The sequence below is a fragment of the Choristoneura fumiferana genome, chromosome 17, assembly GCF_025370935.1.
Source record: "Choristoneura fumiferana chromosome 17, NRCan_CFum_1, whole genome shotgun sequence".
Taxonomy (NCBI): Eukaryota; Metazoa; Arthropoda; class Insecta; order Lepidoptera; family Tortricidae; genus Choristoneura; species Choristoneura fumiferana.
In genome coordinates, this window is record NC_133488.1 from 663,662 (window position 1) to 735,750 (window position 72,089).

General features: G+C 39.0%; 3 protein-coding genes across 3 annotated transcripts in view; 2 read left to right on the forward strand and 1 right to left on the reverse strand.

Moving 5' to 3' along the window:
* LOC141436682 (nose resistant to fluoxetine protein 6-like) overlaps nucleotides 1-1,155 on the reverse strand; it is a 20,486-nt gene extending 19,331 nt beyond the window's left edge. Inside the window, exon 1 of the mRNA XM_074099691.1 lies at nucleotides 944-1,155. Within this exon, the coding sequence (XP_073955792.1) occupies nucleotides 944-1,115 (172 nt within the window). The 5' untranslated portion in view covers nucleotides 1,116-1,155. The remainder of the gene's footprint in view (nucleotides 1-943) is intronic.
* Nucleotides 1,156-13,811: 12,656 nt separating this feature from the next.
* Nucleotides 13,812-46,164, forward strand: LOC141437122 (uncharacterized). The gene is made up of 15 exons (XM_074100342.1): nucleotides 13,812-13,970; nucleotides 14,355-14,469; nucleotides 17,720-17,927; nucleotides 19,767-19,902; nucleotides 22,001-22,133; nucleotides 24,433-24,570; nucleotides 29,453-29,575; nucleotides 34,262-34,480; nucleotides 35,561-35,682; nucleotides 36,590-36,746; nucleotides 37,005-37,144; nucleotides 42,470-42,575; nucleotides 43,969-44,084; nucleotides 45,291-45,496; nucleotides 46,070-46,164. Exons 1-15 carry the CDS (start codon nucleotides 13,936-13,938, stop codon nucleotides 46,081-46,083), a joined length of 1,968 nt encoding a protein of 655 aa, XP_073956443.1. The 5' UTR covers nucleotides 13,812-13,935; the 3' UTR covers nucleotides 46,084-46,164.
* Nucleotides 46,165-52,922: 6,758 nt separating this feature from the next.
* Nucleotides 52,923-72,089, forward strand: part of LOC141437123 (uncharacterized) — a 156,338-nt gene continuing 137,171 nt past the window's right edge. The window contains exons 1-8 of the mRNA XM_074100343.1: nucleotides 52,923-52,955; nucleotides 53,022-53,219; nucleotides 54,492-54,663; nucleotides 55,646-55,807; nucleotides 58,720-58,796; nucleotides 60,886-60,993; nucleotides 67,490-67,567; nucleotides 70,939-70,994. Of these exons, the coding sequence (XP_073956444.1) occupies nucleotides 52,923-52,955; nucleotides 53,022-53,219; nucleotides 54,492-54,663; nucleotides 55,646-55,807; nucleotides 58,720-58,796; nucleotides 60,886-60,993; nucleotides 67,490-67,567; nucleotides 70,939-70,994 (884 nt within the window). The remainder of the gene's footprint in view (nucleotides 52,956-53,021; nucleotides 53,220-54,491; nucleotides 54,664-55,645; nucleotides 55,808-58,719; nucleotides 58,797-60,885; nucleotides 60,994-67,489; nucleotides 67,568-70,938; nucleotides 70,995-72,089) is intronic.

The window sequence follows — 72,089 nt, forward strand, 5'->3', positions numbered from 1 at the left end:
AGTAATTACGAACGAGAGTCTATTAGAAGCCCGAAGTCGAAGACTGAGGGCTTTAATGAGTCGATGTTCGTAATTCTAGTACCACCCGTGCGACATACAATGTTTTTCATCACATTTGCGAGTAAAATTGTATGTTTGTAAAAGAAAAACTAATATTTTATCAAAAATTGCCGATACCTTAGGCTGCGCTCTTGGCAGCGCTCTGCAGCATGTGCATGGCGTGCGTGTGAAGCGCGCGCACGGAGCAGCCACACCATGCAGTAACAAACTCATTTACCGTCCTTGGGCTTCATGACAACAAAATGAGTACGGGCAATGACTCATTTACCGACCACGGGTTTCATGACGAGCACATTAAGGTCGAGGGTTTTATTTGGGGGGTTGCAACCAAGGTAGCCTGCATGTTACGACACTGTTTACGAGCAAGTGTGATGAAAAAATAATATTGAACTTTGCAGTGACAATGTCTGGGGTTTCCTTATTTTTTGTTGGTTAAGTTAGTTTCTATACACTATTCATTGTTCAGCTTGATTTTAAAATCGACAAATGCTCGATGTAATGTTACAGTCAGCAACAAAGATATGAATACAGCCAAAGGGCAAAAAATACACGACCGACATATAAAGTTCACCAATAAATAATAAATAAATAAATAAATATCACGGGACAATTCACACCAATTGACCTAGTCCCAAAGTAAGCTTAGCAAAGCTTGTGTTATGGGTACTAAGCAACGGATAAATATAATTATATAGATATAGATACATACTTAAATACATATTAAACACCCAAGACCCGAGAACAAACATTCGTATTTTTCATACAAATATCTGCCCAGACATGGGAATCGAACCCGGGACCTCAAGCTTCGTAGTCAGGTTCTCTAACCACTAGGCCATCTGGTCGTCTAAATAAACAATTAAAACTTCAAATTTAAACTTACACGGCAGCCGCAGTGCATCGTTCGAAAGAAACACCAACTGTTTCTCACACAGCTCTTCATCCAACACATTCTCATACAAATCATCGTCGAATGCACTTCGTGACATCGCATCATAACCGTCTATTTTACTAGCACTTAAAACTAAAGCAAAAACTATATATTTAAACACCATGTTGGCAGTAGCGCGTAATAATTATAAATCATTGCCTCGCATCGCCAGTTCTAGTTTAAATAACGTAACGGAGCGATAAGAGGTTAATAGAAATTGATTATCTTTATAAATAATCTCTTAAATACACTGATTTATGAATCACCGTTTGCTAAAGCGTGTTCGTCTGAAGCTTATCTTGTAATTAGTTATAAAAATGCGAGTCAGGAAATCCTTGAATTATCGCGTGTATTTTTATGATTGGTTTTTTGGAGTGTTTTAATATTTTTTATTTCAACTCCATTTTGTTACTTTTAGGGGTATCCCGTGAAAACCATATCGAAAATACAAACTGAGCTGAACTGGGTTCGATTCCCAGAGCTGGTCTCTTTTTCTGGTTTTTCTGTGCATCCATGTCTCAGTTTGTATTTTCGATATGCGTGTATTTTTATTTAATGTGGCTGGCGTCTGGTTATGGTTTTTGAATAGAACCTTCTAGTTGTTCGGAGATCTTAAAAATATGAACAACCGAACATCTCTGTAACCGCTGTTCAAGTGAATAAATATTATTTCTATTTTCTATTTCTATGTATGTTTGATGCTTAATTAATAATAATAAGGCCCGTGTAATATTTTACCTCCTAGGAGAGATGTTGTAAGCAACAAGAGAAATAATAATAATAAATATCACGGCACAATTCACACCAATTGACCTAGTCCCAAAGTAAGCTTACCAAAGCTTATGTTATGAGTACTAAACAACGGATAAATATAATAATAATATAGATAGACACATACTTAAATACATATTAAGCACCAAAGACCCGAGAACAAACATTCGTATTATTCATACAAATATCTGCCCCGACACGGGAATCGAACCCGGGACCTCAAGCTTCGTAGTCAGGTTCTCTAACCACTAGGCCATCTGGTCGTCTAATTGGTGTCAATGTAAGTGCCAAGCTTCAGATTCACTGTTAAGACATAGGCGTGCAGCAAATATTTAAAAACTGGCCATGAGCGGATCGGAGACGCCCAAGATAAGGTTCCGTAGCCATTACGAAATAATCAAGTAATATTTTTCTGGGGATTTCGTATTGTGTACGGAATCTTCTAAGTTTAGGTATATTTTACACCTTAGGCAGTTGTCTCACCGCCGGCGAGGAAACGATTGGCTATCGACTATTTTCTCGCTCAAGAAACGAACAAAAGATATAAGATCCTGTGTGAGTAAAAGAGACATATATATTAATAATTGATCGCTGGCGGTTCACACTGCCGGCGAGAACTCGCTCTTACATCTTTTGTCGCACCGACAAGAGCTATAAAACTCGCTGAGCTATAAAACTAGCTCAGCGATACTCGCTCAGCGCTGTTAGCTTGGCGGCCGCCCGGCTCTAGCGAGTGGAGCGAGTAATCGCCCGTCGTGCTCGAACACTCGCTTTTCACTGCTCGCCCACTCGTTTCTAGTTACTCGCTCTGCTCGCTTCTCGCTCATCGTCGGCGGTGGGACAAGTGCCTTAGGCTACTACTTATTTACTCTTAAACTACTAAAAATTCTCAAGAAATCTTAGCCATTATAATTTTCCTTGTAAATTTGATATACCATCTCGAATTTTTTCAAATTTTTCCACCCAACAGTTTAGATTTTAGAAAGGGGGGCGCTCGATTTTCATAAAAATTTGCACTTTAAAGTTGAATATTTCGCAATCAGATCGCTGAACCGAAAATTAAAAATTATTATTAAAAAAAGACCTATCCAACGATACCCCACACTATTATAGAAAAATAAAATAAAAATCACCCCGACTTTACGTCTATGGGAGGTACACCAAAAAAAAATTTTTTTATTTTTTTATTTTACGACTCGGCGAGTGATATGTATATTCATGCCAAATTACAGCTTTCTAGCTCTAACGGTCCCTGAGATAAGCCGCGGACAGATAGACAGACAGATATGGCGAAACTATAAGGGTTCCTAGTTGACTACGGAATCCGAAAAATAGAATTATAGAGTATAGGAAAGTAATATAGGAAATATATTATAGAGTATTTATTATATTTTACTTAAAATCTGATGTCCAATTACATTATTGTTAACTTTATTTATTAACTTTTACAAATGGCTCAATTGATTGATACATCAACAATAATCATTAATCATCGTCATTGATTGATTGATCAGTTTACTGATATTAGGTACCTCAATATTACCAATAAAGGAATACCTATGTATAAGTAAAACCTACCTGAAAATTAAATTTCTGAGAAAATTGAAAAAAAGGCCAAAAGTGCGTGTCGGACTCGCGCACAGAGGGTTCCTTACAAATATTTTTATTAATGATGTAAATTAATGCTTTTAGCAATTTTTACTTCTATCTGTGCTATGACGTTGCTTTGTACCAAATTTACTACAACCCTGTTTGATTTAATTGTTTCTTTACCGAACGACGTGAGAGTAATTTGCACGATTAATTCCTAATATTTCATCGCGCGCCGGCGGCAGTTGTGAATGGCAGGCTGTAATGAAGATTTGAAGCGGCTGACGTGGCACTGAATGGCTGTCTTTAGAATAGAATAGAATACGTTTATTTGTGGAACATAGGTGTACATAATCGATCTTAAAAGCATAACATTCAGGAATCTCTATGCTTTGCCAGTAGGCGTACAAATATTTCTGTTTTCCTTTAACAAGTCATTAACCTTAGTCTAAATACAATTAGTATTCACAGCAGCAATAAAAACAAAATTAAAAAAATAACTAAGTAAGCGCGTATAATATAAATTATTAATTTTAAATAACTATTTTAGCGAGGATTTTTATTTCATGAATGTCAATAATATTAGCAATGTCTGTCTGGCACAATACATATAAAACTAAAAAATAATGTCATTTAAGAAGCATAAAATGATAAATTCCTGTCATTAAGATATTCACCAATATTATAGTAACATTTTTCAATTAATAAACATGTCAATTTCTTTTTGAATTGGTTGGTATTAAGATTTTTCATACTATCTGGAATTTTATTAAATATTTTTCATCACACTTGCTCGTAAACAGTGTCGTAACATGCAGGCTACCTTGGTTGCAACCCCCCAAATAAAACCCTCGACCTTAATGTGCTTGTCATGAAACCCGTGGTCGGTCAATGAGTCATTGCCTGTACTGATGGTGCTGCTGCAGGACTACATGGACCACATGCACACGCACGTTGCGGCGCATGCCGAGTGCCGAGGGAGGGGGAGGTAGAGGGTGACGTTGCCAAGAGCACAGTCTAAGGTATCGCCAATATTTGGAACAATTATATTTTTCTTTTACAAATATAAAATTTTACTTGCAAATGTGATGAAAAACATTGTATGTCGCACGGGCGGTACTAGAATTACGAACATCGACTCATTAAATCCCTCAGTCTTCGACTTCGGGCTTCTAATAGACTCTCGTTCGTAATTCCTTCTTTACCGCCATTAAGACACAATGTACTATTTGGTGCCATTCCTAATAAACTTTTCCTCATCAATGCTGTGTTACATGCTGTTTTGCGCACCATATTAAGTGGTGCTTTATTAAGTGGTAAAAGTCATAAGGTTGCGATAATACTCGTACCTACGTCAACATCATCTTGGCCTCAACGTCCCACTGCGGAGCACAGGCTCTCAGTATTACTTGAGCTGTAGTTCCCACGTGTACCCAGTGCGTATTGGGAACTTCACACACCGTAAATTTCTTCGCCGGTGTGTGTAGGTCCTCACGACGTTTTCCGTCATCGTAAAGCTTGTGGTATTCGAATGTAATTTTCGCTCATGAATTTCGAAAAATTCAGAGGTGCCTGGGCTCAAATCGAAACCACCTCTACTTCAAAGGCATAGATCAGTGCTTGCACTGTTGTGTTTCGGCGTGGAGAGTAAGACAGCCGGTGAAATTACTGGCACTTGTGGTATCCCATCTTAGGCCTCTAGGTTGGCAACACATCTGCAATACCCCTGGTGTTGCAGATGTTTATGGGCGGTGGTGATCTCTTACCATCAGAAGAACCACTTGCTCGTTTGCCATCCAGTCGATTAAAAAAAACTGCATACCACCCTTTCCCATTTTTTTTTTTAATTAATGACGATGGAAGGGTTCTACACTTCCACTGAACGTAGATATAGTTAGTATTTAGTTTTAGTTTAGTAACTAAGGGACCCCATACATCCCTGTATTATTATTATTTTCCTGTATTTTTTCTTTTTTAAACTGTATTTTTTAAGTATTTTATTTGTAGGTAATTATTAAAACGGCAGATCCGTTGTTAAATGAAATATAGCTAAGAACCACCTGCACGCGAGGAAACTCGCTTTCAGGCTCTTTCACGTAAAGTAAAAGAAAACGCATCGCACGCTCATCAGCTTAAGAGCTACGGTGCCACAGACAGATTGACAGACATCGGCGTCAAACTTGTAGCACACCTTTTTTGCGTCGCCGGTTACAAACACGATTTTACAAATAATTAACGTGGTAGTAGCGTGACTGTAAGAATGGTAAGAATTCGTTATCAAAGCGAACGAGAACTTCTATTTCCATGATAAAATATCAGCACAAGACTGACTTGTCACAATTCCTTGCAAATTACTCTTTTCGTTCTTGATAATGAAAAATATTGCCAGTCAGACTACGTAGCCAGAGCTGAACAATGAAGTATGTACCGGGTGTAGCCTGTAATATGAGCAAATAATTAAAACATAGGTCATACTTATCAAACTGAACAACATTAGTTCAGCGACTTTTAAAAATAATTCGTTTTTTTTTAATTTTTATTACACTTATAAGTTTATTCGAAGAAGAATAGAATAGAAATATTTTATTCGCTCTTCGCACATTAAGTAAGTATATAAAACACAATAAAAATACATTAAAAAAAACAATATGTGAAATCGCGAAACGGTCCCAGCTCAGCATAGTGTTAGCCGTAGAGGCCAACGCTGCAGGGCTACTACGAAACTCGAAACTCGAAGTTCGTATCGTACCGTCCCTATCGCTGTCGTATTAAATAGTATAAGTGTCAGAGGGACCGCACGACACGAACTTCGAGTTTCGAGTTTCGTAGTAGCCCTGCTGGGCTTCCGCTGTGACCGCTTGGCGACTTCACGGAAGCACAGTACGGAAGGCGACAAAAATTAACTAGAAAAAAAAACAACAAACAAAAAGCAATAAAATCAAAATATACAGTACAACTAAATTAACAAAACATTGAAAACACTAACCACATATAATTAGCAAGAAGAAAGAGAAAAAAGAAGAAACAATGTAAAGCAAAATCCATGACGTTTGTAGCGTGACAGGCGACGTCAGTTGTGTTCTAGGATGGCGTACATTGACAGCATCATTTAATTTGTATGAAAAAAGGAAAATTCAAAGACTCCATTATTTTTAAAAGTCGCTGAACTAATGTTGTTTAGTTTGACGAGCACGATCTATGATATAATTTTTTGCTCGTATTACAGGCCACACCCGGTATATCCTATTCCACTATCCTATTATGCCATCTTATTTGTATTTGTTTAACTCTATTTCGACATGCCAACTCCGCAGGGGAGTTATCCGTATAAATCTTCTCTTAACTTTGGCGGCTCAAATCGCCCAAAATACACCCCTGCTGCCAGAGCAAATACAAATATATTGTACATAAAACACAAAAATAACGTGAAGTGAAATGAGAGCTCGATGTACTTACTTATTTTATCCTCAAATATTAAAAGCAGGACTCGGTCAGTTCAGTCAAGAACGGTGCGACTAGTTTCGGTCTCCTCGGAAGGTCTTTTTCATAGGCGTTCACGATCGTGGCGCCCCCGCACTGCCTCGAAACTAGTCGGGCCGTTGCTGCATACAGCGGGGCAATGCCGCTGGGGTAGTGGGTACTTTTGGGCCAACTTTACTACGATGCGGATGAGTACTGACCCTAATTTTTAATCTTTTGTTTTATTGCTTACTTCAGTTTTATTTAAAAAAAATCCTTACCAAACATAAGAAGAACAAATAAACATTTAAACAAGCAAAGCAATCAAATCCACTTTTGCATTATAAACTTCACAAAAGACACGGACAATGTCGCAAGTTTGTGTTTGTCGGACAAACGACACAAGGCTTTTCAGTTGCCGACACTGAAACTTTTAATTGTTACGTTTTCGTTTAGCGCCCCAGTTTTGTTCAGGTGATTTTCAAAGCATTCATCACGAGAGTTGCATTACATGAAGAGTCCACGGAAAGAACAAGTCTTGTCACCTAAGCTGCCACTGAAAAAAATAATGTTTGAGGCATCGTAACCTTAAAACCAGGTGGACCAATTTTGACACAGGTTTTACGTAAAAGCAAGTGTTTTTTTGGTGGTTCTTATGTTTAATAAAAATCGATTCAGTTGTTTTTAAGATGTTGTACTTTGAAATATATCGGAGGTGTTCAACTTTTCTAAGTTATTTAGGGTAGTGGCATGCCACCACCTCCTGTAATAAGTACTGTTTGGTTTTAGGCGACGAAATCAAAAGTATTTTAGTAACTCCCAAAAATAAGATTGCGTCAAGAATCAAGATAAACACGAAAACAAATTACGAAAAAGTGTATTTTGTCAGAGATTTACCAACAAATCAAATCAAATCGAGGACGTTCTGAAGATAGGTCGGGTCAAGAGTTCTCTAAACCGACATGAAGAGATCGATGAATGTAGAGGAAGCGAGAGTTGTAAACCAGGATGGTAGCAAGTGGAAGGATGTAGTCTCTGCCTACCCCGTTAGGAAAGAGGCGTGTTTTAATGCATGTATGTATATTTACCAACAGTTGTTTGAGATCACTGTGTCCGTTTGTCACAACCTTTTGAGTCACAACTAATTTGCCTCTGTATGTCATCAGGTCAAAGAAAAAATTAAAAATTTGAAAATATCGTATATTATCACTATAGGGTACAAATTTTACAAACTTGTGAGCAAAAATTTTATCAAAATATCTGAACTCGCTTCTACGCCGTTTACAATAGAGTCGTGTTCAGATATTTTTGATCAAAATTTTGCTCACCGTTTATGAACTCGACTGTACTTCCAGTTATCATAGAAACTTGAAATTTTATATGGAAGTAGCTCTCTCAAATCGTTATTTTGTATCTGTCTGTCTACATCAGTAACTAATCTTATGAATTAAATTCGGGATTTGTTCCGCGTACCTTGATGAGCAGCTCTAAAAGTAGTAAAAATTAGTAATAACCGCGATAGTCTAAAATTTTGTGATGTACATCAGTAACTATCTAAAATGACCCCACATAACATATATTTTGATTAAGCAATAAGGGCTCGGCTCATACTGTGTATTTATTATAGAAACTTGAAAATTTCTAAGGCAACTTGGTGAGCAAGGCCAACTTGTACTTGGCCAGTTTTTTTTAAACCAGTTAAGAATACAAATACATATATGAACTAAATACGTGTTAAACACATATCCAACGATAGTCGAAATCATTGTCGTATTGTAAGTTGTAACTTGTCGTAATAAAATAGAAACAAACTGAACTCCGCGCCATCTGTCCAACGTTCCGCAAACTCCCAGTAGGCCTGCGAGAACTCGCATTTTCCTTATTTTCAAGAGCGCCCGCTGGCAACCGATTGCGCGTGAACTGTACTAGATGGCACTGTTGGGAATGTCATTTTTGTGCACATTGTGAATGTTGTTGTTGTTTCTTAATTTATAACGTCAAATTAAACGTCACGTCGGCACGTCAACGTCAACTCAACTCAACGTTATTTATTTATAACAAGCCGTTTGGGATTCGCGCTGTCATCGTTCATCCACCATTACCTCTCATATTTCATTTTCTAAATTTTTTGTACAACGGCAAAACTACTAACACTGGCAAATTGTCACGTGGACAGAGCCATATTTTTCTAAAAAACAACAACAACTATTTATAACAAAAAGCAATAAAACACAATACATTAAACATTTAAAAATATGACTTAATTTATATGTTGTTATGTATCTACCTATCTATCTGTTTTGAATTTTTGTGTATGTGTATTGTATTCTTGATATTTCTCTAATCTATAAGTACTGTAAATTGCACCACCTGCTATATTCCTTACTTTTGTCAATTGTAAAGGTTGCCTGGAAGAGATCGCTCTGAAGCCATAAAGCCGCCTATTGCTAGGCTTAGAAAATCTCTATGTGTATACCTCTGTTTCCTGTAATTCTTTCTATATGTTGGTGTGCAATAAAGAGTTATTGTATTGTATTGTAAAGCGGGCTATATATTAGATAACCCGCGATTATAAAGGTACATAATAGAGATTTTATGCATTCGTATAATATACTAACTCCATTTCTACCCTTTCGTGTAACGGTGGTGTAACGTATTATATAAATCTAATCATCATCATGGCCTATCATATTTGTCTTAACACAGGCTTGCTCTCAGAATAAGAGGCTTTGAGCCGTAGTTTCCAAGCACCTGCTTGGACCAGCTCGGATTGTGATCTTCACACACACCATTGAGTTGATTTGCAGATTTGTGACGGACACGATGTTTTCCTTCACTGCTAAGCCGAGTTTACAATTGCAAGAAAAATCGTGTGTCGTGCATTACATTGCGGCGCTCGGTTGACCGCTACAAACTCGTTGGCTTTACGGCCTCGCAATGTAATGCAGCTTGCACGATTTTTCTTGCAAGTCTAAACTCGGTTTCAAAGATAAACTTGAGGTAAATTTGAAGTGTAATTTGGCACATGAATTTCTTAAAACTCAGAGGTGCAAGCCTGGATTTGGACCCACAATCCTCGGCTTCAGAGGCCATAGGTCAAACCACTGAGCCACCATGGCTGTTACAACGTTGCTGCCAGTAAATAGGGTTCATTTTCCACAAGCGAAGCGTTAAACTTTCTATTTTCAGGCGATAAATACGTAGCTTTGTCCTCGTTCCGGATGCAACGTCCCTTTGAAAAAAAATCCGTAGGTTAGGATCCTGCGGTAAAATTATAAACCTCTGCTTCTAAGTCGCTACTCTCTAGACAAAAGGTTGGGTGTGGTCATAGGAACCATAGTGTAATTTCTTGGGAAAACAGTGTGATGGTTTCCCTTGCCTTTCACAGCGCAATGTAATCTAGAGTTCGTAGTTAGCAATAGAGAGCGCTGCTTCCCATTCTCACATTAATTCTCTTAGTTGCTTTTTATGACACTCATGGGAAGAGATGGATCCTGCCTATCATTAGGCACGACACCGCTGATTATAAACCTATTTGTTCTTTAATCAAACCGCATTTAAATCGATCCACCCGTGTAAGAGCTATGGTGTCACAGAGACACAAAGACGCATAGCGATCAAACTTATAAAACCCATCTTTTTTGCGTCAGGGGTTAACAAAAGAGATTATCAAAGGCTAACCAATACTGACCCAATAAATACTGAGATATTTATTTTAGGGAATACGCTAGCTGGCGCGAATGCACTTCGCGAGCGCACGTCTGCGAGCACGTACCCCTGTTAAAGTTTCTAGAGATGACAGCGAACCCCTAACTCCCCCCCCCCCAAAAAGTAATAAAACTGGCTGTTGGAGAAACTAAGTTTATTTTTATTTCAATCATCATGATAATATAATGTATATTATTTGTTTCAATAAAAGGTAACCAATATCGTAATAATCGTCTTGCCAATGAAAATAAAAACTGAAACAAACAACAACAAATAACAAACAAATAAGTAACAAATTTGGATTTGAAATAAAAATACAAAAAGACTCCAAAAACCAATCTTAATCATCTTGCCAGTCTTGCAGCCACCATCACGTAAACCTTGTCGCGAACCCCCTACCGTCGAATAGTGAACCCCTAGGGGTTCGCGTACCCCACTTTGAGAAACCCTGGTATGGAGAATTGTACAGCGCCTCTACAAATAATTTACGCCGTCGCTATCGAGTACGGTCACTGTAAACTCATGGTAGCGTGGTACTGGTAGAATCCGTCGCACGCGACGCGTAGCGCTGCTCACTCATACTATTTTACAAGCTTTTATTTAGTTTCACCTGTCCCGTTGTCTGTTTGCCTGTATGTCTGTAATAAAATCTTGCAAGTTAAATTTGACCAACTTTGGCGGGAGGAGATTGACTTGAAATTTGGAATACTTATGTAGGTCGCGTGACAATACAATAATCTAGTAGTGACATCCGGTAGTCCAGCCAGGATCGTCTCCACAGGACGGAACTCTTTAACGGTTAATAGCATCGACTTGGAATTTGGTATGCAAATGTAGTTTGGGTGACAATACAAGTACAGTCAGCAAAAGCTTGTATTAATGGAATTTTTATGGTTAGGTTATTCAATAGGCGTTCAGTTCCCTTAAGTGCAATATCCGACAGCGGGATCTCATGCTATCAGGTTCTCAGGCAGAAATTCTCAAAGGTTATTTTTTACTAAATGCCAGAGAGCTTTATTTCTATATTTGGAACTCTTTGAGATTTTGCCTTTGAAGCGTTGCAGCGATGCGTTGAACTGAATTACATTTATTTATTTATTCATAAAATTACAATTATAAGCTTAACAGAATGGAACCAAAGTGCCTACAATGTTTAATTAATGACGATAACTTAAGTTAGGTAAACATATTGCATAAGCTATTTATTTACATGTAATATTATCATCATTATGAAATACTGTCATTAATATTTATTTTATACTTGTTTTATTTTGTGTACTTATAATATGTAATTTGCGAATTAGCGAATAAACGTTTCTATTTCTGTTTCTATTTTCTATCATCATCATCCTAGCCTATATACGTCCCACTGCTGGGCACAGGCCTCCTCTCAGAACAAAAGGGCTTGGGCCGTAGTTCCCACGCGGGCCCAGTGCGGATTGGGAACTTCACACGCACCATTGAATTGCTTCGCAGGTTTGTGCAGGTTTCCTCACGATGTTTTCCTTCACCGCAAAGCTCGTGGTAAATTTCAAATGTAAAATTATACTCGTTATTAATAGGCAACTATGTTGTTAGATTCCGAAGCTACTATACTAACCTTGTTATAATATAATAAATAACATAGGAGCGTTTTCACATTATCCGATCCGATATCGGTATCGGACGACTAATAAGATATCGGGGCAAGTAAAATGTATGAAATATGTACCTGTTTCAAATTTGTTACTTTTACGGTCATCCCGTACAATCCAACAAAAATACAAAACTGAAACATGGATGCACAGAAAAAAAAAACAGAAAAAGAGACCAGGTCCTCTGCTGCGTACCATACCCCTACACCACCACTAAACAACTGGTCTGGGTTCGATTCTCAGCGCTGGTCTCTTTTTCTGGGTTTTTCTGTGCATCCATGATTCAGTTTGTATTTTCGTTAGAGCCAAAAAATCGTCTTAAAATGCGCCATAACAATCCAAAATGACACAACTGACAAATAGAAGCCTCAAACCTGAACCTCGGGGGATTAAAATGGTTAATGTCCGCTCGGTTGCTTGAACTCCCCGGACACGAGGCCAGCAGCAGGGTTAAATTGCATTTCGCGTTCAACTCTCGTTAACCAGCACGACCGAGAGCCAGGTTACAATTTATAAGCTAGTTCGTTTGATTCGATTTGATGACCACGACAGTCTCTCAACAGGAAGACAAGAGTTGCTGTAGGTTTTTGTAAATCTTATAGACTCTTTAGACGACCAGATGGCCTAGTGGTTAGAGAACCTGACTACGAAGCATGAGGTCCCGGGTTCGATTTTCGTGTCGGGGCAGATATTTGTATGAAAAATACGAATATTTGTTCTCTGGTCTTGGGTGTTTACTATGTATTTAAGTATGTATCTATCTATATAATTATATTTATCCGTTGCTTAGCACCCATAACACAAGCTTTGCTAAGCTTACTTTGGGACTAGGTCAATTGGTGTGCATTGTCCCGTGATATTTATATTTATTTATATTTATACTAGTAATTTCAAACGAGCATATTGTTATAAATAGGTACCTGAAATCCAGAAAGTAGTTTGCTTAGAATGGAAAGGATTTGTGCGACAAGTTTCACAAAAGCATTTTTTTCATAGAAGCGAATTTTTACATCGCGTTCTTTCATGATCGCAAATTTATATGCGAGTATTCGTCTTTTTTCATAAAGCGTTCGCGTTTATTTTTTTCGCTTATTTTACCAGTAGATTATTTTATCAGTCGCATACATTTTCAGCGGCATTAGGCAAACCACGCCTTATGTCGACAGAGCCCCGCTTCGCGGGGCTCCTATTTCTGGGCGGTCTGCCCTTCGGGCATCTGAAGATACCTAATGAACCTAACCTACCTATTAATGTGTAACATTACTAATAATGTGGACACTAAGGGGTCACGATTACTTAGAAATTCCTAAAAATTATAGGATCACCCGGGCGTCTGTCTTTTTGTCCGTCCGTCTGTCACAGTGGTCACAGGCAATTTGCTCCGAATCTACTGGATCAAATCAGGTTACGTTCACTAAAACACCACTAGATAGCGCTAGTAGTAGTTAACTCGCGTCTTACTATGAGAGCGTTTTCACATTATCCGATCCGATATCGGTATCGGACGACGATAGACGACATCCGATAGCCGACACGTGCTGCTTTTACATATTTCGTGGCAAAGAGGCCTTATGTAAACATAGCTTTAAAAAGTTGCAAGGTTAGCCATAGATCAAGATTGACAGGCACTTCAAATTTATTTGGCAAAAATTGTCAAAATCACGGCACTGAAACAGTATACATACGCTTATTTTATTACATTTTATTGTAATTTTATTGCTAGATAGTTTTATAGGACATTTGTATTAACAGCTATCGCTATTTTAATGGTATTTGTGAAATATGGCCGACAACTTACCCCTGATACCGAGCAAAGGGTATGTATTATCTTACATATTATTATTTATATTTAATTTTATGCAACAGTTTTGTCATTTTGTTCCAGCCAGATAACAAACTTAAATAACTACTTAACTAGGCTTTTTTTCACCTCTAGAAGGTCATCGTTCATCCACCATTACCTCTCATATTTCGTTTTCTAGAATTTTTTTACCGTACAACGGCAAAAACTACTAGACACTGGCAAAATTGTCCTCCAATGGACAGAGCCATATTTTTTTAAAGAAACAACAACAACTACTTAACTAGGAGAAAATTATTATTTCTGTACCTTCTTCGCTGTACATTTAAACATCGTATACTCGTATATATAACCACCCCTGGTAGGGGACGAATTAATTCCTAAATTAATAATTTTTTAGAGAGGCAGTATGTGCCGACGTGCGGCCTGTCCTTCGGGAAGTCTTCAGGGAATTAGACCAGCTGCCTCCTCTGACCCTGGAGAAGAACAAACCCTCAGATGAAGAGAGGTTATGGGTATGCTAACCAAATAAAAGTGTCAAATGAATTCAAGAAATTTCAGTCTGTGTTTGGATGGATTCAACTAAAGATGTATTTTTAACCAATTTATAACCAGCACTTTCTTCTTGGCAATTAGTTTTTCCGAAAGCGTACAAAAAAGTGTAGTGCAAAAAAAAGACATGAAAATAAGTCCTTTGAGGCCTACTTACAGATTAATTTTTTTTTTTTTTGTTAGCCATTTTCTATGTCCCACTGCTGGGCAAAGGCCTCTCCCTCGGATTTCCAACTTCCCCTGTCGGCAGCTAAGTTTAATAATAATGGCATTTATTTTAATCTTGAGTCTTATTGTGATTAAGAAACCGGCCAAGTGCGAGTCGGATTCGCGCACAAAGGGTTCCGTACCATTATCTATACGATATTGGACATAAGCAAAAAAGCGGCAAAAGAAAACAAGTTCGTTGTATGGGAGCCCCCCTTAAATATGAATTTCATTTTAATTTAATTATTAATTTTAAAGTGATTACACAACTATAGGTTCTGTGAATATTTCAAGCGTCTACCTGTTGTCGTAATTAATATCAAGCAAAAAACGGCAAAACAATCACGTTTGTTGTATGGAGGCCCCCCTTAAATATTTATTTTATTCTGTTTTTAGTATTTGCTGTTATCTATTACAACTCAAGAGATAGAGCCCTGTGACTGACGGACGGACGGACAGACAGACAGCGGAGTCATAGTAATAGGGTTCCGTTGGCACCCATTGGGCACGGAACCCTAAAAAGGGACAAAGCAAGCAAGTAATTGTAAATATCTTTTATTAAGGATAAAAATATTTATTTGTTAAAACACGAGTTACATAAAATACAGCTGTTCAGTTTCTTTTCCTGTTCTTGCATGTTTTGCCTTGCGGCGTAAAAATATTTAAGTCAGTCAATAATAATAACATCATGATTAAGTATATAATTAAAGGATAATCATTTTCAATTTTAATTATTAAAGACATTCGATTCCATACATTATTAATTATTGCTTATTGTTATAAATAAAAATAATATATACATAGAAATATAAAAAATATATATTAAAATTACAAATAATTTAATTAAATGTCAACTAAAACTCTTCTAAGTGTCTTTTATTAAGTACTTATTTCATGATAACTCTTATACTCGTAACATTCGATAAAGATAAAACCGACCACTTCTGCTTCTAGATAACAAAGTCTGCTATAATAATATTAATAATCATACTTATGACTGGACTGAACAAGTGGGTTGCAAAAAAACATTACATTTATAATAAAAATATTCTACTTTTATAACTAACAATACAGTTGTAACCTAAATATTCATAAGAGGCTTACAATAAGATCACGAAATAAGTTTCCTTAATTTAATCGATATCACTATCAACATTGAGTCAGAAACTTTTTTCCTTGCTAAAATAATAAAAATAATAGTTATAGCTATCGCTTGAAAAGAATTGATAACACAAAATACGAATATGACAAACATTTTCTCAGTATCGTTAGTAAAATACGAAAGCAAATCGGTTACTAAAACCTGCAAACTGGTTATACATATCAATATGAACGCTATGACAGCAGTTTTTACAAGGTGTCTAATGTTTTTACTTTTATCTATACCTATTCTTACAGCTACGTGGAATATTTCAAAGAAAACCAAAGCATTCATTAGTAAAATGAAGAATTTGACGTGAGAATACACTTTGTAATATAGTTGAAAAAACGAACCGTTCTTTAGAGTCATCAAAAATGGGCACAGAATGCCGATTGGCGCAGTCAAAGTCCACACTAAACAAGAAACCACAAGCATACCTATTTTTTCAAAGACGAACACCAAAACCACTTTATCGTATAAATTCTTCGTGAAAACAAACATCCAGCAAATAAGCGCAAAATCCGAATGAAAATACAAAGCGTACACCGCATCCAACAATACTCCGCTCTCAAAATTCCCGTTGCAAATTAGATATTCACACACTGTGTTTACAAATCTTGCTGCAGTCATTTGTGCTAGCACTTTTTCATCGTACTTTCGCGAATTAGGTATCAGAATCAAAATAAACAGTTGTATTGATAAACAAATTAAAGACACTGCTATCCCGATCAGCCAAGATGTCTTGAGTACTCCAAAGTCAATGGTTTTGTCTTCTAATTGGGTCAAATTTAGCGCCACTTCGCTATGATTGGTCATTTTTAGTTTGTTTGTGAACTGAATGTGGTAAGCTCGTTGTGCAGACTGACTGGACTGCGAAAATAACTCAATGGTTCATATTTCAGTGGCATTCGTTCGATCGGGCACTTATCGTAAATTTTATACATTGCTTTATTAAAAGAGAAATATGGGTTTTGCCTGATGACAGGGGGCGTTGGTTATCGAATTCGTTCAATTAACGCCGAGCCAATCTATGTCGAGGGCGATTAAATGTTTGTTTGAGAGTACTTTAATGTAACATCTGGTTCTGTGGTCATAAAAAACGAGTGTTTTGTTCGTGTTATCGTTTCAATTATCTAATTCTGCGATATTTATGTCACGCTATTTGTTTTGTTTTGTAACAAAAAACTTTTTGATGGACTGCCTTGAGAGTTCCGTACCTCAAAAGGGAAAAGCAGAACCCTTATAGGATCACTTTTGCTGTCCGTCTATCTATCTATCATTCCGGTCTACCAAGGCTCTTCTGATCAGGTATGCGTTAAGATATCAAGCTGAAATTACTATTAAATTCTCAAGTATGATAGGTACCCCTTAAAGTAGAGTTTTTTTTTTTAAGTCAGTGTGATGAAAAGATACATTTATATAAAAAGATTTTCCCAGCTGAGTACTGTCAATTGTACTAGAAGCTTGAAATTTGTTACAGAGATAGCTTTTTATAGCACAACCTGTAAGGGAACTCTAAAAATCTGAATAATAAAAAATATATCGAAATTATGGACTGATGCGGTCACTATAACAATTAAGGTGTTAGTTAAATATTTGTTTTTAGGAAATAATTTATGACAAAATTTTTAGTCAGATGTTATTTGAGGATAGTTGTGGAGCATCAAACCTACTCGTAATCCGTTAATTTGTCACTATAAAATGAGAGAACTATAAAATGGGTTTACTACTATTTTAAAATAAAAAAGCCGGTGGAAATCGAGTTCCTCAGACACCCCCCGGTACTGACTTAAATAACCGACTTGGTTTAACGTTGCATCTCAAAACTTTTTGCAGTACGTTTTGATGGGATTAATTTTTTTCAGATACAGAACTACAAAACACAATGTGAAGAGATCTGGCAGCAGGAGGGGGAGTTGAAGAAGCAGTTCGCCAAGAGGATTTCAAAGAAGCGTCAGAGAAACCTGTACAGGTTGTTCTCTCCAAAGCAGGAGAAGGTGGAACCGTGGAGGGTACAGCGAGGGTTGATCGGGAGGAAGGATCTGATGCCGACTATTGAGCAGAACGCTGGCAGTAAGTAATGATAAGTCTCCAGTGGAGTGGACATTTTTGCACCGATCCGCACTAGGCTCTTGTAGGATCAACGTCCCAAGCCCTGTCATTATGAGAGGAGGTTTGTGCTCAGCAGTGGGACGAATATAGGCTGGAATGATGATGTATGTATGTAAACTCTTAATTGTATAAAATAAATGAACAAACACAATTGACAAACATTTTGAGATATGGTTAAAGAAATTTATTTCTCAAAGAAGTTTACATTTCACTTATTGAGAGAATGCTTAAACATACAGTATCAGCGAGCACCGAAAAATACACCAGGTTAAACTTCAATGCAACTTTTAAAACTTAAATTCTATACATGTAATATGATTGAGATATATTATGTACAAAGACAAACTTACCCCTTTCCCTTCCCTTCCCTCCCCTTTAAGGATGTATAGGTGTACCTGCATCATATCTGATACAACAAAGCGGGCTTAAATATCTCATACGACTCTATTTCGTCACAGACGTAACACATTCAGTAACCAGGTGCCAGTAACACAAAGTTTGTGATCAAAAATTCTTACTCCTATGCGCCGGTGACACGCATGTGTGTCAAAAGAATTCGTACCTCCTAAAGGCTGGCACAGCGTAAGGGCTTAGCTGAACGTTGCCGCAAGCCGGAGCCGAATGTGACCATCCACTAAGCTCTTACGCTATACCTACGCATATCCCACAGCAATCACTAATACGTGTCACTGGCATAGTAGTAAGAACTAAAAAGTCACAGACGTTGTGTCACTGGGGCCGAATGTGTTAAAGCCTCTCCCGTTGTAATTGTTTTACATCGATATCGAAATAAATGGCCGTCCCTTTTCACTTTATAAATGAAAAGACGTGCCCAAGCAAGATGCCGTAAGCTAATTGTAACGATTTATTTATGAAGGTGGCCTTGACTTTTCATCGGTTGATTTTATAAATCTATTTTCATTGGCACGAGTTTGAGCCACTTGACACCTACTTTAAATTGGTAACAACAGGAACATTCTGTTAATTTTTACGTTTATTTTGTCATAATAATTTAACTACACACCTACGTGGCTGAAACTGATCATTTTAACTAAATAACTCTAAATAAAGATGCTACGAGTTACAATTTACAAGCGGTAGTCTCTTTTCAACGCATACAGTTAAACAAAGACTACCGCTTGTAAATTTGTAACTTGTGTAGCTTCGTGAAATAGGGCACTGGTATTTTTTATCAATAAGCTGAGCTGTCTACTATGTCTGTCTGAAAGTGAAATCTGTCTGAAATTTACGAAAAACAAGAAAAATACGGGTATACCTGTGTGTGTACAAAATATATTTTTTCCACGTAAGCTGCCAATACTTAGGTCGCTCGTGTCGTCAAAACAACCTCTTTGCTAAAACTTTAATCATCATCATAGTCATCTTATCGTGCCTAGGACGTCCACTGTTGATCATAAGCCTCCCCCATATACCTCACGCTCACGCATGCTACGGTTGGAAGCGGCCTGTTATCCATCATGAACCCTTGACTTTAACCAAGTCATCCGTCTATCTCATTGGTCGACATCCTACGCTGCGCTTGCCGATCCGCGGTATCCATTCGAGAACTTTTCAACCCCGACAGCTACCGTTCTCCGTGTTATATGGCCTGTATTATTTTTTTTTTTTTTTTTTTTTTAGCCTATTTTTGTGTCCCACTGCTGGGCAAAGGCCTCTCCTCTCTTGCTCCACTCCTGCCTATCAAAGGCGAGCTCCCGCCATCCCACATTATAGGCATCTAAGTCGTCCCTCCATCTCCTCTTCGATTAAAATTTAAACGAGTGAATTCAATGTTGCCAGGAGAGAAGTCCCTTTGGGTGCAGAACATCTTGAACAGAAGCTCATGCGAGTTCAGGTCCGCTGAGAAGGTCTACGAGACTTTTCGTGTGCCGCTGCAGCCGGTCTGCCCTGATGCTTACTCTCTGCAGACCTTGAGGTAATCTAAGGTGCCGCCCTAAGGTTACCACCAGAGATGCGCGAGGAACTTGTTTTTCTTGAATCAATGGAAACGTTTCATTTACTTATCCTCACACGGCACAGCTCTCGTGGAAACAGCAAAGCGAGCGAGCGGAGCGAGAATAGATTAATAAAGCGTTCCTCGCAAAGATGCAGCGTGTCAAAGTTCGGGAGTGGGAGTTCGTGACGTCACTTCTTAGTAAAAATGTAGGTACAATAGTTGTTACGTCGCATGGAACTCTTACAATACGATTACTTGGAGTTAACACTTGACAGATGGGCTTGCCTTCAGTCAATTTTCAACTTTGACGTCATACAAATAAAGCCATTTTTAGTATACCGCTACCCACGTTTACAGATTATGTAAAAACTATTTTATTGACTGAAGGCATGCCCATCTGTCAAGTGTTAACTCCAAGTAATCGTACTGCACCGGTTATATCTTCATAATTTTTACTCGACTGCCCAAAGGAGGGTTATGTTTTCCGAGCGTATGTATGTATGTATGTATGTATGTGGGTATGTATGTCCATTTCTTTGGTCCTCGCTGCAGCCTAAACGGCTAAACGGATTTTAGCATATGAGGTATCATTGGATTCATAACTGTCGGAGTAACATAGGCTATATAAAACTTCAATATGGCGTCTGCAAAACAAGATATGGCGGAGGAATGAATTTTTTTTTGTATTGTAACATTATGGGTATCAAATGAAAGCTAATAATTAGCCCATTGTAAATATATATTGGTTATAATACTTATAATCTACTATTTTCACAGAAATATCAAAAAAGTATAAAATAAAAAACATTAAATTTAAAAAATCAAAAAACCCAACTGCCTTAAAAACTAAAAGGAAGGAAATAAGTCTAGTGGTCTAGAACTCTGTCAAGAAGCTCATTTAAGGTTCAACAGTCGGGACCCATTCAAATCGTAACCAGCTCAAAAAATCTTAGTAATGGATCCCGACTGTTGAACCTTAAATGAGCTTCTTCACAGAGTTCTAGACCACTAGACTTATTTTCTTCCTTTTAGTTTTTAAGGCAGTCGGTTTTTTTATTTTTTAAATTTATTTGTTTATTGGATAAAAGAAAAAATATGGTGTCCAACATTCTTGAAAATCTAACAGACGTAGGTGCCATCAGCCAAATATGTGGTCTACCACCCTTAAGTTGATAATCGTTTACACGTCATAAAACAATAATGCCAACAGACTTGCCTGCCAACTTGAAAGTTCGACTTTAGCGACATATTCATTTGATAGGAACTTGATTAAAAATTGATAGACCACTTAGTCTTATTTGGCTGATGGTACATTTTTAAGAATCAAGCCTTAGCCACAGATTGCCATGTCTTCAAGTTATTATTTCTACATTATTTCTACAGATTTTTATGTCACAATTTTGCAAAAAAAAACAGTGCTCAGAAGCTTAGGGCGATTTCAGACTAGCGTTTTTCTTCTGCGCGTTTACGCTCGTTTTTGGCATGCGCGCTTACACGCGCTCTATATTAAATCGAACACGCGTGTAAGCGCTCATTTGCGCGTGTTTGCTCTGTCTGGTCTAAAGGACGTGTTATCGCTCGCGCTTATGAGTATTTCTCAAAAAAGTGTCCCGTCATGAAATTGACAAGAAATCAGTTTTGTCAAGAAATTATTACCTAACACTAAGGACGAGATCATAAAACATAAATAAACTGTATAAAACATCCAAAACTTCTTGAGGACACGAAAACGTCGCGATATCTTGGAAAAAATCGTAATTTTGTAACTACATCGAAACTTTCACAAAGATTACTTATCTGACTTTTTATCACCTTTACCACAAGCAGGTTTTTTTATATACATATTTAAACACAAAATTACTTATTTTTTGTGTTGAAATAGTTTCATATATATATATATATATATACAACAACAACTGAAAACACAACAGGGCAACTGAAAATGGTCAACTTTTTGAGAAATATTCTTATACGACCTTCTATGCGCATATAAAATGCTAGTCTGTAACCGCCCTTATCCACTTCCGATCCGTTGCGGTGTAATATAACGCCAAGCTAAAATCACTTATTTTTACAGTTACGGCGAACTAAAAGTGCGTCCCCCGCCCCTCCCGCCTTCGGAGCAGCCGCCCCCTCCGACGCCTGAATACATCATTTGCGTGCCGCCACAGCTGGATTTTGTTAACTTCGTCCTGGGCCGCTTACATACGGTAATCAACACCCCGCTGCTATGAATAATAAGTTTATTGATACTAGGTTGTTTGATGGAGCGAATTTCTTTCACGATCACGCTAATGGTGTCACGCTGCTGGTAGCGTGGTGTGAATATTTTGATTAAGCTTATGGAAAATAAAACATTACATTTGAAATTTACCACGAGCTTTGCGGTGAAGGAAAACATCGTGAGGAAACCTGCACAAACCTGCGAAGCAAGTCAATGGTGCGTGTGAAGTTCCCAATCCGCACTGGGCCCGCGTGGGAACTATAGCCCAAGCCGTCTTGTTCTGAGAGGAGGCCTGTGACCAGCAGTGGGACGTATATAGGCTGGGATGATGATGATGATGGAAATGAGAGAGTTGGGAATATCTACGGATGCAAACGTGCTGTTAGTTTGCATAACGCAGTTGTCCTATCGCCGACGATGAACCAGAAAAGCGATCAGAGTTTCGTCTAGAACAGTTCTCGTCGTTGCGACAAAGCAAAGCACCTAGCTAGCTAGAGAGAGTTCTCAGCAGCATGCAGCATGAACTTAAAACACAACATAGATACAAAACTTAATACTAAATTATATCTCATCCCCCAGCCTATATATACGTCCCACGCGGGCCCAGTGCGAATTGGGAACTTCACACACACCATTGAATAGCTTCGCAGGTGTGTGCAGGTTTCCTCACTAAATTTCAAATGTGATTTTGCACATGACTTTCGTAAAACTCAGAGTTGCGAGCCGGGGTTTGAACCCTCAACCTTGTTTGAACCCCTGCTTGAGAGGCGATAAGTCAAATCACTAGGCCACTACGGCTTGCAAAAATTATATGTATAAAAAAGCCATTATCATTCCCTCGTTGAACAGCGATAGCAGTTCGTTGAAAGATAGCTCCTCAGCTCTCCAGTAGTCTCGTCTAGGCTCTTTTGCACTTTTGTGAAGTAATTTTGTTTGTGTGCGCTGGGACCCCAAGACTCAGGGTCTCAAAACCGACAGCAACGAAATTGCACGCTGAACTGAAACCCTGGTATTTTATAACGCCTGCTCTCGCCCGTTTCCGCCGCTGCGCCAGCTTTTCTTGTTGACCCTGGAGGTGTGAATGGATCAGGCTGATGGCGCAGATTGCGTCCAAAACTAAAACCCGACCCATCTCTACGAAATCAGAGGCATAAGTACCTTCTCTTCATCATCATCATTCCAGCCTATATACGTCCCACTGCAGGGCAGAGGCCTCCTCTCAGAACAAGAGGGCTTGGGCCATAGTTCCCACGCGGGCCCAGTGCGGATTGGGAACTTCACACGCACCATTGAATTGCTTCGCAGGTTTGTGCAGGTTTCCTCACTAAATTTTAAATGTGATTTTGCACATGACTTTCGTAAAACTCAGAGTTGCGAGCCGGGGTTTTAACCCTCAACCTTGTTTGAACCTCTGCTTGAGAGGCGATAGGTCAAACCACTAGGCCACCACGGCTTCAGTACCTTCTCTTGATATTCTATATTTATTTTCTTTTAATTTTCTTCCAGTGTAGCAATTTATCACAATTCCCCAGACAGTATTGTGTTTTATCGCCAAAGTTTCCTGTTACTAAAATCATTGGAAAAGAAACTCCAGCGAAGAGACCTTTTATTCAAGAATGCTTTTAAAAACTCGGCTCTTAAAATACACTAGAAATGCTGTAATTGTTTTAACCTTGTCTGCTATAGGGTGCAGAATTTCAATAGCCGAATTAATTGTTGAATTAGTGTTTAAAATAAAGATTCCTTTTAATTTTATTAATAATGTAAATAAGCCGTAGTGGCTTAGTGTTTTGAGCTATGGCCTCTCAGGCAGAGGATCGTGGGTACCCACCCCGGCTCGCACCACTGAGTTTTTCGAAATTCATGGGCAAAATTACATTTGAAATTTACCACCAGCTTTACGATGAAGTAAATATCGCGATCAGATAACCGTTGGGGGAGAAAAGTCCTCGAGTGGCGACCACGAACCGGAAGACGAAGCGTTGGCAGGCCTCCCACCAGGTGGACTGACGACATCGTAAGAGTAGCGGGAAACCGGTGGATGCAAGTGGCGAGTTGTCGTTCATTGTGGCGTTCTAAGGGGGAGGCCTTTGTCCAGCAGTGGACGTCTTCGGGCTGATGATGATGATGATGATGATGAAATATCGCGAAGAAAACTGGATAAACTTGCGAAGGTGTGTGTTAAGTCCGCACTGGGCCCACCTTCGAACTGAGCCCAGTGTCAAGCAGTGCGACGTTTATAGGCACGATGTTAATTAAGTTTTATTGATGAATTATGTCCTCAGCAACAAGTGCGTCTGGTGAACGTGTCCAAGTTCGAGGTGCGTCTCTCGCTGACGCCGCCGCGCCGCCGCGAGCTGGACGTGGAGCTGTGCGGGCCGCGGGGACTCGCCGTCTCCGCTGGCTCCGCGGCAGAACTCAAGGTAAAACCCCATGAATACTAAAGGCCGCCACGATGTCCGGTCCCGCGAAAACTAAAATTCTAATACAAAGAACCAAGATCAAGTTATCATCATCATAGTTGCGGCTTGCCGTAACATTAATTAATCTCTCTCTCTCTCTCTCTCTCTCTCTCTCTCTCTCTCTCTCTCTCTCTCTCTCTCTCTCTTCTCTCTCTCTCTCATATCAGCCTTAGAATGTCCACATAGACCTCCAGTTGCTTCGGTTGAATAAGTGTTCTGCATCCACCGTGAACCCGCGGCTTTAACCAGGTAACCCGTCAATCTCGTTGGAGGATATCCTAAGTTACGCTAGCAGATCCGCGGTCTCCATTCGAGAACTTTTCGGCCCCAACGGCCATCTGTTCTCCGTGCTATATGGCCTGCCCATTGCCACTTAAACGAGCTAACTCCCTTGCTAATCAAACAGTAGCTTCAATCAAGTAAAGACATTTTGATTTGATTCGATTGCCACCTTTAGTGTATAGTTTTTTTTTATCTAAGTCGCTTCACTCGTGACCATGTCTTGTCGTGACATGACCGTGTCATTCCATGACGATCAGTAGTGAACTTTTATGATGACTTTCTTTGGAAAATAGTGTTTTTGGTTTACACTTGTCTTCCACACTGCAGAGCCGGAGTCTGGAGTTCATAGATGGCAACAGAGAGCACCGCTGATTACTCTCACATCAGATCCCTAGCCGGGCATACGGGAAATCATAAAATGTCTAGTTTAAAAACAAATTCAATATCAAAAGTTTCTAAGTTCGTTCACTAGATTTCCAACTAGCAAATTGCAGTTTAAATGCAGTTTAACTGCAGACACAATAGGTTAGTGCAATGAAACTGTATTCAAACAGTAATTTACTTACTAGCTGGATACACAAGATTAAACTTAACTTCAGGTAACTGGAACACAAAGTATGACGCTTTATCACGCAGCGCAGTAGAAATAGAGACTTATAATATTTGTGTTTGAGAGAGTTATATTTGCGTACCTTGTTGAATATAAAATAAGCTTCTGTTAACAACTTAATACAGTTTTTTTTACTGACTGCACATCTTAGTGAATTGTCGTTCGACTTACAAATTTGTAGCCAATTTTAAATCAATCCGACCACTGGAAATGTATCAAAATAAACTTGTATAAATATATCCCAACAAACATTACCCTGTTTGTTGGTAAACATTACCCTTGTTCTATCTCATTTCTCCAAACTCGTAATAAAGCGTGAAACTCGGGCTTACCCCGTATGTCATGTCTTTTGACCTGTCGCGGGTTACTTCGGCTATAAGGGTGCTCCTCATGTGGTCCCTGAGGATCCAATTACGGCGAAAGCAATTAATTGAATCCCCGGAACCCCGGTTCAAATCTGTAATGCCTTGTTAAGCAAATACTCGACGATATTCATTGTGGAGGTTGATTAATGATTACTTGAGCCGTGCAATGTTTGTGTATATAACCTAACCAACAAAAAGTTGGAAAGCCAACGACATTGTCACTTCAAAGCTCAATATCTCAAAAAGGGCTGGATCGATTTTGATAAAAACATGTCTTAGAACCATCGCTAAAGCCCTGCTTTCAAATAAAAAAAATCGCATTCAAATCGGTTCACCCGTTTAACAGCTACGGTGCCACAGACAAACATATAGACACACATAGCGGTCAAACTTATAACACCCCTCTTTTTCCGTCGGGGGTTAAAAATGAATGAATCCTACTAATCCTACTAATATTATAAATGTGAAAGTTTGTGAAGATGGTAGGGGGTTTGGATGTTGGGATGTTTGTTGATTAAGAAATTCGGTATACAGATAGTTTGAGTCACAGAGAAGGACTTACGAGTAGGATAGTTTTTATTCCGGAAAATTTCATAGTTCCCACGGGATTAAAATAAAATAAAGTTAAAAATAAAGTTGTGTTAAATACTTGTGATGTATACATATCATTTAATAATATTGTAAATCTGTTTTAAAAAAATATATATATACCTCGTTGAGTTTCTTGCCGGATTCTTCTCAGCAGAGGTTTTTCCGAACCGGTGGTAGATTTTTTTGACATTCATAAGTGCTTGTTGTGGCCTAAATTGAATAAAGATATTTTGACTTTTGACTTTGACTTTGATAGCGATAAACGTATTCTGCGCGGACGGAGTCGCGGGTAACGGCTAGTACAAAATTAAATGTAGAGCGATGCTGGAATCGTTATTATAGTAAAACTATCTCGGTTAACTATGGGTTGGCGTTTTGTAAAAGCAGTAATCAGCGAGATGGTTGTTCTTTGGCTTTTGGGTTGGTTTGGTTTAGGGTTTAGGTTTCTGTACCCAAAGGATGACTACTCTCTTTGTCTGTGACAGGGCTGTATTTAGAGAACTGTACTTAATAGATAGACAGTTGAATTGAATACATAACATGATCGAAAATGCAGAGAAAAACCAGAAAAATAAGACCAGCGCTGGTTTTTCTGTGCATCTATATTTCAGTTTGTATTTTCGATATAGGTTTTACGGGATGACCGTAAAAGTAACAAAAAAATTGGAATTGAAATAAAAAATACAAAAAGATTCCAAAAAACAAATCTTACATAACATTATGTTTTTTATTTTAATTATTTAAGTAATATAAATGTAATGAGGTACACTTAATTATACACCTTTAAGAGTATTATGTATTAGTTGTTTGTGTTTGTGGCACTATTAAGAAAATATTTAGAGACGTCTTCTATTTTGAAAACATGTTTATACATTTTTTTAGACACTAAAAAGAATTTTGATCGATTTGCCCTAATTTACTTACATGACGATTTTAAATAATTTATTGAATCAGGCGTTACTTTGCGGAGGTCCATATCAATGAACTAAAAGGATTTCTTTGCTCACCCGCGACCTTACGAGTATGATAGCTAAGTTTATGCAAAATAATATTCGTGTTCATGCAGTAAAAGTTAGAGTGTGCGTTAGAAGTTAGAGTGAGTTAGGGTCTAACTTCTGGTAGCATGGTGTACGGTTGTGTTGCTCTGAAGATGAGCTCTGGTTGAGTTCGAAACGCGTCAGTTTAGTGTGGTTGTGATAGATGGGTTTGTGTGATTTGTGTGTGGAGGTGGAGGAATTGCATGAACACGCATATTTAGATAAACTTAGCTATCATAAGGTCGCGGATGAGCAAAGAAATTATTTCAGTTCATTTCATTACTTACATGTGACATCAAAACTCAGTAACATTAAAATTTGGATACCAGATTGTTTTATTGTAGTAATCAAGTGGATATACTAAATGTTTACCACATGTGAGATACATTGATTGGAATGTTTCAGTGAATCATGTTTTTATTAGCTCGTACGAAGAACAAAGAGCGCAGAAGTTTGACGTCCAAGTTTCTATCCCCAGCTGGGCCAGATATTTATATGAATATTACTTACGAATGTTTGTGCTCGGGTCTTGGGTGGTTATTTATGTATATAATAATTATACTTAAGTGTGTATTTATCCGTTGACTAGTTCCCATAACACAAGCTTTGCTTACTTTGGGACAAGTCAATTGGTGTCAAGTGACTCTTTGAGATATGGTCCTCTGCAAATTATAACGCCGAGCCATGGTCACGACTGAACCCGGGAACCCGTTTTTAGGGTTTCGGACCCAAAATGGCAAAAACGGAACCCTTATAGTTTCGCCATGTCTGTCTGTCTGTCATCAATGCTAGAAAGCTGTAATTTTGCACGGGTATAAATGTAAACTATGCCGACAAAATGGTACAATAGACGTAAAATGGCGATGTTTTTTTTTCTCATCCAACCCTATAAATGTATTTGGGGTATCCGTTTGATAATGGTAGTTTAAAATTTTATTACAGGTGTTGCTAAAGACGATTTTTCGATTCATTGATTTTTTTGCGAAATATTCAACTTTAAAGTGAAAATGTCCCCCCTCTAAAATTCTAAACCGGTAGGTGGAAAAAATTTGAAAAAAATCAGGATGGTAGTAAGTATATCAAACTGAAGAAAAACTATAACAGCTAAGTTTGCTTGAGAATTATTAGTAGTTTTACTCTTAAATAGCAGCCTAAGGTATAAACCTAAACTTGGAAGATTCCGAAAATACGAAATCCTTGGAAAACACAAACTGTTGGAAAAATATTTCTTAATTTTTTCGTAATGGCTACGAAACCATATTTTGGGCGTGTCCGACACGCTCTTGGCTCGTTTTTTATTCATAGAATCAATAATGACCGCGATAGTCTAAAATATCGTGTCATAGGGAATTAGTCTAAGATACAAAGAAAAGTAAGCCGGAGACATTGTATAAGTAAACCTAATTATAATAAAGAAAACTTCCCAACCCAACCCCCTGTAAACTAATGTATGATAAAGTGGACAGCTTGAAGTAAGTATGATTAGTGACAGAGTGAAAGGAAGAAATGGAAATTAAGCTTAAAATACACTAGTAAATATAGAATAGTTAAAAAGACGGTGACAAGCCGCAAAGTAAGTAAGACGAAGAAGGAAAAGAAGAGAGAATGAAAGAGGAAAGATAATAGTATTATGCTGAATGATAGTACGAGCTGTTAGCAAATGAGAGAACTGGGAATGATCAGATATAGAAGAGAAAATGGAGAGTAGTGAGATAATAGCTCGCTTCCGATCATGTTGAGGTGAGGTAGGAAAAAAAAGAAAAATATATATATCAAACTCAAACTCATAACATTATTGACAGAAAAACACACTACATCACAACAAAAACACAGTAAAAACATAAATAGGAGAAGAGAGAGGAAAATAAGAGACGTTGTGCTGTAGTGTGATGCCAAAAGGACTCAGCTCAGCATGTGCATGTGCATATATATAACGCCGATTGTTTAAATTGGTCCAGATCCACTTCCGTCCTCGCGACGTGCTCGCCGTGCACGACGCGCTGCGCGTGCGCGTGTCCGTCGGCAAGAACCAAACCTCGTCGTGCCCATCGCGTGCTACATGCAGCCGCCCGTACTGCAGAGTGAGATGATCCAACATAAGTGCTTCTGCTCGAATACCTGATAGAAAGACAAGTGGATAGCGTAAAATTCCGTATCACCATGGACGTTGCTTAATAGTACATTACTGTAGAGGCCGGAAGTAGGGGTTGCCGACCAAGCAGATATAGACTATGAATAGGGATGCGAGGCCGGCCACCCCATGTTCCGGCCGAGGCTTGTATAGTGCTTATCTCAAACATGACATGAAATAAAATAAAAAAACAAGAAATCAAGTTGGCGGGACGCTAGTCTGGTCGCCCTTTGTGTAGCTAATGGCGGCGGCGCGGCTGCGGGCGGTATTGCTGTGCGTGGGCCGCGTGCGTATCGCATAGCGCGCGTTGAAACAAAAGACGGTCGCATTGCCGGCCAGCGGCCTGCAAGGTTGTATGAAGCTCAGCCGCAGCGCCTGCCTATTATTTGTGCATTATTTTTCAGCCTATTATTTGTTAAACAACGTCAATATTTCATTGTCATGTTTGAGAAAAGGCATATTACTACTGATGTATTGAATCAGGGGTTACTTTGCGGACGTCTATATCAATGAACTACCTAATAGTAGATTGTACAATAAGAGCATAAAAGACGTTCATATCGATACCTCCTACGTAACTGGTACAAGTGACAATTTCTGATTTTTAGTTTTTTACAATTTTGTGATTAAATATTTCCTTATTTACCTACCACAAAAAATTTGGACGGATATTCCTATTAGTTTTGGAAATAAAGTGACGTATATGAATGCATCTAACACCGTTTTGCTAATCGGTACAACGTATACTGAGGCAACCGACATGCACCACTATACGCGGCACCGATATTGTCGCGGGGGGGAAGTCGAGTGTAACTGGCAGTTGCCTCAGTGTACGCGCTAGCCGTCGCTGCGTGCGGACCGTTTAAACTGTTCTACGAGCACATAATTTGATAGTATATATAAAAAAAAAAACATTTTTTGGTTTGGCAAGACCACAATAGCCGTATTTCTCATAGACAGTCATGGAAACAAATCCAATGTGAAACCTTTTCGTGATCTATTTCGCTATGATTTCTTTGGCAAATGTATGGGATGTCAACATAACATTGGTAGTAACGGTTCCACCCCAGTACCAGTACGTGATTCAATTTCCTCGGCTATACCTACATGTACGCGTGCTAGAAATATAACATTGCAGTATTACATTGCATTTTGGTAGTTGAGCATCCCCAAAAAGAAGGCGAAGGCATGCATGCTTTAATTAAAATGAGAACAGTACAATTTCAATATACCTACAGGTTGATAAAAAAAATCCTGTACTATACTGTAACCCATATAAGGGCTACTGATTACTAATACGATATAAGTGGGAAAACATCGAAATTAGAAAGTCTTCTTGCGACTCCACTTCCATACAAAACTTTTTTTTTCGAATCAGTATTTTTCTACTTGGGTCATATTAGTAATTAGTAGCCCTAATGTGGTTAAAGTATAGTACAGGGTTTTAATAACACCCTATACACATTTTTTTATACACACCTAAGAAATGGTACTGGCTATGTATATGGCGAAAAACGGGTAAACCGTATGAAGTTATAGAAGTTTCCCAAGACTCAGAAACAGACACAAAAATTTAAATCTATTGTCAAGAAGACATTAATATATTAGGCGTATTATTAAAATTAATGATTATATCATGGATAGGGAAATTTGGAAATAATTCCGATCCGCATTGGCGAGTGCTTACTCCAAATAGCGAATTGAGAACTGTTTTAAATATGTAGTTGTGTTAAATACTTGTGATGTATAGATATCACTAAAATATATTGTTAATCTGTTTTAAAAAATATATCTAGGTTTATTGCCAGACTCTTCTCAACAGAGGTTTTTACGAACCGGTGGTAAATTTTTTGACATTCATAAGTGCTTGTTACAATCTAAATTGAATAAAAAATATTTAATATTGAATAATAAAGATATTTTGACTTTGACTCAATATTTCATGTCAAAGCTTGTCTTAAGCAAAGTGCCAATCAGACTCGCACACGAAGGGTTCCGTACCATCTATACAACTTCATTAGGATTAGCAAAAAAATGGCAAAAAAACATTTGTTGTATGGGGGCCCCCTTAAATATTTATTCTGATCTATTTTTTGTTATATATATATTATATCGACTACAGTTATACATAATCTGTGAAAATTTCAACTGTCTAACTATCATGGTTCATGAGATACAGCCTGGTGACAGACGGACGGACAGCGAAGTAGTATAAAGTAGTAGGTTTCCGTTTATACCCTTTGGGTACGGAACCCTAAAGAGGCACAAAAAGCTAAACCGTTATGTGGATACAAATGGGTGCGATGCGATATATGTATCATGAGGAACCTTTCACAATAAAATACGAGTACACATTTGAACAGGAATACGAATCCATTGAATGTGCTTCCATTAATTTAAAGCACTTAATACAATTACTTTTCTTAATAAAACCATTTATATTTCAAGTGAGGTTTTTTTATAAAGGTATATTTCTGTATTTTGTATAGCACGTTTAAAACATTACTAGCGGTATATTGGTACAAGTGGCGTGCTAATGTTAGCGTATAATGATGCAAGTGATAAAAACGTTTATAAATCAATAGATGAAGGTAAAAGAGCATCTGTTTTATTGTTCATTGCAAGCCATATAAGTATTTCATCTAAAAATTCATATACAATATAAAAATATCGTTAGATCAGTAATCTACGCATTACGCCGTATACTGGAGCAAGTGGTAATTAGCTCAGTATACCGCACAACTACAAGATGTAAAATACGCGTATAGTAGTGTATCTGCAATTTTCTCAAAAACTAAAAGAAATTTCAAAATTCCATGAATACAGGTAGAAAGCAAATATTTTCTTTGGAACCAATGCAAATTTTGAAAAGTTATATCATCAAATGAGAAAGTTACAGGTTTTGGAACCTTTGAACAGCTCTCCTGTATTTATGATTATGCACTTGTACCAGTATACGTAGGAGGTGTCGATATAACCACCCGAGCCAATTCGTATCGTTTTGCTGACCTGTACTGGCGGGTAGCCATTATTTTATTCAGTTTTATTCTTAGCGTCTTTCTTTTGCCGAGCTCCGAAGTGTTTAGACACAAAATAATTTCATTTTTTTTGAATTTTTTGTCATTATCTGCTTGGACGGCAACCCCCTACTTCCCGGCCTCTACAGTAATGTACTATTATTAAAATATTCAAAACTGTCTAGAAACATAGCTAGGACTAAATTATCCGAAGGCACTTTTGATGACTGTATTTTTATCCATTTGTAGTTATCGTCCCATTCGAGATGTCCTCGGTCTTTTCTCTCCAATCGGGATCTGATGCGTGCGACAACTTAACAAAGGAGAAGACATATTGGACCTGGGCTCCAAGCTGCTCGGAGACGTCCACTGCGCGCCCATACTGCTGCAGTGCAGCGCGGCGCACGCTTCTTTCTTCCTCATTACTGAGGATGCTTGGATATCATATACGCTTGAGGTTGGTAATCTGATACTATCAGAGTTCTCATATGAAGGAGTCCCAGCAAAATTGTACACAACAACAAAGTGTACTTACTGGCACAGAAATCACAAAAATATTCTTATCGCAAGCTATTTGCTAGCATCAAAATTATACATACTACGATCCAAGTTTCATAATATTATTATCGATATCATTAACTATTGAGGAGTTCCATTCTGTACAGGTGATCCTGGCCGGCCTAACCAGAATTGCACTAGTTGATTATTAGTTTAGTTTATTTTAGTTTATTTATTCAATCAATACATCATTACATTATAATTTACATAAATGTCAGTTATAAGAATTTGTATTGAAATCGTCAAAGGTAATATGATTAGTAATAATTATAAAAAATAAAATTCTAAGCATGTCATGTGAATGTAAACAATTAAAATTAGACTGGTTCTCCTCAAGGGATCGTCAGACTGAAAACACATTGAAATGTATATAAAGAATAAATGTCAAGGATATGTAAAGATTAATAATTGAGTAACAATTTAAATGTCAATGTAAAAACAATAAAATAAAAACAAGAAATAATAATAACAATTTAAACAATAAAATTAAAATGTCAGATTCATAAATTCATTTACGGAATAAAACGCTTTTTCCAACAAAAGGTCTTTTAGTCGACGGCTAAACGTTTCATCATTCTTTTCGCTTTTTACCAAATTGTCACTTTACCAAGTAAGATGAAGAGCGGTTAGAAGTGTGCTAAATTTTAGGTAAATTTGACCACTAACGTCAAACATACACTACAACTATAGTGCCCGGCCGCTAAGAAGTCAACCTTGACACATTTCACAACTACGAAGTTCCCGATTATTGTAATGTGTCAACCATTGAAAAAAATCCTACACTTACTACATTATCGCACGCAACAAGAACGCATTGCATTTTTATCTATGATTCATATTGTAATATTCAGAAACTTCATAGTTTTGCAATGTGTCAGGATTTAGTTTATAACGGCCGTTGACTATTCATTGCGTGTGCTGCTAAGTAACCACTACGCTGCGAACATTTTAGCCACGCAATGAACAGAGACCACGCTCGCGGTCGCCGCTGGCGTCCATTCTGCCACCTTTCATATTCAATGGCTCGCAACATTCAAACCGGGAATCCTTGTCTTCCCCAGGAGCTGACTTCTAACGGCTCAATAGCCACAGGACCCTTCACCCTCTACCCAGCCTGGTTCACGGGGGGCGGTGTCACCCGCGGCTTCGTCCAATGCCGCGCGACGGCAACTGGACTCCAGACCACGGCTTTGAGGATCCTGTCCTCAACAGCCACGGCTCGCATGATCCACGTGCTTGCTGACTCGCTGTATTTCAGCCCTGACCATGTAACCATTCAGGTATGTAGACGACTGGATTGTAAAAAGTAGTAACCCTAAGTATAAAGTTGGAGGTCCCAGGATCAGAACTGAGTAGGATCGGGCTTAATGTGAAAAGTAGTAGTAGTAGTAGTAGTAGTAGTAGTAGTAGTGTGAAGTAGTTTATTTGTGTAGATATGTATTAGTTTATTGACTTCATTAGTATGTATTAGTTTGTGTATACCTATATATGTATGTGTATTTGAAATGATTGTTTGATTCAATTTAAATTTCAGTTTGTTTTACCTTTTCATTGTACTTGTATTGTAGTGTCTACTCTTGTGTCTGATATCCTATCAATCGTTCGAAGGTTAACTGGAAGAGATCCTTTTAAGGGATAAGTTAGGCTTTGTGCATCTTATTATTCTGTGTTCTGTTATTTTCATGTGTTTTTATGTACAATAAATAGTTTTACAATACAATATAATACAAAAGATAAGTCCGTATGTATGCCTTCTCAACTTACTTCAGTAAATTTCCGTAAGCTAGTTGAGTAAGCAAGATAAATACAAACTTATCCGACAAAATGCGATAACAAAACATTATTTACTGTCCCTGTGTACGCGCGTGTCAAATCATAAAAAAATCTCAACCACCAAGTCTATACGCATAAAGCCATGTCTATTGTTCATGCGACGTTTTTATCGTGATGTTAGTCGTGGAAATTCCTATAGCAATAAAGATTGTAAAATCTCAGAATATAAGTTCGAGCCCGAAGAATTGCGAAGCTGAAGTGGCAGTGGGCGGAGCACATTGCTCGCAGGACTGATGGCCGATGGGGTCAAAAGGTTCTCGAATGGCGTCCGCGGACCGGGTGACGAGCTGTCGGTAGGCCTCCAACAAGATGGAGCGACGACCTGGTTAAGATCGCGGGATCGCGGTGGATCCGAAAAAGCACAAGACCGGTCTGAGTGGAGAGCCTTGGGGGAGGCCTATGTCCAGCAGTGGACGTCTTTCGGCTGACATGATGATGATGATGATAAGTTCAAGTATCAGAGCTTGGTACGCGAGTGAAACTTCGGAAAAAAGCTGATTTTAAATAAAAATATTATTTTGTTTTAGGCTGAAGACAAAGACTATGATATATGTAGTGATGATGATCCCGATTGCGAGTACTACGTGAATCTCGGCACGGCGTTCCCCAACCGACCACTGTCGGCTACTGTACAGATTGTCAACCACAGGTAAAATGTACGATCTTTATTAATCTGGTCTCTCGGCGTATTGGTTCGATGAAATGCCATGTGAACAAATTGAATAATAAATAATAGTATTACTGCCGAGGGCGGGAAATAGCTATTCGTTGAGTAGAGTTTGTAATATGAATGCACGAATGAATACGAATCCACGAATTGCCATTTCCGCTGAGGCATGTATAGTGCTTTTCTCCAATATTTAATGCGAGGAAATAAAGCAAAATCGTTAAAATATTAAATTAAATGCTCAGGCACGGTTTTAAAAAGTTGCCCTTATACTTTCCCGCGATAAGTACTTGTTTTTTTTTTTTAATGTACACGACACGACTCGTAATGCCATTTCAGTAGAAATAATAACTTAATAAAAAAAGTTAAATGCAATAAAGCTTAGTATAACTAAATAACAGCTTAAAGCGCTACTGTGCGCTTTTTAGCTACGTCATCCATTTTATTTTGTTACCATTTATTCGGTATTTTATTTTATTTAATTTGTGACAGTCTATATGGAAGAACTTCGTGTACAATCACCAGCATTAATATCTGCTAAAGCGGAGCGTGCAAAAATATCTGACACGTCCTTCCGGCCCTACAAATAGAGTCGTATCAGGTATTTATGCATGCTTGTTGTGTTAGATATTGGTGCAGGTGACTGTACTATGTTTGCGACAGTTTAGCGGACATTTCCAAGCATATTGGAGAAAATAAATTTTATTACATTGTAGGTCTATTGGGGCATGTACTACTCTACAGACAACACAACGTCCAATAATGGCCATTGGTTGCCACCGCTTTGTAGCGCTGTCTTCGTGGATGCTCCCAATTTTTTCTACCTCTCTAAACTTCTGATGCACCAGTCCAAGTATATTCCGAGGACTTTCATTACAATCATTTTCAGCCCAGTGCCTTACTCTTACTATTGGAGCACAAGACCTTGGGGTGTCTGCTCGTGCTGGCAGGACGAGCTGGCCACAGAAGGCGCGAGCGTGGCAGACGAGGACGACAGCGAGAGACTCTGTCCTGGAGCAAAAGAGTCCAGAGCCAAAGGTGACGTGGTGAGTTTTAACATGACTGAAGATCCACTTGGATACAATATTTATCACTTTGACGACTAGATAGCCAAATGGTTAGTGAACCTAACTATGACGTCGTTGGATTCTAAGGAAACCGAGGAAACTCTTCAAATATTGTAGGTGTCCCTACGATATCGGTTTGCTTTTTAATTACAGTCCATTCATATGTTTCATTTTGCATTTTAATGTAATAAAACGTAGGCGCAGTATTATACGATTGGATATAATCTCTCTCTCTAGATAAACAACGCGTCAAACGGAACGCAAGGGGTGTGCGCGCAGCCGGCGGCTGGGTCTGTGGCGGCGCGCAGCTCTGTTCCCGTGACCGTGAGCGTGGCCGACGCGGGCGCCGGCCGGGGGACGCATCGGGCAGTGCTTCTGTGAGTATAATGTTTCTCACAAATACCAGATTCCAGACTCTTGTCGCGATAATGATGTCACAAATACAAGTAATTGGCAGTATTTCAACTTCATACTAGCGCCCGAATCAACGCACGCACACAGCCAAGCGTCATTTACACGGCCACTAACCAATCCTCGCAAGACAAAACTACGCAGTGCCACGCCGCGCGCCGCGCAGTCCGTTCGCTGGTCGAGTGCTGGAAGGTATTCTTGAAATTTATACCTACGGCTGGCGCGTTAGGGTTGGATCTCCGCAAAGTAACGCCTGATTCAATAAATTATGATGGAAGATGTCAAAGTTGTCAAACAAAAACCTCGCGATACTAACGGCAACTAGCCTTTCAGTTACTATCGTTGTATAATTATCATCATCATGATAGTCAGCAGCAGAAGTGGATGAGCGGCTACGGTGCCCAAAATGATACACACGACTCTACTGCCAAAATAAGAGAATGTTTAGATAATTTTGAGTACAACAACTGCTTCTGCTGCTGGCAATATTAAACAACTATAGTGTTTACCCTCGGCTTCGCACACGTAAATATAATCATTAGGTCCAGCCAGCTGCAACGAAATTCGGATTTTTTTTAAATTCCCGTGGGAATTTTCGAAAATTAAATCGTTGTCTTCATTGACGTTACATTAAAAACAATCATGGTCAAATTTCATGACTGAAAGCCCAGCGGTTGTTGTTTCGAGATGTTATCCCTACCTACCCCGTGGGAAAATCGGGATAAAAAGTATCCTATGTTTTAATCCAGGTTATGAAATAACATTTTGCCAAACTTCATCGAAATCCGTGCAGCTGTTTCAGCGTCAAGAAGTAACAAACATACTCACTCACTCACAAACTTTCGCATTTATAATATTAGTAGGCTTGCCAATCTGAATAAAAACACCGGTGAACAGTGCCAAGTAAAGAGAAACACACCGCGGTCCGCTTTCAACAAAAAACCGTAGAGGCTTTAAAATCTAATAAGTCTGTTTGCAAATTTATCCCGTTGACAGAAATTCAAATTGTCCATTTGTATGTTTCCGTGTCCGGATTTGCATACAGAATGCTGGGGCGTGGATGTTATTTATGTTATTAGGTTATTTATGTTATTGTTTTCCATAAGCCACTTACTTGCTAATTAATGTGAAAAGTTGCTACTAAATTACGTAATTTTTGTAAAGGATAGATTGAAAAACAAAAGCAAGATAATACTAACTTATTCGATAAAATACGATGAAAAAACAAGGTTCACTAGATCTGTATAAAACTGTTAGTTACATACAAAAAAGACGTTCTAAAGTCAAGGTCAAAATACATTTATCTTTATTGAATTTAGGCTATAACTGTTGGAAATGTAAAACCCTCCATCAATTCAAGACTTTCAAGTCATAGTTTCTTCTAATGGTCTGTCGTCCTATCTGACACATTTCAAATGCGAGCCGATCGTACAAGTCCTAAATAAACCAGATTTATTATTTAAATAATTATTATCATTTAATTTATCAGGTTATGGGCCCAGGATAGCCCAGGAACTATTAGTGAAGTGCTTTCTATAAAATATTAGTGAATTTCAGACTAAAAATTGTGAACTCAAAGAGTGACAGTCCAGAACGTTCGAAACCGTGTTTTGTCGTTTTTCATTTTTGAATTGGGTGATTTCAATTTTCAATTTCAACGGCTAAGATGGCATCGAGCAATTCATTGGCATTCATTGAAAAGTTAACGGCCGTGAAAATTATGCTACTTGGCAGTTTGCAGTAAAAACATATCTGCAACATGAAGATTTGTGGTGCTATTGAAAATTCCGACCCATCGGCAAAAATAGACCCAAAACTAGACATTAAAGCAAGAACAAAAATAATTCTCTTGATTGATCCGATAAATTATGTTCACGTTCAGGAAGAAAGCACGAAGATATCCGCAGATTCTGTGAAAGCAAAATTGTTACAAGATGTCAGAAATACTGAAAACAACACTACAGCATTTGCAGTGAACAAGACGAATTTTAATAACAGTGACAAGAAGCAATTCAAGGGTCCAAGGTGTTATTCCTGTAACAAATATGGTCATAAGAGCCCTGACTGCAAAACTAAACCTAAAAATAAGGTACAGAAACCTACCTCTTCTTATGCTGCTGTGTTTGTGGCCTCTTCTCATTATGATGACGCATGGTACATAGACTCTGGCGCCTCCGCACATATGACGAAGAACAAGAACTTATTTCTGCTGGAAACATCCTCTGTAATAAAGAATATTCGAGTTGCTGATAATAAAATGTTATCCGTGCAAAGCTCAGGACAAGTGAGCCTTAATGTTTGCGATGATAAAGGCCAAGAGAACAAGGTACTGTTTACAAATGTGTTATATGTTCCAGAACTAGCAACAAATTTGCTATCCGTGAGCCAGATTACTCAAAATGGTGGCCATGTGGAATTTGATAAGTCCGGCTGTGTCATTTTGAACAGCAAACGTCAAATTGTAGCTACTGCAAGTGTTTTTTAACAACATGTACCGGCTGAATATGCCAGGAGGCAATGCATACATGTCTGGTGTTGAAAAGCAGGATATTTATTTATGGCACCAGAGAATGGGACATTTAAATTTTGACAGTTTAAAGAAAATGTCTGAAAATACCGAACATGTAATTTTCTCAGACAAAATAGAAAATCTGACATGTATCACTTGCAAAGAAGGCAAGCAGACACGATTACCATTTAAGAGTTCAGGTGTAAAGGTTAATAAACCTCTTGAATTGGTTCACTCCGATATATGTGGTCCAATGGAAACACAATCTCTTGGTGGTGCCAGATATTTCTTGACTTTTCTTGATGATTACTCCAAAAGAATCTCCGTATACTTTCTTCGCAACAAGTCTGAAGCTCTTGATAAATTTAAAGAATTCAAACAAGAAGTTGAGAACCAATTAGATGCTCGTATAAAGATTCTCCGAACAGATAATGGACTGGAGTATGATAACAAAAATTTCTCTGATTTCCTGAAAAGCGCTGGAATTATACATCAGACAACCACTCCGTACACAGCTGAACAGAACGGATCTGCTGAACGAATGAACCGCTCGTTGGTAGAAAGAGCAAAATGTATGCTACTCAATGCTAATCTGCCAAAATTGTATTGGGCTGATGCAATACATACTGCTGCTTATGTCATCAATCGTTCTCCAACGAAGTCCCTGTCGTTTAAAACTCCTGTAGAAATGTGGTCCGGTCTGAAACCAAATGTGAGTCACATGCGAATCTTTGGTTGTGAAGCCATGGTTCACCTGCCTAAAGAAAAGCGCAAGAAGTGGGATCCAAAAGCACACAAAATGATCTTTATTGGATACTGTGACCACACAAAAGGTTATAGATTTATATTACCCAACTCCAGAAAGGTAATAAAAAGCAGAGATGCTGTGTTTCTTGAATCTACTGTGAAGAGAGACTTCGTTCCTGTAGAAATGTCCACGAAGAAACCTGAAAAAGAAGAAGAAAGTTTAATGAATGAAAGTTTCACTTCAGAAAGTTCATATGAAACTGTAAAAGGAAACAAATCATCGGACAGTGAATACATACCTGATACCAGTCTTGATTCTCCTGAAATAAGTAAAGTTACTTTGAGACCTAGAAATAAAATCAATAACAAGAATTTAAATTTAGTCCATTCTGAAGAAAATACTTACCTTTGTTCTGTGACGCCTGGTATTCCTGAAACATACAAAGAAGCGATTAGTTCAGAAAATAAAGATGAATGGATAAAATCAATTGATGAAGAACTTGAAGCTCATGAGAAAAACAGAACCTGGATATTGACTGAAAAACCTCCAAATGCCAAAATAATAGGATGCAAATGGGTGTTCCGCATAAAAGAAGAGTCAACAGGTCCACGTTATAAATCAAGACTTTGTGCAAAGGGCTTTGCACAAACTGCAGGTATCGACTACACCGAAACGTTCGCTCCGACAGTAAGTGTTCCGGTTGACCCCCATGTTAAGTTACAAAAGGGAGAAGGTGAGCCAGAGAAGAATATCCCTTACAGAGAGGCGGTGGGATCCCTCATGCACCTGGCTACAGTGAGTCGACCTGAAATTATGTTTGCCGTGAGTCTGGTGAGTCGATTTCTTACTTGTTACAACAAATCACACTGGAACGCAATACTGAAAATCTTCAAATACCTGATAGAAACAAAAGAGTACGGGTTGTATTACTCACAATCGTCACAACCAGCAGAAGTAACTGGTTACAGTGATGCTGATTACGCCAACGATCTCGATACAAGACGTTCCGTCACAGGCTACGTTTTCATTAAAAATGGAGCGGCTGTAACGTGGTCCAGTCAAAGACAACAAACAGTTGCTCTGTCAACTACTGAAGCTGAATTCATGGCAGCTTGTGCCGCAACGAAGGAAGCTATGTGGATAAGACAATTGTTGTGTGATATTGGTGATTATAAACAAGACACGATGTGCTTACATTTAGATAATCAAAGTGCAATAAGCGTTATCAAAAATGTAAACTTTCATAAAAGATGCAAGCACATTGATATTAAGTACCACTTTGTTAAAGAGAAGTTCCATCAAAAAATAATTGATCTGAAGGCTGTAAGCAGCGAAAATCAATTTGCAGACATATTTACCAAAGCATTGTCGAAAGATAAATTTCAATTTTTGAGATCTAAACTTGGAATGTCTGACTTTATTTCTGTATCAAAGTAAATGCAAATTTAATATGTTTGTCAGACATGTAAGTTGTATGTCTTGTTTAATGGCTCATGTAGGAGTTATACTGTTAAGTTTTCTTTATTATGAATGTTAGAAAGCTTGAATTTAGGGGGAATGTTGGAAATGTAAAACCTCCATCAATTCAAGACTTTCAAGTCATAGTTTCTTCTAATGGTCTGTCGTCCTATCTGACACATTTCAAATGCGAGCCGATCGTACAAGTCCTAAATAAACCAGATTTATTATTTAAATAATTTATTATCATTTAATTTATCAATAACAAGCACTTATTATTACTTACTACCACCGGTTCGGAAAAATATTATCTCTGTTGAAAAGAATCCGGCAAGAAACTGAACGAAGTATATATATTTTTAAACATAATAATATGATATCTATTATCTATCCCTTGCAGGTACTAAAGAAACTTTAGTCGTTGCACTTAAGTAGGTATATCCGTAACATATTTTTACACCATTCCATTATTGCTTATTGCAAGCCATTTGAGCACATTTTTATTTTCTTAGCTGGGCTTTACATTATGGCTTAGAAATACAACAAACTCCATTTTATTTCCTGCCTCTGTTTCAGATTGATCTTGAAAGACATTCCCAAAGACAGCTTTCCGGCGGACTTAAGGCCACAAATCGTAACCACAAGGACTATAGCTGCACAATCTGGTCCAGGTGATGCGAAGGTAAATATTGCTAAATTTGAAAATAAAAGAATTATGATGTGATGTTTAAATACCGATGTAATGGCACCAAATTGGCGTTTCTATCCTGATATGAAAATAATGGCTACCTTATGCTCTTCACAACGGGAGCAAAAAAAACAGGGCACGAGCGTGTCGGACACGCCCAAAATAGGGTTCCGTAGCCATTACGAAAAAATTAAGTAATATTTTTCTAAGGATTTCGTATTTTGTACGGAATATTCCAAGTTTAGGTATATTTTATACCTTAGGCTATTTACTCTTAAACTACGAATAATTTAAAAAACGGAACCCTAAAAAAAGGAAAGAAAGCCATTCAGTATTGGCGTATGCAAGCGATCAAGATTTTTGGATGGTTGGTTGGGTTCTCCAGTGGTACAGGATTTCTCCTCGTTTTAAGTAAAAATCTACTACTTTCTTTGATATAATAAATCTGTCGCAAAAAGAGTGGGTAGCCCATTCTTACACAGATGGAGCTCCAGGCATTTGCCAGTTAGAGTGTAAATGTAGATATACCAGATGTGGCCTGTAATACGAGCAAAAAATTAAAACGTAGATCGTCCTCGTCAAACAGAACAACATTAGTTGAGCGACTTTCAAAAATAATGGAGTCTGAATTTTCCATTTTTCATACAAATTAAATACCTACTGCTATCAATGTACGCCATCCCAGAACACAACTGACGTCGCCTGTCACGCTACAAACACCAAGCATTTTGCTTTACATTGCTTCTTCGAATAAACTTAAAAGTGTAATAAAAATCAAAAAACTAATTATTTTGAAAAGTCGCTGAACTAATGTTTTTCAGTTTGAAGAGTATGATCAATGTATTATTTTTTTTTTTTTTTTTATTCGACTGGATGGCAAACGACCAAGTGGGTCTCCTGATAGTAAGACCACCGCCCATAAACATCTGCAACATCAGGGGTATTGTATTAATTATTTGCTCATATTACAGACCACACCCGGTATTTAATTGTTCGTACTAACATAGTCATTAAAGGTTTTTTAACAAGCTTTTTTTAAAATTGCCCTGTTCGTTTATTTATTTGTTTATTTATTTGGGTCGAATTTTGCAAAATTTGACCCACTTTCAGTAGTCCGATCGACTTGAAATTCGGTAAACTTATGTAAATCTAGTGACAATACAATAATCTGGTAGTGACATCCTGGTAGTCCAGCCAGGATCGTCTCCACAGGACGGAACTCTTCAACGGTTAATCGCATCGACTTGAAATTTGGTATTCAAATGTAGTTTTGGTAACAATACAAGTATAGTCAACAAAAAGTACAGTCAGCAAAAAAAGCTTGTATTAAAAATGTTATTTTTTACCAAAAACTTATTAATGACGGGTTGTGTTGACTGTGTTTCAGGGCTTGTCTCACGAAGTTTGCGAGGTGGTTGTTGGCCAGATGGAGGTATGGTGGGAGGTGGCTCCGGTGCGGTTCGTCTTGGACCCTCCGATACTGACGCTGACGCACTCAAGAAGGTTAGTGATTACGATAGCCTTGTTATCAGGGTGTGTAACGATTGGTATAACTACTTTTGATATATTTTCACTGGATATAAAACAAAAATCCTACTAATATTATAAATGCGAGAGTTTGAGTTTGTGTGTGTGTGTTTGTTACTCTTTCACGCCAAAACGGCTGAACGGATTTTAATCAAAATTGGTATGTAAATAGCTAGACATCTTGAGTAACATGTAGGCTACTTTTTATCCTGATATTCCAACGGGATAGGGTTAAAATCTCGAAAAGCTAATCGTTGGGCGTAGAGTCACGAAATATGGCATCATCATCCCATCATCATCCCAGCCTATATACGTCCCACTGCAGGGCACAGGCCTCCTCTCGTAATGAGAGGGCTTGGGCAGTAGTTCCCACGCAGGCCCAATGCGGATTGGGAACTTCACACACACCGTTGAATTGCTTCGCAGGTTTGTGTGCAGGTTTCCTCACGATGTTTTCCTTCACCGTAAAGCTCGTGGTAAATTTCAAATGTAATTCCGCACATGAATTTCGAAAAACTCAGAGGTGCGAGCCGGGGTTTGAACCCACGATCCTCTGCTTGAGAGGCCATAGGTCAAACCACTCGGCCAACACGGCTCTTAATGCAATTTCAATTAAAACCACGCCGTAATTTTCAGGAATTCCCAGTAAAATCCCGGAATTTCAATTAAACTGCTGTATCTAATGATTTACGCGTACGAAGCCACGGGTAAACTCTAGTAAATACATAAGTAGAATTATGAGTATGGTCCTTGTATGGTCATTTACCATGTGTGGTTTATTAAGGATTGGCATTATAGCACTTACGAAACGTCAGTGTTGCCATGCGTGGCGCGCTTGACAGAGCGTGAGATCTGGACGCGGGAAAAGCGATCGTCAATTGTCAGTTTGTAAAAGAAGTCTGGCCCGAGTCGACAGCGACGCGTTTCTTTATTATTAACTAGGCTTTTCCTTAAGTTATTGTGAATCGTTATGATAGTTGCATTTCTAAGATTTCGGTGATGGTCGTAGTGTTTTGGTTATATCTTGACCACAATTAGTGGACTTTTGTTAGTTCTTCAAAATAGTTTTATTCTCTGCCCGAATCCCACTTGTTATGCCCACATTGATCAGGTCAGGGTCGGATCCCGGCTCTCTAAGTCCTATCTTACGACACATATAAATACTAGCTGTTTGTTTTTCAGGGTGACGTCAGTCCCCGTGTCGATCCGCGCGACGCAGCTGTACGGGTGCTCTGAGCTGCGCACGCGCTGGGTGTCCCGCCGTGGGGGGGGGTGTCGGCGGTATCGGCGTCAGCGCCGCGCCTCACGCCCGCGCGCTCGGTCGACGCGCCGCTGCGCGTGCCGCTGCCGCCGCTGCCGAATGAGTACCCGGAGACTGATGTCGTCACGTAAGCATGGTTTTGGTAATCCAGAAAGTAAGAAGAGGCATGTTGGGAGATTATCCTTAAAAAAATATATACTGCTCAAAAGAAAATAAGGGTCACGTAAATTTTATGGGTGAAACGAAAATACGAATAAATAAATAAAATAAATATCATGGGACACTTGACACCAATTGACCTAGTCCCAAACTAAGCAAAGCTTGTACTATGGACACTAGGCAACGGATAAACATACTGATATAGATAAATACATACTTAATACATATTAAACATCCAAGGCCCGAGAACAAAATATTCGTATTATTCATACAAATACGAGTATCTGCCCCGGCCGGGATTCGAACCCCGCGAATATAGCTATTTTTGTATTTGATTTGTTTTGTGTGACTTTCCGTAATTTCACTCTCCTGTGGCCCGGCGGAAGACCAGTGCTGGTTTTCAACCAGCGATATGCTGAGCCGGGACCTTTTTATAGCGGCAACATTTCTTACTGTTATTTTTACTAATTATGTGTCATTGCTGTTATAAATAAATTATTTTCTTTCTTTCTTTCTTTCAGTCACCCGTTTGTTTGTTCAGGTTGTCGACGGTGACAGATGAGTGCACAGCCGCGTGCCGCATCGTGCGCGCGTGCGGCACGCGGCACCCCGCGCTGGCGCCCGCGCGCGCCTGGCTCGGCGTGGTGCCCCCGCGGGCCAGGGTCACCGCCAAACTAGAGGTCATTAACGACACTCACCAACATGTAAGAACCTTGAAGTACTTTAACTCTATTTTGCTTATGGTTAGGCATAGCCTTGTAAAGCCCACTGTCTTAGATAGAACATTTTCTCAGATTGCACAGTTTCCCGGAAAGCAGGTTATAACTTATAAGCATTAAGATTGGTTTTTGGAGTCTTTATGTATTTTTTATTTCAACCCAAATTTTTGTTACTTTTACGGTCATCCGGTCGGTCGTAAAAGTAACAAAAATTTGGGTTGAAATAAAAAATACATAAATACTCCAAAAACCAATCTTAATTTGATTGCCTAATAGCGACATCTCTGGTCCGGGTGAGCGGTTAGTTCCAATGGAGTGCTGAAAAGTTTCTCGAAGAGGGCTACAGCGTAGATGTCGCTAGTGTCGCTGCTTAAGTGACTAAATAAGAAACAAACAAGCTGAGATATGTGGTGCATAGGAGAAATTCGAGTCTGTAGTCCTGTCCATTGGTGTTGTAGCGGTATAAATAGCACGCAGCACGGAATGCTGAGGACCTGGGTTCGATTCCCAGCGCTGGTCTCTTTTTCTGGTTTTTCTGTGCATCTATGTTTCAGTTTGTATTTCCAATTTAGGTTTTACGGGATGACTGTAAAAGTAAAAATTTGGAATTGAAATAAAAAATACAAAAAGATTCCAAAAAACCAATCTTGAAACCTTTTGAGTTGAAGTTTTTTAGGGTTCCGTACCTCGAAAGGAAAAAACGGAACCCTTAAAGGATCACTTTGTTGTCCGTCCGTCTGTCAAGACCCTTTTTCTCAGGAACGCGTGGAGGTATCAAGCTGAAATTTATATCAATACTCGGGTCTACTGTCCCTTGAAGCTGTGTAAAAATCAAAATTCTAAGCCAACGCAATCAAAAGATACAGCCGTTTTTGCCGCAAATTTCCACAAACTTTTGAAACTCGCAAGGGAATCAAAAGCTACAGGGTATTTCCCGTGAACTCAGAATCTTGAAACTTGGTAGGTACGAAGCGACTTTTTATAGCACAGATACTTAAAGGAAAAATTGCGAAAACCGTAAATTTATAGTTACATCATTAATGAAAATATTTTTAATAATTTTGAAGTTAATAGCTACAGGTTTGTATGGAACCGTCGGTGCGCGAGTCCGACTCGCACTTGGCCGGTTTATCGAGTTGCAAATTTTATTATTTGGAAATCTGTAAAATTAAGAATGTGTTAAGTATCCATTCAGTTGAGAATCTGTAGAAATGAAAGTCTGCTAGAAATATATACCATACCATCCTGTAAAACTAAGATCAATATTCATCAACTAGAGTTAATCCGTGGCTTTTCGCACGCGTAAATTATTCGATCTGGTAAGTACTTAGTTACAATTGAAATTCCGGGATTTTACAAAATTCCCCTGGGAAATCCCAAATTTTATATCACGCCGCGGTCTTCATTGAGGTTGTGACTGCACAAAATGTCATGACTCTAAACCCATCGGTTGAAATTTTAAGATTTTATCCCTATCCTGTGGGAATTTCGGAATAAAAAGTAGCTTATGTGTTGTTTCAGACGTCCAGCTATGTAAGCCCAGCGGTTGTTATTTCGAGGTTTTATCCCTATCCCGAGGGAATTTAGAGATAAATAGTAGCCTATGTGTTATTCCAGACGTCCAGCTATCTACGTACCAAATTTCGTCCAAATGCGTCCAGCCGTTTTAGCGTGAAGTAGTAACAAACATACACACACAAAACACAAACTCGCATTTATAATAGAAGTAGGATTTCGTAACGACCCATATAAACTGTATGAAAAAAAAGTCATATAAGCAGGATGATGTAAACTAAACAAAAACATGCAAATGTAGAGAACAGACAGCAAACATCGTCAGAATAAACTTCAAAGAGGCCCATTTGGTCCTAAATCCTTTGCTTTTAACTAATAGCTCTTTAACAACGCTAGCTCGACTGAGACCGAGGGTCCGTGGGCTAACGGGACGGTCCTAAGCAAACACGCAAACAGCAGGCCAGCAGGGCTACTACGAAACTCGAAACTCGAAGTTCGTGTCGTGCGTTCCCTCTGGCACTTATACTATTTAATACGAGAGCGAGAGGGACGGTACGATACGAACTTCGAGTTTCGAGTTTCGTAGTAGCCCTGCTGTACGCAAATACGGAACCCGTGTCGTGGAAGGCTCGTGTGGATTGAGCTGTTGTTGAATTGGGTTGTAGAAGTTTTTTGTAAGCAAAATAATGTTCAAAGTGTAAGTCAGAATATTTTTATTCAATTTAGGCTATAAATAAGTTGTGGTAAAAAAAACATTTTTAATACAAGCTTTTTTTGCTGACTGTACTTTTGGTTGACTGTACTTGTATTGTCACCAAAAAGTACAGTCACTTGTACCCTCAGCCAAATAAGTTGTCTATCAATTTTTAAACAAGTTCCTATCAAATAACTAAAGTCGAACTTTCAAGTTGACAGACACATCTATTGGCATTATTGTTTTATGACATGCAAACGATTATCAACTTTAGGGTGGTAGACCACATATTTGGCTGATGGTACCAAATTTCAAGTCGATGCCATTAATCGTTGAAGAGTTCCATCCTGTGGAGACAATCCTGGCTGGACTACAAGGATGTCACTACCAGGATTATTGTATTGTCACGCAATTTACATAAGTATACCAAATTTCAAGTCAATCCAACTTCTGGAAGTTTGTCGAATTCAACTTGCAAGATTTGATTACAGACAGACATACAACGGGACAGGTGAAACTAAACAAAAGCTTGTAACAAGCATATTCGTAGGCTTTTTCTGATCTACTTTTGATGCACCACCTGTTGTAAACTAGTCCTTCCTTCTTTCTGTAAAAAAGGTTGCCTGGAAGAGATCGCTCTTAAGCGATAAGGCCGCCTATTGCTCACCTTGTAATTTTAATAATTTGTTTTCTGTATCGCTTACTATGTCTGGTGTACAATAAAGAGTCTTTGTATTGTATTGTATTGTATTGTATGAATTGTGATACAATTTGTAAAAAAAAAACTTGCACGAAGACCAATTAATGAACCCACTTTTTGTCTATTTTTATGACACCTTATACAGGGCGTCCCACGGCTATTTCACATCGAGGGATAAGTATTATGAATATTTATTGTGATAGAAAATCTAACTGAAAGACTTAATTTTGTTTTAAAAACAATCTCAAATGCAATTTTGAACATGAAACTACCGTGAGACTCACTCATATTAAATATATTGACCCGGATAACTCACGTCTTCAATCGAGTTTAGCTCGACATATAGCTCGAAGACGAAGGGCTACGGATTAGCCCGAAACATGTCGAGCTAAACTCGATTGAAGACGTAAGTTATCCGGGTCAATATATTTAATCTCAAATGCGTTCAAACTTTTTGAATAATAATTCCTTGTCCGGAATCGGAGCCACCAAATAGTTAAAATTTAAGGAAAGTTAGCGAGGGTGTTTTTTAACATTTGGTGGGTTTAGAGGATTATTCAAAAAAAGTTAAATGCAGTTCCAGTTGTTTTCAAAATCAAAATGAAGGATCTTTTCAGCAAAACATTGTATATAAAATAATATTTATGATATCGAAAATACAAACTGAGACATGGATGCACAGAAAAACCAGAAAAAGAGGACCAGCGCTGGGAATCGAACCCAGGTTCCTCAGCAATCCGTGCTGCGTGCTATAACCCCTACACCACCGCTGGACAGGGAATTTAGACACGAATTTTTCCTATGCATACATATCTCAGTGCTTATTTCTACTACGCTACTTATGCAGCAGCACTAGCGACATCTATGTTTTTTCGCTCTCATCGAGAGACGTCACATTCTATTCGCAACCAACCGCTCACCCAGACAAGAGATGTTGCTACTAAGCAATCAAATTATGATTGGTTATTTGGTGTCTTTTTGTATTTTTTTTATTTCAACTCCAATTTGTTACTTTACGGGTATCCCGTGAAACCATATCGAAAATATGGTTTATTGGTTTGGTTTATTGACGTCTCTCGATGAGAGCGAAAAAAACATAGATGTCGCTAGTGCTGCTGCATAAGTAGCGTAGTAGAAATAAGCATCCTGAGATATGTATGCATAGGAAAAATTCGTGTTTTCGATATGGTTTCACGGGATACCCGTAAAAGTAACAAATTTGGAGTTGAAAATAAAAAAAATACAAAAAGACACCAAATAACCAATGATAATATTTATGATATTTTCCATACATGTCACAGCCGTGGGACACCCTGTGTACGGATAACAAACGGATATTATCTTTATTGAATCCACGATTCAAGTCATTTGCTTTATTTCGTATGGAATACTTTTGCGGAGAAAACATATTATAATCTCCCTAAGGATTAGTATCAATATGATATTGAAGTATTGTTTTTTTCTACTAGTATCGAAGTTTTACTGGTACCGCAAGTTTGAGTCGTATTGTAAAAGGTACAAGGTTGTTTTTAAACGTTTGGATAAATAGAGATAAGAGGTTCTAAAAGTAAAGCATGAATATGCCGAAATAGGGTACCGAGTAAATATAAACGTTGATATAACGTTTGAAGAGATTCTATCAGTTATATTGTTTGGTTTTGTATTTAGATTTCTTATTTTCGTATTAGGTTAAACCCTTTTATACCCTAATACAATTTAATAAAAAAATATAATTAATATTTCTTATAAGCAAATTTTAAACATAGGATGGATAATATTTAGTGTTGCATTTCGTTTGTTATGGATTATAGTATTATATGCAACAATTTGTTTAAGAGAGGACAAAAAGGCGAGTGGGGATGAGTTACGATGTAAGCGTAGCGAACTAAATTAGAGAAAAAAAGTAATTTTTAAACTTTTTCATAGACTTTAGTAAAAACTAAGACAAACGCAAATAGAAATAATACAATAATAAACGAGTGGCAAACATGAAAATTTCAAAATTTGTCCATGGTAAACTTTGTTTTGAATTAACGTTTACTTGCCGATACGATATTAAGAATACGTGTTTCTTATGTCCAGTAAATTTTTGTTCTTTTTAAAGACCATAAAGAATTCAATAATTTGTAGTCGTGTATTTTTGTTGTAAATTAGCGGCTGCAGCGTATGGTTTTAGCAACATTACGATACAAGTCCTGGCCGTATACTACGAAGTGCGAAATTCGTACTTCGTATCTTGCCGTCCCACTGACGCTTATAATATTTAATACAAGACTGAGAGGGACGGTACGATACGAACTTTGATTTTTGAATTTCGTAGTAGCCACCCTGTTAAAAGAGAATAACGTAGACTTTTCCAAAGTATTGTTACGTGTCACACACACACATACAGACGCACACATACACACATAGTATAAACGTTAGTTATACTTTTTTGCCGGTTGTTTTATGACAATTTTGTATTTTTTTATTTTAGTATTGTTTTTTTTCTGCATGTTGTCGCTTAATTCTAAAGCTTTACAAATCTGTTAATCCCACTGGCAAACGTCTAAGATACAGGCTCAGCTTAGTTTGGAATCTGATAGATGTTCTGTATTGTATCAAATATGTTCCTGTTAATAAAAATATTTGTTTTTGTTTTGTATTTGTGTGTTCTTATATTGGTATTTCGTGAGTAAGTAAATCACAGACATTATATTATAACAGCAGGAAAATATTACTGATATTGCTATTAATTCTGAAGGCGTATAATTGAGTTTCGGAGTCGAACAATCAATTTCATACGGCCGACTTCGCCCAATGCACGTGTGGTTAACGGTGCTTAACTTTTTACGCTCAATTTCGCTGTTTGTTTGGACATAAATTTGGTCGCAATTTTTTAAGTTATTTTTATGGAGATTGCGTTTTTTATGTTGTTTTCAATGTGGCAAATGCGAAAGTTCTGCGTTGTCCTGATTTCTGGTAACCTCGACAGATGGCTTAGCAACTGGTGATTAGGTTTTCGACCAAATAGAAAAAAACATGTTTTCGTACCTACCTACAAGTTCACAGGCATTCTTAAGATAAGATAAGATAAAAAGATAAGTCAAATTGCAAAATTCCGAAACTTACGAGTAACAATAATGCATCTCTGAACTCTTGACTCATTAGAGAGACCAAAAAAACTAACTTTTTTAAACCTTCTTTTGTTTGCTAAATATGTATGAATGAGAAACACTAGTGAAGAATTTTAATTATGAACATTTTTATGTTGAAAATAGCCTGAATGGCTTTGAGAACAGTATGGTACGGCCGTACCTTTGTTTTTGTTTTGCTCGACTTGGCGGGGGCACTACCGTGCCCCCGGATACAGTTTTACCGCGCATAATTAACTAAGTATTCTAATTTTTTATTCTATCTAATAACTTAACCAACAAAAAGTTGGAAAACCCCGACTTTGTCACTTCAAGTTTCAATATCTCAAAAAAGGCTGAACCGATTTTAATGAAATATATATAAGAACCGTCGCTAGAAAATCTGATTTCAAATAAAAAAAACGCATTCAAATCGGTCCATCCGTTTAGGAGCTATAGTGCCACAGACAGACACACTGACAGACAGACAGACACACATAGCGGTCAAACTTATAACACCCCTCTTTTTGCGTTGGGGGTTAAAAACGATAAAAATTAGGGCCCCTCTGTCTTGGATTTTTTCTTATCCTTAAAATTAACGGAAATAAATACACGGGCCACTTACGTATTAACACTTACAAGGTATGCCCAAAATGTTTCGAACCAATCCGCGGTTCATTTTCAAGGTGAGCTAAAACGGGAAGCGAGTCGTGAACTTCGCGCCAGTCTTTCCTGATGAAGCTTCATTCCAGATATGTTGGTGGGCGAGCCCGTTCCGCTGGCTGGGCGAGAACCCGCCGAGCGCGCCGTGCGCGGCGAGCGGCCTCCCGTGCGACAACTGGGACTGCCGCGAGCGCGCCTGCACCTGCGCGCTGCTGCGGCCCGCGCGCGGCGCGCTCGCCCACGCGCATGCGGCCGAGCTGCACTTCAAAGTCAACTCCGCGCCCGACGTGAGTTTGCTTTATCTGTATATTCTAATAGTAATGCTATTTGGCTTTTCTCACTCTCATTTCCAACCCTTTTCGATTCTCTTCTTTATTCCCATACCCATTCCTGTTTCCATTCCTATATCCATTCCTATTTCCAATTGCATTACCTTTGTAGCGACTCCTAGCGCCAGCTAGTGAGCACATATAGAAACTCAAACCGTGTTATAACTTTAAGTATTCGTTTCACAACTCGGACGCGTATACAGGGTGGAAAGTTGAGATGGGGCAGCAATACTGGGTTAAGACACTAACTTTAGTTAAAATGTTCAGTTTTTAGTTGTCTACATACTGTATAATTTTCTTTAAGCATAAAGGATTCATATTTAAAAAAACAACATGCGAAAGTTTCACTTTGCAAATTAGTACCCTACGAACTGTATGGAAAAAGTTTTCTTTGATTCGTGGGTGTTCCCCTTAGTTGGTCTCAAAGATTGTTTTAATCCTTGATAGAAATGGGACCGATTGGCATTAAAAAAAAAGTCAAATCTGTTGATTTTCTCGCTGAGTGTACATTTTATCAAAAATCTGTGAATGTCAATTGTCATCACTCAAAAAGTTAGTAAAGGTCTACTAAGAGCATTTTCGCGTAGCAGCAAGGGATCTAGTAGCTGCCCTTGCTGCCCCATCTCAACTTTCCACCCTGTATACAACTACCGACGCTCGTCCTTCGGACTTCGGTCCCCAGGCATAACACCTGCCTGGAGAGAGATCTCTCTATTGGAGCCTCCCCCCTGACCTTTTCTATCTTTTTCTGTTGCCATTCCCATTCCCATTCCCGTCCCTATTCCCATTCCCATTTCGATTCCTACTTCTGTTCCTATTTCCATTTTCATCCCCGTTCCCATTCCCATGCCCAATCGCATTCCCACCCCTAATCCTATTCTCATTCCCATTTCCACTCTCATTCGCACTCACACACGCACCCATACCCATGCCCGTGCCCGTCCCCGTTCCTGTTCCCACTCCCACCCTCATTGCTATTCCCATTTCTAATACTATTCTCATTCCCTTTTACCCCTTTCCAACCGACATGTACTAAACATGCATGATACTTTACAAAATCTGGATGATTTATTCGTTTTTCGAGACGCAACCGATATCGATCACGCGTGCAGGACCTCTTGCGACGCAGAAAAAATAGCCAGTGGCGCTGCGACCCTTTAGTCGCTCGCGAGTCATCAGCGCAGATGGCTGCAGTGTTACGTAACAGTCTCATTCTGTGTCAATGTCCAGTCGGACCGGTGCGTGGCGACGCTGGTGCAGTTGCGGCGCACGCTGGGCGACGTGTGCGCGGTGTCGGGCGCGGCGGGCTGCTGCGCGCGCGGCTCGCTGCTCGCCTACCGCGTGCTCGCGCCGCGCCTCGTGCTGCGCGTGCTGCCGTGCCAGGGAGACAAGACCGGAGACTGTGAGTGCGACGGCTGCTAAACCTGTTTATGTATTATTTAGATATCATCATCATATCAGCCATAGGACGTCCACTGTTGGACATAGGCCTCCCCTATAGGCTTGCATCCACCGTGAACCCGCGACTTTAACCAGGTCATCCGTCCATCTCGTTGGTGGAGTCCTACGCTGCGCTTTCCGATCTACGGTCTCCACTCGAGAACCTTTCGGAACCTTTCCAGCCTTCTTTTCTCCGTGCTATATGGCCTATCCATTGCCACTTCGAGGAGCTAGTTCGCTTGGCTATGTCGGCGACCTGTCGGGGACTATGTCGATTCGATCCCGTAGCGAAACCCCAAGCATAGCTCTCTCCATAGCTCGCTGAGCAACTCTGAGCCTATTCATAAGACCTATAGTGAAGCACCACGTTTCGGATCCATAATGTTATCACTGGCAATACACAATAATACACATTGGTTCAAGACTGTCGTCTAAGGCACTGAGTTTGCACTGAATTTTAGACGAAAATACATTATTTAGATTGAAAATACAAACTGAAATATAGATGCACAGAAAAACCAGAAAAATAAGACCAGCACTGGGAATCGAACCCAGGTCCTCGGTATTCCGTACCGCGTGCTATACAGTGTATAAATAAATAAAAATAAATAATATCATGGGACACTTGACACCATACCTAGTCCCAACTAAGCAAGCTTGTACTATGGATACTAGGCAACGGATAAACATACTTATATAGATAAATACATACTTAAATACATATTAAACATCCAAGACCGAGAACAAACATTCGTGTTATTCACACCAATATAATGAAGCGGGGATTCGAACCCAGGACCTCGGTCACGCCATCCGGTGTGTGTATGTATATTGTGTATGGATTAAACTTTTTCATTATCATTTTCAAATAATACAAAATGAACAAATATTTAGTTAAGTACTGTACTTGTTTTATCACCAATTTTGTTCTTTCTCCGACCCAGGTAAAGAATGCCGCCTAGATCCCGGGCTGCGCGCCTCGCCCCGCGGCTGCGCGGTGCTCCGGCCGAGCGCGGCGCTCGCGCAGGGACACCGCTCGTGCTACACGCTGCGGGTCACTAACCTCACCCCCATCCCCACCACTGTGCAGTGGGAACCACCCGTGGGTAAGAACGTCACTTGGACCCCGCACTGTGCAGTCAAAGTGACGCTCGCTCAGGGCCACTGCTCGTGCTACACGCTGCGGGTTACTAATCTCACCCCCATACCCACCAGTGGGAGTCCACCAGAGCCCGTAGGTAAGAATGTCATTTAGATCCCACAGTGTCCAGTCAAAGTGACACTCATACAGGGTCACTAGTGGTGTGCCACGCCGCAGGTCTTCATTCTTGATCACAATATTAACATACACTCGTGGTTTACGGTCTACATACAATACAATACAATGACTCTTTATTGTACCATCAGCCAAATAAGTGGTCTATCAATTTTGAAACAAGTTCCTATCAAATGAATACGTCGCTAAAGTCGAACTTTCAAGTTGACATACACGTATATTGGAATTATTGTTAGGGTGGTAGACCACATATTTTGCTCATGGTACACCAGAAATAGTAAGCGACACAGAAAACAGGTACACAGCGAGAAAATTACAAGGCGGCTTATTATAAGTAAGGTGATTTTTGGGAGCTCTTTAAAGGAAATCTCGGCTTACATTCGGTATTTGTTTTTTTGTTTACCTAATAATATAAATGCGAAAGTAACCCTATCTTCTCGTCTGTCTGTCTATGTGTTACTTCTTCACGGTTAACCCGTTCAACTGATACAGATAAAAAATTGTCATAGCGATACTTTGACACCCTGGGAAGGACATAGTATAGTTTTATCTTGGAAATTGGATTATTCTCGTCGGATAGTGATAAACGACTTTTTCGCAGACTGACTCACAGGCAGCAGCTAGTGTTGCGTACGAGCAAGTTTGCGTATGTGGCTTGGAAAGCTTTTCGCTAATGCCACGTAAGTTCGCATACTTGACCAAACAACACAAGGTTGTAGCGACTCCTAGCGCCATCTAGTGAACAACGACAGAAACTCCGAACGTGTTCTACATCACGCTATCGAAGTTTCTCAACGCGGTCGCATATATACAAGTTCCGACGCTCTTCCTTCGGACTTCGGTCCCCAGGCATAACACCTGCCTGGAGAGAGATCTCCCTATTGGAGCCTCCCCCCACAAGGTCATCCACATACTTATGTGAACCTACTCTTAAGGCTGCGCTTCAATCAAATATATGCGAGGATGTGTTGAGAGGAATGTGTTTTTCATGAACCAATAGGAATGCTTCATTTACCTCGTCTCGCTCCGCTCAGCTGTTTCCACCAGAGATGTGCTGTACGAGGAAAGGTAAATGAAGCGATTCTATTGGTTCATGAAAACCGCATTCCTCGAAACATCATCCCAGCCTATATATGTCTCACTGCGGGGCACAGGCCTCCTCTCAGAATGAGAGGGCTTGGGCAGTAGTTCCCACGTGGGCCCAGTGCGGATTGGGAACTTCACACACACCGTTGAATTGCTTCGCAGGTTTGTGCAGGTTTCCTCGCGATGTTTTTCCTTCACCGTAAAGCTCGTGGTAAATTTCAAATGTACTTCCTCACATGAATTTCGAAAAACTCACAGGTGCGAGCCGGGGTTTGGACCCACTATCGTCTGCTTGAGAGGCCATAGGTCAAAACACTCGGCCACCACGGCTTCGGAATTCGGATTCCTCGAAACACATCCTCGCAAATCTCTGGGGAAAACGTAGGCAGTCTGTACCGTACTTAATACAATACAATACAATACAATAACTCTTTATTGCACACCAATACAGTAAACAGTACAGAGAACACAAGTATATACATAGAGATTTTCTAAGGTAAGCAATAGGCGGCCTTATCGCTTCAGAGCGATCTCTTCCAGGCAACCTTTACAATGGACAGAAATAAGGAATACATTTTAGCAGGTGGTGCAATTTACAGTAGATTAGAGCTGTATCAAGAATACATAAAACTAACACATACAATACACATACACAACAAATCTAAACAGATAGATAGGTAGATAGATACCATAACAACACATAAATAAGCTAACTATAACATTCATACGCAAGATGACAGGTAGTGCTCCCTAAGCATAGACATAAAGATAGGCAAGGACTTTGCGCGCCTCAAGTCTATCGGTAGGGAGTTAATGTATTGTGAATACCGCACAGTACTGCCATTTGTGATAGGGCAAAACGCACAACAAGAAACCAGCACCTTGACATAGTTCTTAACTCAGTAAAGTTCGTTAAGCCAGTCGCATTGCGCGGCGGAAGCTAGTTAGCGAACTGTCGAGAGCGAAGCTATCACAAAGGAACGCCTTGTTCGTTGTATTGACACCGTACGTGAGCGGCCAGAGTGCCATTAACCTAATGAACTTTTGGCATGTCGAGATTGGTGGGATCTCAAGTGTGAGAACATTGAGAGCGTTTCCAAGGTTCCGTAGTCAAAATCGGTCAGCATATCCGTCAGGGTGTACTGCCGTTTCGGCAAAATATTTTTCGACAAATTTCACTTCCCAAAATACTTACTTATCGCAGTAGTTTCATTTCCCAGACGAATCTTTAGCATTGTTGACGAACTAAATGAAATACACGAATTGCAATGGTTTTAAACTATAATAAGAAAATGGGAATCACAATAAGAAGGGAACGATGATGGTACAACCAATCTGACAGAGCAACTGACTTTATGAGCTCTGTCAGACGGATTGTACCGGATTCACATACATAATTAAAAACTAAACAACCAACAAGCATTATTTACATTTCGCAAATGATAATTTGACCAAAAGAATAAATTGCGAAATGTAAATATGCTAAAGATTCGTTTGGGAAATGAAACTACTGCGATAAGTTTTTTGGGAAGTGAAATTTGGCGAAAAATATTTTGCCGAAACGGCAGTACACCGTCCAATTTCAGATAACTTTTGAGCTTTTAGAAAAAAGTTCATTTGAAATTTATTTCAATGACAGTTGTTTTGTTTTTACAGAAGGCGACGATGTACTCAAAGTAGAGTTTATTCCCAATGATTTCGATATCGGCAGTTACGGAGAAAAGGAGATTCAGGTAAATAATGCAGCAGTTTATTATTATACCGGGTGTGGCCTGTAATACGAGCAAAAAATTAAAACATAGATCGTGCTCGTGAATCTGAACAACATTAGTTCAACGACTTTTTAAAATACTTAATGGAGTCTTTGAATTCTCCTTTTTTCATATAAATTAAATACTGCTATCAATGTACGCCATCCTAGAACACAACTGACGTCGCCCGCACGCTACAAACATCACGCATTTCGCTTTACATTGCTTCTTCGAATAAACTTAAAAGTGTAATAACAATAAAAAAACTAATATTGTTCAGTTTGACAGGACGATCTATGTTTTAATTTTTTGCTCATATTAAAGGCCACACCCGGTACATTATTATTATTGTGACTGATTTTAATTTAACCTATGAGATCTCTCAAGCAAAGGATCGAGGGTCCCAATCCAATCGCATCTCTAAAATTGTGCGATCTCGCAAATCACTTTCATCTACCGCCCTTGAGAACTGTACCTACTCGATTTTTAAACTCTCTTCAATCCCTAGGGCAGAAACGTAAAAAATTCGGCATAATTAAGGTCCTATTTTGAGAACTCGTAAAAAATGAAACGCCTTAATCTTTCGAGAAAATCTGCGTAATGAAACCTTGGAAATTTAAAAGGAAAGCTTTTAAATCTAATTATATCCTTTTTAAGATTCCTTTAGTAATTTTCGAGCTTCTGAGAACAGTATTGAAGAATCAGGCTGATTACTACAGACGACTTATATTTGAGCTTGTTCTTTAGTAGTTTTCAAATAGAAAACCTTTTGCGTCTGCTGAATTTACTATGTTGACATTTTTGTTATTAATTTGACATTTTAATTTTACGAGTATTTTAGTATTAAATCTGATTTTAATCTTATATTAAATCTTTACATAGTATACCTAAAGGCCCGGCTACACGCAGCGACGTGCATGCGCAAACGGCTTGGGCGAAAACTGGCGCAAAAACTGTAAGGCGTCCAAAATCCGTTTGTGCGGTATACCGTTTTTGTGCATATGCTTGATTGTGCAAATTGGAATTTGCACAAATATGATATATAACTTATGATGCAAATATAAACTTATGATGTTTTAAACTTTTAAATATCGGATTTAAACTGTGTCATATATGCTGTTTGTTTCCCAAATAAATAAATTTAAATGCGGTGTATTATTATCTTATCAGTTGAATCATTATACGAGTACATACTCGTATACTTGCTTGGCTTTGCGCGGCTATAGTATTTGGAAGATGGAGCTGAAAAATGCGAAGTTCCTTTGATTAGAGGCTTTTTACTTTTTATTTTACTTTATCTTTACTTGCAGAACGGCCACAATCACTATTATTTTGAGTACTATGTTATTTTTATTGTACACTTCGGTTTTAAGATTGTTTTTTTTGGAATCTTTTTTGTATTTTTTATTTCAATTCCAAATTTTTACTTTTACGGTCATCCCGTAAAACCGAAATTGAAAATACAAACTGAAATAAAGATGCACAGAAAAAACAGAAAAATAAGACCATCACTGGGAATCAAACCCAGGTCCTCGGTAATCCGTACCGCGTGCTATACCGCTACACCACTGATGGTCAACGGTACCGGCACGAATTTCCCTATGCACCCCATATCTCAGCTTGTGTTTCTTACTTAGTCACTTAAGCAGCGACGCTAGCGACATCTATGCAGTAAGCCCTCAAACTTTTTCGGCATTCCTTTGGAACTAACCGCTCACCCGGACAAGAGATATCGTTTCTAAGCAATCAAATTAAGATATCTTAACGATATCTCTTGTCCGGGTGAGCGGTTAGTTCCAAAGGAATGCCGAAAAAGTTTGAGGGCTTACGGCATAGATGTCGCTAGCGTCGCTGCTTAAGTGACTAAGTAAGAAACACAAGCTGAGATATGGGGTGCATAGGGAAATTCGTGTCGGTACCGTTGACCATCAGTGGTGTAGCGGTATAGCACGCGGTACGGATTACCGAGGACCTGGGTTCGATTCCCAGTGATGGTCTTATTTTTCTGTTTTTTCTGTGCATCTATATTTCAGTTTGTATTTTCAATTTCACTTCGGTTTTGTTGTTCCAGGTGGTTCTTGAAGCGCAGAAGGTGTGCGGGCGGCGGTTGTTCGCGCACCGCGCGCGCCTCGCGCATGCGTACAAGCCGCTCTACCTACTAATTGACGCGGCCATCGAGGTAATAGCATACTAATAGGAGAAGTATGTAAACGCCGACCCTTTAGGAGACTTAACTGCCTACTCCGGTGCGAACGCTTAGGGTTGTAGATGTCTATTTTAGATTAATTACCTACCGGCAATTAATTTTAGTATGACATCTTGAAACTGTCTTATGTCTGTGGCTAGACAAACAAGATTCTATGCCGCTATATTATTATTATACTAAATTTAAAAATATTATTTATGAATTCACCGTAGTGGTGATGGCGACTGTGTACATACATACTACTCATGTTTACCTACACATAATACTATAACTATATTGTTTATAGGTAGGTAGGTAGATATCTATTATTTTTTCATATCTCCCTGCAAGAAACTATTACACTACACTTATATACCTACTACTAATTTACAACTATACCTACTTAATACAAAAAAATACGTAAGTACGAGTACGCGAACGTAAAAGGTGATCATTTCCCAAAACGAGCGCAAGACGAGCGAGCTAAAATCAAAACGTACCTACGGCACCGACGGCAGCGCAGCCTTGACTACAGAAAACTGAATCTTCCTTAAATGGTTGTAGGGTTAAGGGTTGCAGGTGGTAGGACCTTGTGCAAGGTCCGCCCGGATTGCTACCACCATCTTGCTCGCTAATCTTGCCGTGAAACAGCAGTGCTTGCACTGTTGTGTTTCGGCATGGAGAGTAAGACAGCCGGTGAAATTACTGGCACTTGAGGTATCCCATCTTAGGCCTCTAGGTTGGCAACGCATCTGCAATCCCCCTGGTGTTGCAGGTGTCTATGGGCGGTGGTGATCTCTTATCATCAGGAGACCCACTTGCTCGTTTGCCATCCAGTTGAATAAAAAAAAAATATCAGTTTGTGCGTGCGGCGGGTGCGTGCGTACCGGAGCCAACCGGCGCGCACACATTTAAGCCGCGCGATGTACTTTTGTTTATAGTGAACCTACTTCTCCTCTTTTACTATGGTAAAAGCGTCTACACCAACCGCATTCGCTCGGTTGGTCTGACGCAGTCATTAACAAAAGTAGCAGACAACATCGTCCGGCAACGTTGCGCAACTCTCCTAATCACTAACAAGACTAATTAACGTAATGCGTTAACTAAACTACACTTGGCAACTTTTACTGTTGTCTGACGAAAGTTTCGCTGTTCGCGGGGCATATAAATACTATCGGAGATAGAGCGACTTGAGAAGAGCTAACATGATTACTTACTGTTACCAGACTTATTAGCTCTATAAAAAAATGAGTTTTTTAAACATTCCTGCGAAAATTTACTCACTAAATTTTGACGTCACGTCGTGTTTTAGATGTGTTACATTTTAAACAACGATTAAATGTTTTGAAACGTCAGTCAACCTCAATCAAGTAACTTCAACAAAAAAAAAACAAAAGACCCGACTACTTTAAAAAAACTTTAAATAAAAACAATAAAGAACTCTGCTAAGTAACCTAAACTTCAACAGTTGGGTCCCTTTCAAAATCGTGACCAGCTCTAAAATTCCCAGTAATACATTCATACAGTGCCGTATTTGGCTTGGCTGCCTTTAGCCCGGAGCCTGGGTCCGTAATCAAAATTCATCAAAATTGGTTCACCTAGAAAAACGTTCTAAAATAACACACATAAAAAAGATACATAATATACAGTCGAATTGAAATCAATTAAAAATACATTGATTGAAGGACTCCCCTCTTTTTAACCCCCGACGCAAAAAGAGGGGTGTTATAAGTTTGACCGCTATGTGTGTCTGTCTGTCTGTCTATGGCACCGTAGCTCTTAAACGGGTAGACTGATTTAAATGCGGTTTTTTTATTTGAAAGCTGGGTTTGTAGCGATAGCTCTTATAGGTGGGTGAAATCCTCATATGATAATATACAAGACTGTTAAGTCGCTGACAGAAAATTCGGGGTACATTTTGTGATACTCCATACTACGTAAGAAGTATAGCCAATAAAACATGAACATACAACGTAGCACACCGCGCCGCACGCAGCTCTCATTAGTAACACAAAACCTCCCCCTTGTCGGTACATGGGGGGATCTGTTTCCTTAATTAGTAAGCTCGTTTTCAGGCCCGATAACCCACTTCCGTCAAGACCTTGCTGTATTTATTTTCAACCTCATTTGTTTTGGGGACGTATTACGTACGTGTAATAACAAAGTTTCTCCCATTCTTTTTGCCGATAGGTTGTTTTGATATCAGGTGACCCGGGGCTATTGTAGCTGGGGGGGATATTGTATTTGAGCCTGATGGCGTCCTTACGCTATGCTATGTGTGTCTGTCTGTAGCTCTGAAACGGTTGGACCGATTTGAATGCGGTTTTTTATTTAAAATTTTTGTTTTCTCTGGTTTCTTAGACATTTATTTATTTATTTATTTATTGTACACCACACTTACATCTATCATTACAGGCTTGACCTAATGCGACAGAGAAGTTCCAACACAAATATATAAAATATTGCTTCAATATATAAGTAGTTAATTATTCTTGTAACATATAACATATAGTGCTACCTTTGTGAATTCACTCAAAACACAGAGAAACAAATCTGTTTCTTCGGCTATTTTGTTCAGCGTATGTATGGCCCGATTTAGCGGGGCCCTGTTGAGCAAGTTGGTCCGGCCGCGCGGCTCGGCCAGCAGTCGCGGCCGCCGCCGCCGCCACACGTACCGCTCCGGCACATACAGCCCCAGTCTCCCCAGTATGTCCGCATTTTTAATGACACCTCTTAGAATTTTCCATATATACGTTACAAGTGCCAAGTCCCTCCTTACTCCCAGCTCGTTGTACCTCACCATGCCCAACACGAATAATGTTGGATACATTAGAGGATAGAAAGGATACACCCCATAATACTGAAGATACAAGTATCTTAAATACTTGTTCTGAACCCTCTCCACCATCCTCTTGTATTTCTGTTCATGCGGTGCCCATAATATTGCGTTGCACTCCAAGTGACTCCTAACCAACGCATTATACAAAGTTATAATAGTTTTGATGTTAGTAAATTTTCTAACTGTTCTGAGGATGAACCCTAAATTTCTATATGCCTTTTTGCAGCAACTCATGATGTGGTCCCGAAAGGAAAGGTCGCTAACCAGACGAACCCCTAGATCTCTGACTTCCCTCACCTTAGTCATTGGACTACCATCCACTTCATAGTCGTATCGTAATTGCGTAGTGCCCTAGAAAAAGTAATCGTTACGCACTTTGTAACGTTAAATTGCAAAACGGTTGCTATCACTCCAGGCGACTACTCTATTTATATCCTTTTGCAACTTTTCACAGTCATCACTATTATTTATAGCGAGTGACAACTTGAGGTCATCAGCAAACATCAGACACTTCGAGTCGACAACCACCGACGGCAGGTCATTGACCATTAATATAAACTGTAGGGGCCCTAGGTTGCTACCCTGACTCACGCCCGACCATGTAAAATATGGTTGAGATGTGTAACCTGCGTATTCCACATACTGCCGCCTGTCCTTCATGTAGCTGGCAAAGAACTCCAGCAAATGCGGAGTGAAACCGACCGCCGCTAACTTTCTGAGCAAGATATCGTTGTCGACCAAGTCGAAAGCTTTTTTATAGTCAAAGTAAGCGGCGTCAACCTGCACCCCACTGTCCACCGCCGGCAACACGTCCGCCATGTAGTTCAGCAAGTTGCTGGCGGTGCTGCGGCCCGGCCTGAAGCCGTGCTGCTCGTCGCTCAGCTGCTCACTCACCTGCGGCAGTATCCGAGCGTGTATCGCTGATTCAAACACCTTGGCCGGGGTCGACAGCACCGCGACCGGTCTGTATTCCTCCACCTGGGACCCCGATGAACCTCCCTTCGGGACGGGGACCACTCTTGTTATTTTCCACCTACATGGAAATGTCGCTGCCTCTAAACAATGATTAAAAATGAACTAAATAATTTCCTTGCTCACCCGCGACCTTACGATAGCTAAGCTTATGCAAAATATGCGTGTTCATGCAGTTTCTCCACCTCCACACTGTAAGAACACACACAAATCACACAAACCCATCTATCACCACCACCACACTACACTGACGCGTTTCGAACTCAAACAGAGCTCATCTTCAGAGTGACACAACCACACGCATATTTTGCATAAGCTTAGCTATCGTAAGGTCGCGGGTGAGCAAGGAAATTATTTTAGTTCATTGATATGGACCTCCGCAAAGTAACGCCTGATTCAATAAATGATTAAAAATATGCAGCAGCGGCTTAGACAGTTCGAACCGACAATCTCTAAATATGAAAGGAGGTATACCGTCCGGCCCGCGGACCTCTTCGGCTTGAGCCTGCGCAGCGCGCGTGCACGTCTCGCGGCCGCAGGCGCGGCAACATTGTTTCATCAAAATCGGTTCAGCCGTCTTTGAGATATTGAACCTTGAAGTAATAAAGTCGGGGGTTTTACAACTTTTTGTTGGTAAGGTTAGTCATGTGATTAAAGAGATCAATAATTATAGATACCAAATATCAATCCCAAATTGCAAATCAAACAAATGCTCCGGTAAAGTTAGTCGTTTGGTAACATTTGGGCGTCTTGGGGGTCGGTTATTGATCACTAGTTCCGCGCCACGGTCGGCGTGTGAGCGATGTGAGCGATGGCTGGCGGACAAGTTTCGTTACGTTACCTTTGCGTTTCAGTGATGGCTTTTTTTGAGTCGACTTAAAAAGTTCAATATCTCAAAAACGGCTGTACCGATTTTTAAGAAAAATATCTAAGAGCCATCACTATGAAACCTGCTTTCAAATGAAAGAAAACGCATTCAAATCGTTCCATTCGTTTAAGAGCTACGGTGCCACAGACAGACACACATAGCGGTCAAACTTATAACACCCCTTTTTTGCGTCTAGGGGTTAATAAAGGGGAGGTTCTCAACTGGACTGTATTTTTTTGATGTGGCCCCGATTAAATTGGATCCAGTTATATTCAGTAGTTTTGAGTTTTCCTTATTATAAGAAAACAGTCATAGAATGGGCATTAAGATATAGATTAGATTAGATAGTTATGTGCAGTCGAACCATTTGATTCCTGACCCGCCGTAAGAACTTTCTCACAGTAAGTGTCATAAATAACCTAATATCCTTTTGAGAGTATTTTTAACTTCACTTAATGCTACACTGGTTTCCTTCTCTAAGCCACTCAATCTTGTTAAATATTTTTGGAACTAGGAACTTTTTTTTGGTTCGATAGTACACTGAAAAGAGAGATTGATTTATTAATCGTAACTTGCCTTGCATTTCCTTAACACGTTAAATCTTTTATTTTTAACACCCGACGCAAAAAGACGGGTGTTATAAGTTTGACCGCTATCTGTGTGTCTGTCTGTGTGTATCTCTGTCTGTCTGTGTATCTGTCTGTGGCACCGTTGCTCTTAAACGGGTGTACCGATTTGAATTCGGTTTTTTTATTTGAAATCAGGTTTTCTAGCAATGGTTCTTCGGTTCAGCGGTTTTTGAGCTAATAAACTTTGAAGTGACAAAGTCGGGGGTTTTCCAACTTTTTGTCGGTTAGGTTATTATTTCTCATCATTCTGTCAAACTTGGAACTGGTGCCGCACGGGATCGAACCCGCTACGCATTAGTCTCCATCCGTCCGGTCGCGCTGATCGCTTTAAACAAATGGCCGTTCTCAGAACAGCCACATTTACATAGAACCAACGGCTCAATACCCCATCCATCAGGATGAGACCTGCTCCATCTTTACAGAGTCCGTCCGTACCAATATTTAAATCTAGGCAGGGTTTCACCGGCAAATTCGAGCGTTTTGACCGCGCGGTCAAACGTCATTAGCGTCCCATGTTTATATAACACAACGGAAAGACAAGTCACAAGAATTTTAATCACGCCAAATTCAGCATCGGTATTGTCTTCAATTTTCATTAAAAAAAACCCTGGGCATTATCTATTTTAATAACACCTGCGAGGACACCAATGACAAAAAAAAAACGCTGCAAAAACGCTGAATATTCGCCCTCACACGAGTGTAATATAATGAAGTTTTCTTGGCTGGCTAGATGCCGTTAGGTTAGGTTAGGTTAGTATTATCGTGAGGTACCATCAGCCAAAAAACGGCTGAACCGATTTTGATAGAACTTGTCTAAAAACCATCGCTATAAACCTGCTTTCAAATAAAAAAAACCTCATTCAAATACCCGTCTTAGAGCCTTGTGCTGCGTGTGATCCTAATTATTATTAACTCCCAACGCAAAAAGAGGGGTGTCGTAAGTTTGACCGCTCTGTATGTTTGTGTGTCTGTCCGTGGCACCGTAGCTCTGAAAGTAGTGAATGATTTAGAAGCGGTTTTTTTATATCTAAAAGAAGGTTTTTTTAGCTATGGTGTTTAGAGAACATGTTTTTCAAAATCGGTTCAGCCGTTTTTGAGATATTAAACTTCGAAATGACATTGTCATTGGTTTCTCAACGTTTTAAGTTGATTAGGTTCTACAGCTTTGTTTCCATTTTACAGGGTGTAAAAGTAATCATCGAGGTGCCTTTGGGAGTCTCTGAGGGTGCCGACTCCTTCGTGACACTGCGCAGTACTCAGGTAATTTATTGTACAAATGGTTACCTATATGGTTTCCAAAGGGAAGTTTGAATTCAAATCTAGCCCTCCGACAGTTTTGTAAACTCTAATGTTACTTCAAAATTGTGTTGAAAACCGTACAGCATTTTTTATTTTTTTATCTCAACAAAAAAAATACATTATATTTATGACAAACAACCAACAACAACATACGACAACTGAGAGGACCAAATAATATACATACTCTCAAAAACATAATTCCTCATCATAACATCATAACCCTCGGGCAATCGGTTTAAAATAGCATTGCCATTGATAGGTTTACTAGTAAATAATTTAATCACATTTTGGTAAAAAAAGGAAGTCAAAGTCAAATTGCTTTATTCAATTTAGGCTATAACAAGCACTTATGAATGTAATAAATATAATGACCCGGATAACTCACGTCTTAAATCGAGTTTAGCTCGACATGTTTCGGGCTAATCCGTAGCCCTTCGTCTTCGGAGCAACGCGACTCAGCGGCTGCTGCAACACGCGCACTGCGCGCCGCCGCTCTGCTCGCGCGACTACCCGACGAAACTGACACCGGCACACAACTACCCGCGTTTTCATCATCATTACAACTGTCAAATGTAGGGTAGCACACAACACTAACAACATCGCTCTGTAAAGGTACGTTCACACACACCGATGACGCAGCACGAGTATTTAACACTGTTTTCCAACTCGGTAGTTTCATGTTCAAAACTTATGAATGTCAAAAAAAATATACCACCGGTTCGGAAAAACCTCTGTTGAAAAGAATCCAAGGAATACTGAATGATCGTATGTATTTATTTGCAAAATAACGTTTGACCTTTGTTTGACCTTCATCGTAAACAAATAAACGTTAGTAACTAAACCGCCTAATCCTAACACTGACAGGTGACAGATGACACTACGTTTTTTAAATAATTGTGACGGGCAAAGATAAACGTAGGTTTTAACGCCATGGCATCTATGGTTAGCTCTAATTTCATTAACTTATAAATGGGATAAAAAATTAAAAACCCAACTAAAACCAAAATCCTTCAAATAGATGTCTTAAATTGGCCTATTTTACTGCTGAAAAATATAAAAATAAACATTCTTTTTTAGACCAATGTTAATTGCAATTTTGTTCCATTAAAGTTTAAAGGTACTATGATTCCTTTAATGGCATCCACACCTCCCAAAGACCGCCAGCAGCTTCGGTATCCACCGTGAACCCGCGGTTTTAACCAGGTCATCCGTCCATCTCGTTGGTAGAAATTTTACGGTACGCTTGCCGATCCGTGGTCTCCATACAAGAACAGAACTTTTCGACCGCAACGGCCATCTGTTCTCTATACTCTCTTTTTTAAGTCGTTTAAAAATAAGCTAAGAAAATAGACAAAGAGTAGGTTAGGGTTAAAATGAAAAAATACAGTAGGAACTTTGCTAGTGTGCATAAAGCTGAGCTTACGGAGCATTTGTTCCCCATATTATTATACTTGAGGAACTCTTTTAAGAATATTTACCTTTATTCTCTCTCATAAAAGCCAGTGCAGAGGCAAATTTTGTCGCCGTCTTTCCGTAAACCCGCGCTTTTACTGCCATGGCTATGGTAATGCGTTTTATCTTCATACATGTCTCTATTTTGCCTGATTTCAGCGTGGATTTTAAATAACGTAGCATCTCGGGATATTCTGTGTCTGAAACACAATTTGGTTTCTTATCCGAGTCCATTTTGTGAAAATAACAATAATGTTTGCGTGTTGATATCTATTCTGTGTACTGTGTCGTGAGTATTTCGAAATAATGATACCAAAAGATTTATAGCCAACCCTCGCCATTTTGAAATTTACAACATTGAAAAGAAACTTGGCATTATCAGCTCAAATTTACCCGATTAGTTTCGTGGTACTTTCTACAGTCGCAATATTGTCTAGTTTACACGCTAACGTTGGCCATCGCATTCGCCATCTCTTTCTACCCTCGTTTTATACCGTGTGACAGAACGAAGTGGTAAAGAAAACTCTATAACTACTTACTTCCATATCAATGAACTAAAGAATTTCTTTGCTCACCTGCGACCTTTTGATAGCTAAGTTTATGCAAGATATGCGTGTTCATGCAGTTCCTCCACCTCCACACTGTAAGAAAACAGACAAGTCACATAAACCCATCTATCATCATCATAGGGTCGCGGGTGAACAAAGAAATTATTTTAGTTCAAAGATAGGCAAATTAAGTGTTTCTATTGGTTCATAAAAATCTTCAAGTTTAGGTATATTTTATACCTTAGGCTGCTATTTACTCATAAACTACTAATAATTCTCAAGCAAACTTAGCTAGTTTTCTTAAAAGTTTGATATGCGCTCGATTTTTGACGCTTTACATTTGCACTTTAAAGTTGAATATTTCGCAAAAGAATCAATAAATCGAAAAATCGTCTTTGCAAACCCCTAATGGTTTTAAAACCTATCCAACGATACCCCACACTATAGGGTTGGATAAAAAAAATCACCCCCACTTATCTCCATGGGAGGTACTCTAAAAAAAATATATTTTTGAACTTTTAATTGTACCATTTTGTCGGCATAGTTTACTTATATATCCGTCCAAAATTACAGCTTTCTAGCATTGGTCCTAAGGAGAGCCGCGGACGGACAGACAGACAGCCATAGCGAAACTATAAGGGTTCCGTATTTGCCATTTTGGCTCCGGAACCCTAAAAAGAGTAGGTCTTAAAATTTACAGTGTAGGTGTTGCTTTAAGCGAGGTCGTTTTTGGTTTAACTCGTTGTAAAACATTTACAATTCAAATGACCCGCAAAAATTTCAAAAGCTGAGATAAAATAATTCGCAACAGACTGTTTAATCCCTGGGGATTATCCTTAAAAAATAAACCCATCATTTCCAATCCAGCATTCTTCCAAAATCAACCTTTGACAGAGCATGTAAATTTGAAATTAAAATGGATGAAAGTAAGTAAGTGGTATTTTGATCCCAAGCTTGTATTTAAGGTCCTAGAATAGCTGCGTTAGTGGATTTTTATGTCAATGTAATTTGTGAATTATCTCCTGAGGTTAAAGTTAAAATTTTGGATCATCGTGTGAAAAGCGGGTGAGCTGTTTTTACATAGTATAATGTCAGTAAACAATTAAAAGAAAACTATAAAACTTTCATTTAAAATTAAATGACTATTAACCTTAATTTACCGCTACAAAAAAGTTTTGTCTTGTTATTTTTTATTTATTGATATGGATGGACCACCGGAAAATAACGTCTTAATTACATCATCACAAACTTTCACATTTATAACATGAAGTAGGATTTCAGTACTATATCACGACTACTGCTATTATTGCTAACAATAACCTCTCCTTGCAGTCGGGTAAAAATTACCTCAACGTTTCGACCAATGGAGCGGTTGTGGACTATCCTATGTAATTCCTAGCGTTTAAAATGATCTTCATACTAAATTTCATTTCAATCAGTTCAGCAGTTTAAGCGTGAAGAGGTAGCAGACAGAAAGACATACTTACGAAACACTCCGTCCGCGTAGTATGCGTTTATCGCCATCCCGCGGGAACTATGCAATTTTCTGGGATAAAACTATCCTATATCCTTCCCCGAGACTCAAGCTATCTGTATAACGAATTTCATCTAAATCGGTTTAGTGGTTTAGACGTGATTGAGTTACAAACATCCAAAAATCTTCACAAACTTTCACATTTATAATATAAAATATTAGTATAGTATTAGTAAGTATAGTAAGTAGTAAGAAGTAAGATGTACCATCAGCCAATAAGTGGTCTATCAAATTTAACAACTCCATGAATTTAATTCAGGTTAACAGACACGTATTGGCATTATTGTTTTATGACATGCAAACGATTATCAACTTTAGGGTGGTAGACCACATTATTTGGCTGATGGTACCTATGTATGTAATCTAAACTCTACATTGCACATAAAAATTAAAATACAGATCCACAGAGAGAAGTACAAAAGCGAGCTTATATCTAACAAGCGATGTCTTCCAGCTAACCTAGATTTATAATAATATTGGTTAGGAATTAAGGATAAGTAAGGATGAATGATAATCGCGAAAATTGAAAACATGACGTCGTATTATTTGCTGATTCAATTTTGAATCAACCTAATATAATGGATTCCAATATTTTCCCACTGCAGCCAACCGGATATTAGCACCGATAAGTTGGGCGACTGGTTCACTAATCGGATATTGGACTTTGCTATCGCTCCACGGATCCGATTGCGGGTTGCACTTGTGTTTGTTATAGCACAATCAGCTACAGATTGCGGTTTACATCATTCCAGTAAAACCGTTCTAGCAGCATGACACTTCGGTGTTCGATCGATCTCGTGTAACTCGTTTGGATTGTGACCCCCCAATGTATCGCTACTAGCACAATTTTACTGGAATACTGTGCATCGGGCATTATGATGAACGCTTGGGGTAGGTACTCAGGTATTAAGTTCATAAGTTGATATGATTGGTTTTTTGGAGTCTTTTT

Coding starts and splice junctions, on each gene's coding strand:
- LOC141437122 (XM_074100342.1), top strand. CDS start 13,936: ATGGCCGACAACTTACCCCTGATACCGAGCAAAGG. Junction 13,971..14,354: donor CCCCTGATACCGAGCAAAGG/GTATGTATTATC, acceptor ATAATTTTTTAG/AGAGGCAGTATGTGCCGACG. Junction 35,683..36,589: donor GTACAGATTGTCAACCACAG/GTAAAATGTACG, acceptor AATCATTTTCAG/CCCAGTGCCTTACTCTTACT.